The following is a 72,089-nucleotide window of genomic DNA, read 5'->3' as shown; positions in this document are numbered from 1 at the left end:
GGAGTGGCAGATTGGGAGACAGAGCCCAGGGTGGGATCACCCTCCCCCGGGCCAGTCAGGGCACAAGGACCCCATTGGGGCTCCTGTGCCCAAAGGCACATGGTGGGGCTTTCCGGGCCTGCAGAACCCCATCCCGGGCACCCTGTCACATGGCTGGTCAGAGCACGGAGCCTGGGGTGGGGTGGCCCCGGATGGAGATCCTTAACCCAGCCAAGCAGGGGAAGGCTCCCTGGGCACTATGGAACCCTGCCCTGGGCCCCTGGTGGAGCGGCAGACCAGGAGATGGAACCCAGGGCGGGAGATCCCTCTCCAATGCCCCGCAGGGCCCCTGGACCCCATCGGGGATCCTGTGCCCAGAGGCATGGGTGGGGCCTCCCCGGGCATGCAGGACCCTGTCCTGGGTGCCCTGCCATGCAGCAGGCCCTAGGACGGAGCCCGGGGTTGGGTGGCTACCCTCCTCAGGGTCCTCGAGGGGCCCTTCAGAGCTCTTGTACCCAGCCAAGCAGGGGCAGGCTCCCTGGGCCTGGCGGAATCCCATCTCGGGCCCCTGTCAGAGTGGCAGGGCAGGAGACTGAACCTGGGGCCCCTGGACCCCATCAGTGCTCCCGGGCAGAGGTGAGGCCTCCCTAGGCCTGCGGACCCCCAATCCTGTGCATCACGACACATGTTGGGCCGGGGGATGGCGCTCCGGGCAGGGGGGGTGTCCTGGCCCATCTGCCTGCCAGCTGAGGACCGCTAGGCAGAGAGGAGGTTTGGATTACCCTGTCCCTAGTAATCTGGAGTAAGGGTACGCCCCTTTCTGGTATCCCATGAGCACCGCAAGACTGAGGGGACCCTAGGCGTGGACGTCCCTGACCTCCTGGAGCTCTGGCTGGGATCAGGGAGGCAAACGAGCTCTCATCGGTGCTTTCAGGGCAGCCCGGCCATTGGTCGCCCCATTGGAAAGCTTTGCATGCGACCAGATTGCCGAAGGGGAAGGTGCAACCAGATGGCCGGGCCCGCCAATCTGCTTGCCCGAGCCTTCATGGGAGGGCTCCCGCCTGCCCTTTGGAGGGCTCAGGGGCTCTGCGCGCCAGGGGCACGCGACCCCAGCTGGACCTCGGGCCCGGGGCTGCAAACAGGGGTCCCGACGGAACTCTGACCTGGGGTCCCCCAGACACCTTGACACGCAAACAAAGCAGGAAGGAGGCCTGACCGGGCCTGACAGACCCCTGTAATGGGACCATAGTGGAGAAGGGGGAGGGGGCCCGGCTGGAGTTCCCGGGCTGGGACACACAGGGGAGGCCTCCCCAAGGCCTGTGTGCCGGGCACCTTGCCACACGGCAGGCCCGAAGACGGAGCCCGGGGTTTGGAAGGTACCCTCCACCCCAGGACCACCAAGGGCCCCTGCTGGAGCTCCTGAACCCTAGCCGCCTGACAGGCCTGGGGCCGGTGGCGGAGTGGAGGACAGAGCACAGTGTAGGGAGCCCCCAGCCAGAGCTCTTGGGCCCGGACACCCAAAGGAGGGCCGCCCAGTCCCCATGGAGCCTGTCCCAGGCACTTTGCCACGTGGCAGGCCATAGAACAGAGACCCGGATGGGGAGAGATTTTTCCCACCACCCTAGCCCATCCGGTCGCCAGCTGAGAGCACCCAGCCCACGAGGGATTCCGGCGTACCCTGTCCTAGTAATCCAGAGGAAGGGTACCCCCTTTTTTGGTAATCCCTGTGCACCGCGAGACTGAGGGAACCCAAGGCACGGACGCACCCAACCTCCTGGAGCTATGGCTGTGATCGGGGAGGCAAACAAGCCCTCATCGGGACTTCCAGGGCAGCCCGGCCATCTGGTCGCCCCATTGGAAAGCATTGCACGCAACCAGATGGCTGAGGGGAAAGGCGCAACCACACGGCTGGGCCCAAAGGATGCCAATCTGCCTGCCCCGAGCCTTCGTGGGAGGGCTCCCACCTGTCCTTCGGAGGACTCGAGGCTCTGCGCCCCGGGGGCTCGGAGACCCCAGCTGGGCCTTGGGCCCGGTGCTGAGAGCCCTTAGCTGGATCACAAGCACTGGGCTGAGAGGGGGCCCCCCAATAGAACTCTGACCCGGGGCCCGCAGGCACCTTGACACGCAGGCGAAGGGAGGAAGGCCTGCCCTGGTCCGATGGACCCCCATGATGGGCCCCCGGACCCTCGGCTGACCACAGGACATGGGCTTCCGCACCCCAGGGCCCGCCAGAGCCCAGGCCCCGGAACCAGTCCCCGCTTCTGAACCAAGCCAGGCCGGGGGGATCTGGGAGCCTGCCTGGGCATGAGGGACCACCGTCCCGGTCACACAGAGCCTTGGCTGGTCGCAGGACGTAGGGTCCTGTTCCACAGATTTTTTTCACTATGCTAACTCCATCCAGGGTTATAAATAAATAGGTGGTGGCAGCTCTGCACAATGCTATCTCTACCCCCTGTATTGTATCTGAACCAAGGCGGACAGAACTGGTTTTGCTGAGCCAGGGGACTTTCTGTACAAAGACTTCAAAGGGAAAACGGGGTAAAAGTATTAGACCTAAAACACCACAACTTTTGAACTCTTTTGGACCAAGGGACCTGCCAAGAAGAAGAGCTGGAAGAGCTGTCAGGAGGAGTACTGCCCCTTTGCTGTATATTGTTTTGTTTGGTTGGCCTCCAGTTGGCCTGCAGTTGCTGCTGCTGTCTTGGGTAGTGATCTTGAGTCTACCAACAGCACTTCAGCAACAACAACGACGCTGCCTTCACCTTGACCTGTGGACACCTTATGTTGCATCGCCCCGCTCCTCACCGCAGCCCTGGTCTCACTGACGTTGCTGGATGCCGTCACCGAGCTGCTGCCTGCACCGTGACCTGTAGGAATGTCACATTTCACATCGCAGCACTGACGCCATCGATGCCGGCGCTCCTGACTTCAACCTCACGGAGTTCGATCTACACGCATGTGACTTCAAGGGCCTGACAACTTCTGCACCAACCTCCGTAACCAATGCTTGCCAATGATGCCACCGCTGTCTCTTCGTGACTCATCAAAAGCTCCACGACATCCTGCATTTTCAAGGTACTCTTTGCAGGTCTTCCCGATACCGCAGCTAACCCACGACCTTGCGGTCGGATTAAACTGTTGGATTTGTTTGCTCACGACGCTGTGATATTACTGGACAGAGCTATTGACTCCAAGGAACTGCCTTTTAATTCTATATTTTCAATATTCATATCTTTATTACCGTATTTTGGATTTTTATTGTTTTGGTCTTGTTTTAAACCGATTTATATTGGCTATTTTTCTAAAACTGGCGTGGTGTCCTTTTGTAGTCTTTTCACTGTATTACTGTATGTTATGTGCAAACTCTTTACATATTGCTTCCGAGATAAGCCTCATTGCTCGTGCCAAGCTATCTAGGGGGTGAGCAGGGTTTATTTGTAAAGTGTAATCTCCTTACCTTGACTAGAAGGAAGGGTCCCTACTTGGACAGGGTACAACCCTGTCAACTAGAAACCCCCATTCTAACAGAGCTTTACCTAGCTTTAATCAGTGTATGGACCCAGTCACCTCCTCTATTGAAATTGGTGCTTCAAATGCGATCGTCTGGCCAATTTTGAGTTTGGAACCCAGATTGAACCCTAAATATTCATCACTTATGACAGGAGCCACTGTGCCTTCATCCCAAAGTTTTGATAGACTATTTGGAAGAATTCAACAATTCATTTGTCCTCCCGGGGACTGCACTGCTAGAAGCCTACCCACTCTATTGCCAGATCCTTAATATTGTTTTCTTGTCCTGAGCATGGTGCACTCTGCCTTTCACTCAGGCCCTAAGCACCATAACCTTGTGCCATATTTCTTTCCACAGAGTTCTTCTGTGCTTTACTTCACAGTTGGCAATTGCTGTTGTAGTTGGGATCAAATATCCAGTAGCTTTTTAGCATGCCAACACATATATAAATGTACCTCTCAATGAGGTCACAAATTGTAGCCTGAAGAACGCACTCCTATGCTTCATCAGGGCCATACATGGATGGTAATACATGCAGAGTAGAGTTTACAGTAATCACTACGCTCATATATCAGCCTGTTGTTTTCAACATAATCTTTTTTATGGTACAATGGAAATGTCCAGAGAATAATGGAGCAACTGTTGCCTTCTTTGAATGCCTGAGGAGAAGTACTCTTGTGGAAGCTGTTTTGATTTTAATTTAGGCCAATCACCTATGATTAGCTGTGTCTCCTGAAAACGGCAGATTTCCTCTCCCATTTCCCTTAAAAGACTTTTAGCTAAAGCCTTCAGTCTTAAACTCTTAAGCATTATACGACTAGGCATATAGAGTCAGCTCTAAAAGTTGGCCAATGTTGTAGGTTTGGAAGTCTCACAGCATCTAGACTGGGTAATACTTCCTTCCACAGAAGGTGCATGATGGGTGACTCCCCAGGTAATGTATCATTTGCCTCCTTAACTCCAATGTCAAAAGTAATACTAAACCAAGAAAACCTGGAAAAGAACTATAATTTATTTCCATCCCATTTGAAAGAATGTACCTTTTTGTATTATGATAAGGTCTTAGGATTCTGTTTCTTGAATAATCTCGTCCTTCTCTTGTCTTCACATTCACTCAAACAGTTGGTCTAGAACTTGCCAGTGAGGTAGTCATGGACATCATGAGACTCTTCACTCAACTGTCCATGTTACCATTGTCTGCAGCATCACTTCTGCTTTCGTTCTCTGCCTGCCACAGATTCTCTGAACTTCTTGCAAAGCTTCCACCTTGGCTCTCTCTTTTTCTTTGTCTGACAGTTGGTTCCCTCTTCTTTTGCTGTGCCTCTTGCTAGATGAGACAGTAATTTGGGGTTTTCAGGACTCTGAAATATTTTGTCTCCAAGCTGTACAATTTTTTGCACTTCCAAGGGGGTTTCAACATAAGGTTTTACTCTCTCCCAAAAGAATATCAACGGAAATGGGTTACCTTATTGTTATGGAGTGTTGTGGCTAGGGAGTAACTTAGTAAACAAGAAAAGAGTGTCAAATGGTTATACCAGGCCACAGTCAGGAGCAGCTAAGAAAGGGGTTGACGGCCTCACTCAGGACGTTAAGGAAAGCCCTCACTCACCACCTGGTGATGACATGTTTCATCATCGGGCCCCACCAAAGAGACCAAGTGCCTATATGTTGTTGCCACTGTTCAGATGTTCATGACCGTCCATTGCATATCATTAGTTGTATGGGTGGTTTCCAGAAAATGTCTGCTTATTTTTGTTGTGGTTTTTTTGCACCTGATATTGGAACGGTGTTCACAAATTCTTTGTTTGACCTTCCTGCTGGTCATGCCCAGGTCCAAACACATAAAATTTTAATAACCCGTCCTTAGTGATCAAAGAATAAAACTGTTTCTGATACACTACTGACTTTTTAAACCCTCACCACTCATTAGTTAAATTTACTTTGCACAACACGTCTGAATCTCACTATCTGAACTCTCCCGGAAGCTGTTAGTCCAAGGTCTAATCATCTCACGCCTGGACTACAGTAATGCACTCTTTCTCGGAGCATCGGAATCAACGTTCAAAATCCTGCAACAAGTGCAGAACGCGGCAGCCAGGCTGCTGCGGAACGTTCCGGCCAGGCAATCAGCCAGGCCCGCTCTAAAGGCACTCCATTGGCTCCCGGTCAAAGAGAGAGTGACCTTTAAAGCCCTCTGTATTGCTCACAAGAGCATGCAGGGGAAAGGACCTGCTATTCTGAAGGACATGATTCAGCCATATAAGCCCACCAGAGCCTTACGCTCCAATAATAAACACCTCCTTCAGATAAAGAGAATTAGGAGAGCCCGTTCAGGTGGCAGGAGCTTCTCTATTCATACTGCACACGCCTGGAACTCCCTCCCACTCTCACTACGCTCTGAACCAAACCTGCTCAGGTTCAGGAAACATTTGAAAACTTATCTATTTCCAGAATAATTCTAAATCTGTTCTGTTTCACATAGGCAACTTGCTCTGATTCTCTATAAGCGCTGGGATGCCTCTGGGTAACCGTGCGCGGTACAAAATTCGTTAATAATAATAATAATAATAATAATATCCTGCTCCGCAGTAAATCTGGCATTGTAGCACACCAAAGAGCGATGAAGGTGTTTTGCTTGCAGGGGAATGTCTTTAGTAGTTCAGCATTTAATGGTTGTAGAGGTCTGAGTGTGGATCACAGCGCTCGCGTCCTCCCTATTCAACATCAAGTAGACACGCACATTGTGTGCAGAAGTGCATGTTTGCACTCTATTTTATTTTGTCAACTAAGCAATATTTAGAGTAATTTTTTAAGTTGTCTAATGGAGGCTTAGTATCCTCTCCCAGGCATTTCAGCCAAACAATAAAACAAATTCACCAAGCCCCCTGTGAACACAGGAAGTGTTACGGTGCTGCAAACATTTCTGCCTCATTCTGTATAAAGATTTCAAAACCATTGTTTATTCGTGGGTAAGTTACCATGTAAAGGTTACTGTGCATTGATCTTTCCACCCCTTCTTCCTCTCTCTGATACATTTCCTATCCTACTGAGATGAAAGTACTCTATCCCTGTCTGTGGTCCTTGACTGCAGGCCTCTGATACAGGCTCTGGGAATATCTCACCAGTCGAAGACGGCCAATTTATACGTTCATCACAGCTCAGCTATGAGTATGTAATGGGAAATGGGCATTTTTAACAGGCTGCCACTATCTGTTTTAAACAGCAACATTATTATTGGTCAATATTTAAATTCAAGTGTATAGTGCATTGGAGTTGTTATCAAAGAGTTAGATACATATCTCATATTTGTGCAAATAAGATAACCACACTCGCTTTCCAAGAAAAATTTCAACATTGTGTCCCTTTGCCTACTTTATTTACTCAATGCGTAGTGGGCTGACTGTATTCTTTGAGGTGTGGCTGTCTCCCTGCAGCAGTTTAGGGTGGGGCTGGGGCCGATCACTAGCTCATGAAAAGTTGTGAGCGTTCTTCCATTTAAAATACCCCCAATCTCACAAGGTTAATAGGTTTTACGCATGTTGTGCAGCTACAAAATAATATGCGATGCATGTAATCCCCATGTTCAATTCACAACACCCCTTAGGAACACTTGTCTTCCACTCAATCAGTCTTTGATGAATACATTGGGCCATGAGGTGGGGTACAGAAAGAGACACTGACCTCTTATCCTCCTTCTGAAATATTCACTGACTAGGGTGAAGTTGGTCTTTTAAGTTGAGTGTCTCTGAAGACCGGTAGGGCTGGGGCAGAGTCGGTTATGCATCTGTGAGGAGCAAGTCAACAAAGATCTTGGAAAGAGCAGTTCTACAAATGGATAGTCAGTCATACGTTGAGTCAATGTCTCAGTGTGTCGAGAGGGGCCTGATGTGGGCTTAGTCAGGTATAAAGACAATATATGGGAAGCCAGGTGGCGAGGGTCTGTGCAGCATTACTTAGGTCAGGCCAATCCCTGTGTTACAGGCAGAGCTGGGATACAGGAAGCTGCAGTTTATGGTGATGTTTGATGCTTGTTTGAAGTCACACACACACACAAAGCCACTCACAATACAGAACCACACAAATAGCTTGTGATAGTGTTAACTTTTTAACTTACTATTGATACCATCCTACAAAGACACTGAAAAAGTAGTGTTTTGATGTGTCAGTTTTCGAACAATTGCCTTTACAGTTTATGGTCACATTACAGAATAAGTCTAACAATATATCAAAAACCATTTACAATTATATGTTTATTGAATAAACTGAAAGAAACATTTGAAAATAGTTTGAATTAAATGAGCAAAGATAAATCCAGAAATTAGAAATGAACAGCATAATTTCATTGTGGTAATTTGAATTAGCCGTTTATGCTACAACAATTACAGAACAATTGATGTGTATTGAATACATTGATTCAGTAGCGCTCCAATACTCAATTAGATTTGTAAGTATATTAAATACAGATAATAATAGGGTCTTGATTAAATGTTATTTTTTGGAAGGATTTTATGATTGTGGTCGTCCAAAGACCTGTACTTCACAAAGCGTGAGGTACTCCTTTTGGTTTCGAATAATGATGTTCACATAGCGACCGACCATTCCACGACAATTGAATGTCTGGGTGGTACCGGCTTGGATACCGGAAATGGTGTCACACCTGGGGAAGCAATAAACAGACAAAGATGAAATAACTCATGAATGTTTGAAACAATCTGCATTCAAGTGTTCTATTTATATATCAAGTATTCAGGGATATTCCAGAGCAAGTATTGACAAAGACAAGAGGTTTGGTTTTTGAGTTGTACATGCACAGAAGGGCCAGACACGGGACCCAAAGCAGCCCTGGCAAATGTTGTCAGACCAGCCCCCCGACGGTGCACAGTGAGTGCAGCGAGCGAGCCCGACCACTAAAAGGAGGGTTTGGGGGTTTTCGTCCCTCAAGACAATTTTGGCAAAGATGGCGCAATCTAGAACACAGTGTTCATTATATATTGAACTGTATTAGCTTTTAAAACATAGTAAATGATGACTTTACAGTGCACCAGGATCCAACAATCTTTTCTGGGAGCCTTTCAATGATTCCCTCACTATCACCCTCCAACAGAGCCTCTGATATCTCCATAGCCCCTCTCTCATATGTATTTTGTTTTATAGTGCCTCTTGTACCAGAGTTGGGTGTCGGAGCACATTACATCACACACAAATACAGAGAGAATGAATAATGCTTGTGTAAATCAGTGTATAGAAACTTTTACAAAAACAGAGGAGATTACAAGGTGTAAGATTCACATGTCATCCACACTGATATGCATTTTTTTTAAAGTGCTTGGGGTGGAGAAGCTCAAACCCAGGATTCAGAATGTGACACAGTGGTTAGGGTAGGCTTTTCTTTTTTTCTTTTTGAATTTTATTTCAGCAATCAGTTGTAAATTGTACACAATACATCACAAGATAATTTATACAGTTGATAAATCAATAATAACAACAATATATATACAGAGAGCATTTAGTCATGCGGAATCAGATCCATTTTGTAATAGGGGCCCATACGTTTTGACCGAATATTTTCTTTTTTTTCCCTTGGATCTATAGATCGCCATTTCTAGTTGATATATGGACAACAATTTCGATTGCCAGTGATTAAATACTGGTGGTTCAGAGTCTAGCCAGCGAGAGGTAATACAAAAATGAAAACCAGACATGCAAATAAATAAAAAAACCTTCTTCAGCTGCTGATCTTTTTCCAATTTGATTCGTTTGGAGACCCAGAATAATCAGGGTAGGCTTTTCTAATAAGAATTTATTTCTATCCAAACAAACCCGATTTAGCAACATTAGGTTACTGAAAGACTCGGAAAAATTATAATTTTCTAACTTGCACCCTGTAGTTTGCACGCAGCTCTTTCATAGCTCACTGTGGTAGATTATGATTGTAACTGATGAACTGTACAGTAACAAAAAGGTCTCTGTGACAAAAACAATAACCCACTAAGTATTGCTAATAAAATACTGTTCTTTGATATCTGCATGTTACACATCCAATGCAGTGAAACATAACAGGAGTGGGACCCATAAACCACGTCGGGATTGGGTATAGTGTAGAGACAAAAAACAATATCCCAACAGGTATCCGTTCAAAGACAGTTATGCATGTATGCTGAAAGCATTACAGAAACACGAAAAAGGAGACTCAATTGGTTTTCGTTAGGTTGTTATTCACCAAATATATCAAACAAAGTTACATCAGGGTATACAGTTGAAGCAGCACTGTATAGGAAGAATCATGTGACAACCCGAAGACACTTGGTGCATAGCAATATATACAAGGGAATATTGGTGGCGACGCAAGTGATCAGAGTGAACAGCGTGGACGGCACAAGGTGAACAGTAGTGTAAATAATGTACAGTGGTGGCTCAAAGAATAACAATTTACATCAATTGTATTCATTATTTTAAATTTTTTCGTGAGCCATTAAAATGAGGTATGCCTAAAGTTGCACTGTGGAGTCGACGGCGTTTCGATCCTCTTGACTCAGGATCGTCTTCAGGACGGCGTTGTCCAGTTTAAGAAGTGCTATGTTGAGCTGCCGGGAAAATCAGGAGCCGGGGGAGCCGGTTGGAACGGCAGCGTGTTGACCAAGATTGAATTGCAGAGGCGTCAGAGGAGTGCGTCTCTGTGGGTCCGTGGGATCAAACAATGAGCAGCGTCTGAATCAATCACGGAAGGTGCTTGGGACTTGATCCAGAGTAAACACTCAAATTTAGGCAGCGCCTGAATGAATCGTGGCAGCTGCAGGGGGCTGGGTCCTGGTCGGTTGAAGCGGCACGGAGAGTCGCACACCAACGACTGCTGCTTCAACTGTATACCCTGATGTAACTTTGTTTGATACATTTGGTGAATAACAACCTAACGAAAACCAATTGAGTCTCCTTTTTCGTGCTTCTGTAATGCTTTCAGAATAGATGCATAAACATTTTTTGTCTCTACACATACAATGCAGCAGGCATTTTAACCCTCTGAACTATCCTAGATGTGTCAAAACTGCCACTGGACAAAACTCCGATCTCTCTCCAGCAAGTACATTAATCACTAGTTATCTTGACACTTTTATTGTTGTCTGAAAGCTACTGGATATACAAGGAATTCTGCAGCGGGTGCTTATAAAAATGCTGCACTGTTACAAAAATGCCACCCAGTAACAAAACCGGCCCCCCACCCTCCCAGTCTCCCGGGAATACGCCAGATGCCCAGTATGGCAAGCATTCAGCAGATACACATGTTCATAGACCAAAACACATACAATCATTTTCCAGAGCTCAAGACCTCAGCCCTGGTTTTCTGCTCTCTAGTGAACCCAAGATCTGGATTTGGTATGGCAACGCCGGTTCTTTAAGCCGGTGTGCTTGGATTCTTTACAGAAGGTATGATTATGTACTGACTTTTCAAAATTCTCCAGGGTAGTCATTTCAAGCTAGAAGTGTACTGAGGTTATATGTGGTTTATAGAGCACCCCTATAAAAGTGTTCCCTTTGCGCTCTCTAGCCGGGGACTCCTGAGGATCACTATGGAAAATCACTGCCACTTTATGGAGTAATTAACTTTGTGGCAGTGCGGGTCCATCCAAAGTTGTTTTGCTTCAGGGTGCCACACATCCATCCAGTGACCCCTATGCACCCAAATCCCTCACATCCAAAGTGGAATTCTAAGCCATATAAATTCTCAATGCACAACCACCTGGCAGTCATGAGGAACAGTGTGTGGCACTCCTGCATGGCACTCTAGAGAAAAACCAAAGGGGATGATGGACGAAGTGTTAAACATTGCAAGTACACACCCCCAGTCAACTGATCTAGGTTTAATCCATCATCATTCTTTAGCTCACTCCGCCACCCCAGACATGGCTATATGCAAATCAGTCTGACCCTGTGTCTCATGGGAACAGTCCAGCCCGAACTGCCAAGCCATGTCCTCCCTGGACCGGAAACAAGTATCCTGGGACCGGTTTCGGGCTCACAGCCCTCATCAGCCAGGCTAGCTTTTATCTAGTGGCAAAGTGAGCAAGAGACTCACGTCTGGGCATACTCTAGAGGAGCACGGTGCAGGTAAGCATCACCAAGCCCTTTAAAACACTACCGCTGCCTGTTCTTCAGAGAGACAAACAGGGCGGCACTGCCAGTCACACCAAATGGACCACTGATCGCACCCCTGGGATGGGATGACATATTTGATCAGACATTTACAGAGGACAACTCACTTCCGTTGTTACATGGGATGTGGTGAGCCTGATGCAAACATTCAAAAGGCACTCTTTGTATAAGAACAGAGGCTTCTCAGTTCGGATACGAGTTTAAGGACGTTTCCATCTACGGCACAGAAAACTAAAAAGACCCGGGAGATATTCTAAGGAAACGGAGACTCCCGTTCACAGTCTTTAGCTTTCAATAAGAGCTTGATTCAAACTGATCGTATACAGAAATAAACACACATTTCTGAAGTACTTCCAAAAAACCCCATCATTTCAATTTATAAAACATTTGCTGACATTGTGGCGGTAGGCATATTCTTTTTACACAGATTCACGTAAATTCTTGAAATATTAGCTTTAAAAGAAATCTCTAAAGTAACCGAACGGCTAAATGTAGCACACCAGAACACAGTAAATACAAACATGAATAAATACATGCATGGTGATTGACCAGTGTTCTTCTGGGCCCGGTTACATTGTCTACATGCCTTCAGTTATTTTAGGTAATATCTCCCTACTGACGTCCCTTCAAACTAACTCTCAACTTCTCTAGAACAGTGATACTCGAAGTTCGGCCCGGGGGCCACATGCAGCCCTCATGACCTTTACATGTGGCTCCCTGATCAACAGCAGCACTGGGCTGCTGTTCACTCAACTCAGCACTAACATTACAAAGACGTTACATATACAGGCAAGCTTTTGTTTAAAGGTTAATTGAAGTTTAAAAAAAGTAACTAGGTTGTCCTAGTCCACTTAACTTTAGGAACACCTTCATTTTCAAAGCTGTCTTGCAGCAAAAGTGTACAAATATAACGTCTCTTCAAAAATTCTAAAAGTGTATTTTATTGCACTCAATTTGGTAAAATGGGGAAGCCACTAGATGTATATGCTTCACTTCCCCTATATCCACATTACCCCCCATTACAAATTCCCACCTGGCTGTCATCGTTGTAGCCCTCGTCACATTGCAGACCATATTTTGTGGCCTTTGAGAAAATGTTTGAGAGTACACATGCTCTAGAACACTTGGCGGCCCGTGGACCTTGCAGACATTATACCTGTGCTTTAAAAAATAAAAAAATGAAAGAGTGTCAGCAAACAGCGCCGAAGCAGCGCGGACTCCCAGACACTCTGCTCTATGGGGGCCCGGCGATTCACAACAAAGCCTCATTAACAAGTAAATGGTCTTTTAAAGACCTGTGAAGTACATGCATGGTGATTGACCAGTGTTCTTCTGGGTCCGGGTACATTGTCTACATGCCTTCAGTTATTTTAGGTAATATCTCCCTACTAACGTCCCTTCAAACTAACTCTCAACTTCTCTAGAACAGTGATACTCGAAGTTCGGCCCGGGGCCCACATGCAGCCCTCATGACCTTTACATGTGGCTCCCTGATCAACAGCAGCACTGGGCTGCTGTTCACTCAACTCAGCACTAACATTACAAAGACGTTAAATATACAGCAAGCTTTTGTTTAAAGGTTAATTGAAGTTTAAAAAAAGTAACTAGGTTGTCCTGGTCCACTTAACTTTAGGAACACCTTCATTTTCAAAGCTGTCTTGCAGCAAAAGTGTAAAAATATAACGTCTCTTCAAAAATTCTAAAACTGTATTTTATTGCACTCAATTTGGTAAAATGGGGAAGCCACTTCACTTCCCCTATATCCACATTACCCCCCATTACAAATTCCCACCTGGCTGTCATCGTTGTAGCCCTCGTCACATTGCAGACCATATTTTGTGGCCTTTGAGAAAATGTTTGAGAGTACACATGCTCTAGAACACTTGGCGGCCCGTGGACCTTGCAGACATTATACCTGTGCTTTAAAAAATTTAAAAATTAAAGAGTGTCAGCAAACAGCGCCGAAGCAGCGTGGACTCCCAGACACTCTGCTCTATGGGTGCCCGGCGATTCACAACAAAGCCTCATTAACAAGTAAATGGTCTTTTAAGAGACCTGTGAAGTACTCGGGTGCTCCTGTGTGTGTGCTCGGGAAGCTGGGTGAGGTGACAGACAGAGGGAGGGAGAGAGAGGGAGGGAGACAGAGGAAGAGAGAGGGAGGGAGACAGAGACAGATAGAGGCAGAAACAGGGACAGCAGCAGACAGAGGCAGAGACAGACAGAGACGTAGAGGGAGATAGAGGGGGGAGACAGGGACAGACAGAGAGGGAGACTGAGAGGGAGACGGAGAGGGAGACAGAGAGGGAGACATAGAGGGAGACAGGGAGACGGCGAGGGAGATGGAGAGGGAGACAGAGAGGGAGAGGGAGCCTGACTAACGTTGTGTGAATAGCTGTTACAGAAACTTGGGCTTAAATTATTTTGATCCGGCACCTAAGGATAAATAGATAACACGCACTGACTTCTCCCAAGTGTCTAGAGGTAAAGCACTAACGTATGTGTTTTAGAAGAAAACCTCCGCCCATGTACACGGCCCAGTTTAGATCATACTCGTTAATCTAAAAGTTTTCGACTGTAGAAAGAGCTTATGTTTCACTGCAGCACATATAATCCTTCACACACATGGTGAACTCTTAAAATGAGTACTCTGGTCTTTGATACTTAATCTTCCACAGACACAAATGTTAAAAATTAAACTACGGGAAAGCACTCAATAAAATCTATATAGCACGCTAGATACACAAAACACAATAACCTGCTCTTGTGGAAGCTTTACAAAAAAGAATCTAGATATAGCAATACATTCAATATACAAGACCATGAGACTTCTCTAGTCAAACAGCCTGTAAGACCCTCGCTCTGCACAAGGCTTATTTTAATACACCTGCAGGTATGTTTGAACAGTGGCCTTTGCTATAACTTCTCGTATTTCGCTCTTTCGAATTCAATCAGACACTATTATTTACTAGCCCCAAGTGGTTTTAGCAATGAAAAGAATTCTATAATTAGACTAATTTAGAAGAAAATAGCTCATGCCAATCTACACAGTAACATTTCCCTCCGCAAGTATCCTGAGGGGCAAAGGTACTACAGTCCACAAGACATTCTTCCTGTTTCACACAGTTCACAATTATCACTCCTCTTAAAGCCCCCACCACAGCCCCACTCCCTAAGTTCAAAGGACCCACCAACCTTAAGGTGTTACCCCCACAGGACCACTCTTGTGACCTATACTACTAAAGATGATCCTTCCAGAAATGTCCCATTGAAACACTTCCCTTTAAGGCTGTACAGCACAGTAGCTGCTAATAGCCCCCACAGCACCCTTGCTACTATCATCGTAATACAGTCACCACTTCCTGCTGCAGTCATATCTCCTTGCTACCGCAGTCCTGCACTGCATCCTCCCTGGGCCCCACCACAGCGCCTCTTCCATTGCCCACCTTATTTTTCTAGCTCAGTCAGCACATGTAATCACAGCTGTTTACCCTCGTCTCCCCTACTCACCGACAGAATCAGCGACGAGTAGCACAGCTGGGGCAGTACTGCTGCTGCTTGAGCGGGGCTCAGAGGGAGGCTGTCAGGGATGTAAGGCCACAACCGGGTCCGCCCTCTCTCCACTTTACGCACCAAGCAGCAAAACAGAGGAAGGACTGCGCAGCACCGATAAGACATACTCTGTAGAAATATTTCATAAAAAGCATTTGCAGTGCAATAGGACTCGCATTTATGCGATACCTTTTGCATTGCAAATGGTAATAAAAGGGGGTGGTGATGGACGGAGCATCTGAACCAATCAAACACTCACACCCAGTCAACAGATCTGGGTTTAATCCATCACCGTTCTTTAGCCCACTCTGCCACCCCAGTTCAGACATGGCCATATGCAAATCAGTCTGACCCTGTGCCTCATGGGAACAGTTCAGCCCGAACTGACAAGCCATGCCTTCCCTGGACCGGAAACAAGCTTCCGAGGACTGGTTTCTGGCATTTCAGCCGTCTTCAGCCCGGCTTGCTTGAATCCAGTGGCAAAGTGAGCAAGCGACTCACGTCTGAGCATACCCTGCCAACGTATGGCGAACAAAGTGGTACAAAAGGGGGTGGTGATGGACGGAGCATCTGAACCAATCAAACACTCATACCCAGTCAACAGATCTGGCTTTAATCCATCACCGTTCTTTAGCCCACTCTGCCACCCCAGTTCAGACATGGCCATATGCAAATCAGTCTGACCCTGTGCCTCATGGGATCAGTTCAGCCCGAACTGCCAAGCCATGCCTTCCCTGGACCGGAAACAAGCTTCTGAGGACCGGTTTCTGGCATTTCAGCCGTCTTCAGCCCGGCTTGCTTGAATCCAGTGGCAAAGTGAGCAAGGGACTCACGTCTGAGCATACCCTGCCAACGTATGGCGAACAAAGTGGTACAAAAGGGGGTGGTGATGGACGGAGCATCTGAACCAATCAAACACTCACACCCAGTCAACAGATCTGGGTTTAATCCATCACCGTTCTTTAGCCCACTCTGCCACCCCAGTTCAGACATGGCCATATGCAAATCAGTCTGACCCTGTGCCTCATGGGAATAGTTCAGCCCGAACTGTCAAGCCATGCCTTCCCTGGAATGGAAACAAGCTTCCGAGGACCGGTTTCTGGCATTTCAGCCGTCTTCAGCCCGGCTTTCTTGAATCCAATGGCAAAGTGAGCAAGGGACTCACGTCTGAGCATACCCTGCTAACGTATGGCGAACAAAGTGGTTCAAAAGGGGGTGGTGATGGACGAAGCATCTGAACCAATCAAACACTCACACCCAGTCAACAGATCTGGGTTTAATCCATCACCGTTCTTTAGCCCACTCTGCCACCCCAGTTCAGACATGGCCATATGCAAATCAGTCTGACCCTGTGCCTCATGGTAACAGTTCAGCCCGAACTGCCAAGCCATGCCTTCCCTGGACGGGAAACAAGCTTCCGAGGACCGGTTTCTGGCATTTCAGCCGTCTTCAGCCCGGCTTGCTTGAATCCAATGGCAAAGTGAGCAAGGGACTCACGTCTGAGCATACCCTGCCAACGTATGGCGAACAAAGTGGTTCAAAAGGGGGTGGTGATGGATGAAGCATCTGAACCAATCAAACACTCACACCCAGTCAACAGATCTGGGTTTAATCCATCACCGTTCTTTAGCCCACTCTGCCACCCCAGTTCAGACATGGCCATATGCTCAACGTTGGATTCGAATACGTGCGTGTTTTTATATACACATCGTTGGATTTGAATACGTGCGTGTCGAATACGCGTGTGTTTCTTATCGAAAGCCCGAACAGACAAATAAAAATGTAAATGTTCGTTTGTTCAAAATCTTAAATCTCCAAAAGTTCTTCACCGATTGCTTTGAAATTTTGACACAACGTTGGATTTGAATACGCGAGTGTCGAATACGCGCATGTTTTTAATTGAAAGCCCGAACAGACCCTATTGATTTGGTTGCTGCACAACAACTACAAGGGATGCATAGAGACAATAGTCTACATATATTAGGATGGACAGTGGTGTCAGGATGCAGACGAGGAAGTGGGTGGAGGGGGGGAGGAGTTGGTTCAGTTTGCAACATAATTTAAAAGAACACGATGCAACCGCGACCTGCGGTTCTATTATATATTATATATTAAGGATGCGTCTAATATCTACCATCTGTACTGATTGTTTCTGTTATATTAACTGTTGTGATGTGATTTAAATATGTATCAAATTGATATGAGTAAAAACTGGATAACAAGCAGCAAAAACAAAAATACCTTGAGTACTTGCTATGATAAATGTACTACAAACTGTGGTTTTCAATAAAGTTTGTTATAAATAAAAAAAACAAAGCTCAGGGTCAATCTTTAGAATTGTGCGGTTTAGAGTGTTCTAGAGTCGGCAAACCAGACAATCTCTATATCTGCACAGACAATGGCACAACAAAAAATATTCTATACCCACAAGCATTGTGAAATTAAACATATTAGAAACGTGCGCTTACTCTTTTCTTTCTTTTCCATTTAACCACACAGCTAGTATAACATAACCTCCTTTAGAGAAAAAAAAGAGAAAAAACCCATATCCGATGACCCCATTTTTAAATGATTTAACACCTCCTACCCCCCACCCAAGTGGATCCCCACGGGAAAAAGAGAAATAATAACAATAGAATTAAAGAGGAAATATTTACAATCACTTTACCCTAATCTCCTGAGGCGGAAAGCCGGGAGCGACGCTTAGCATTGAAATTGAATTTGTATTTTAAAAATTGTGTGAAACCTGTGTTTTTAACCCACTTTGCGCCCTTCCCCCTGCACTGACCTGTATCACTTGAAACAGCTGATCTGAACGCTGTGTGACACAGGACCCACTCGCACGCCGCCATCAACGGCCGCGAGGAGACTAGGACACGCCCCCTCCGGGTGGCCACGCCCACTTCTTACCAAATCATATAAAAGCGCGCTCTGACCACTAGAGCTGCACTTTACCCTAATCTCCTGAGGCGGAAAGCCGGGAGCGACGCTTAGCATTGAAATTGAATTTGTTTTTTTTAAATTGTGTGAAACCTGTGTTTTTAACCCACTTTGCGCCCTTCCCCCTGCACTGACCTGTATCACTTGAAACAGCTGATCTGAACGCTGTGTGACACAGGACCCACTCGCACGCCGCCATCACCGGCCGCGAGGAGACTAGGACACGCCCCCTCCGGGTGGCCACGCCCACTTCTTGCCAAATCATATAAAAGCGCGCTCTGACCACTAGAGCTGCACTTTACCCTAATCTCCTGAGGCGGAAAGCCGGGAGCGACGCTTAGCATTGAAATTGAATCTGTATTTTAAAAATTGTGTGAAACCTGTGTTTTTAACCCACTTTGCGCCCTTCCCCCTGCACTGACCTGTATCACTTGAAACAGCTGATCTGAACGCTGTGTGACACAGGACCCACTCGCACGCCGCCATCAACGGCCGCGAGGAGACTAGGACACGCCCCCTCCGGGTGGCCACGCCCACTTCTTGCCAAATCATATAAAAGCGCGCTCTGACCACTAGAGCTGCACTTTACCCTAATCTCCTGAGGCGGAAAGCCGGGAGCGACGCTTAGCATTGAAATTGAATTTGTATTTTAAAAATTGTGTGAAACCTGTGTTTTTAACCCACTTTGCGCCCTTCCCCCTGCACTGACCTGTATCACTTGAAACAGCTGATCTGAACGCTGTGTGACACAGGACCCACTCGCACGCCGCCATCACCGGCCGCGAGGAGACTAGGACACGCCCCTCCGGGTGGCCACGCCCACTTCTTGCCAACTCCCCCTTTTTCGCCCATAAATAATGTGTCAGTTCAGGGAGCGCAGCGGACGGGCGCAGCGGGCGCGCCGGCAGCGCGCCGAAGGCGCTCCAAAGGCAAGCCCGTGGCCCAGGCCCAGTGACTCTGCCAGATGGCCCTCATGACCGTGTGGTGTATACTGGAGACGCGCTCCGCGCACTCCAACCTAAGAAAGTCTTTGCCTGCTACCACACGCATATTGATGGTAAACCCTTCTCTAATTGTATGCGCTGCAATCCGACTCCCTTGAGCTCGACAAAACCCGGATTGAAGATAGGACTTCTTAACTGCCGCTCCCTTCCTAAACATGCTCTCGAAACCAACCTGTTAATCCAAGATCAGGATTTCGATCTACTGTTTTTAACGGAAACATGGCTATCAGATAGCTCCGACTCGGACATCGTCACGGCCCTTCCCACAGGGTACCTCTGCCAAGCCTTACATAGACCCAAGGGAGGGGAGGGGGGGGTAGCCATAATCTTCAGGGATCAATTTACCTGTAGAACCTCCAACGCCCATATCGAGGATTGCGAAAGCTGTCAATTCTCCATCCAAACCTCCCCAGATCACTCCCTGTCAGGGCTACTGATCTACCGCCCCCCAGGTGCTCCTGGCAATTTCATTAATGCCGTCATCGAATCAGTGTCACAACTAGCATCTTCTTCCTCCAACTTCCTTATGCTAGGTGACCTAAACCTCCACTTCATGGACTCTACGGACCGGATAGCCTCTGACCTCCGGCAAGACCTAATGTCACTCAATATCCGACTGGTCAACAACGAGCCTACCCATGAGAAGGGACACCTACTGGATCCCATCCTCACTAATGTAGCAACTATCACCACCAGACCACCCGTGACCCTCCCATGGACGGACCATTTTCTGGTCCCTATCTCCTGGGAAATATCCACCACGAACCCCCTAACCACTAAAATTCAAGTAACCGAGAGACGGTGGCATAAACTCACACCCGGGGAATGGTCCGCCGTCCTTGCAGACTCCATCCCCGAGCTCTCCACCGATCCTGCCACGGCTGACAAGCAGTTTAATGAGTGGATTACCTCTTCTCTTGATACACTTCTCCCCAAAACTGCGACCTTCAAACATCCCAAAAGACTATCCTCTGCTCTATGGTACACCCCAGAGCTTAAAGCCCTGCGCCAAGAGTGCAAGAGAACGGAACGCTCTTGGAGAAAAAACAAATCGGAAACTAACAAAGACATCTATTCTACCTCCCTTTTAATCTATAAAACCGCTATTCGAAAAACTAAAAGCGCTTTTTTCCAGGAGAGAATAGAGAAAGCGGGATGCTCCAGTAAGGAATCCTACGCCATCCTTAAAGAGCTTCTGAAAACCCCAGAACAGGGACCGAGACACCCCACGGATCCTAAAGCCGATCAGGAAAAATGCCAACAATTGGCTAATTTCTTCCATGATAAAATCCAAATAATTCTTGATTCAATCCCCCTCGCGAATCCGTGTGAAGAAAACGATCTCCCGTACTCCTCAACACCTACTTGTCTCTCTTCTTGGGGTCAAGTTACAACTGAAGAAGTAGGAAACACGCTGAAATCCATAAAGAGCGGATCTCCCAGGGACCCCGCCCCACTCCGGATCCTCAAGGAGGTAGCCCCCACGATCATTCCCCCTCTGACATATCTGATCAACGCCTCACTCCAACAGGGAGTTGTACCCCCGAGCTGGAAGACGGCCGTCGTAAAAGCTCTACTAAAGAAACCTTCCCTCGATCCCGAAAATCTGGCTAATTACAGGCCCATCTCCCTACTCCCGGGAGTCAGCAAGATTGCTGAAAAATTGGTTAATAGGAAACTCTCTCAGTTCTTGGAGAGCAACAATAAGCTAAAAAGTTCCCAGACGGGCTTTCGTCCAGGGCAGGGCACTGACATCGCCCTCCTGGCAGCGGTAGAGGAAGCCAGAGCACTACTGGACGGAGGAGGATCAGTGGCAGTGATCCTCCTCGACCTAAGTGCGGCATTCGATACCGTCAACCACCAACTTCTCATCAAAAGACTTAAGAGAGTTGGTGTGGAAGGCTCGGCCCTTTCCTGGCTCTCATCCTTCTTAGCTCAACGGACCTATCAGATCTGGGAGAAGAACGCCTGCTCCTCCGAAATTCCCCTCCAATGTGGTGTGCCTCAGGGCTCCTCCCTGAGCCCCACTCTATTTAATATCTATATGTCCACATTGGAGGAGGTTATCACCCCATTCGGAGTGAGCGTCGTCAGCTATGCTGATGACACACAACTAGTGGTGTCTCTATCTCACCCCAGACAACAATCAGCAGACCTATTTAACTGCCTTACGCAGGTCCACTGCTGGATGAACAATTCAGCCCTAAAACTAAACGGGATGAAAACTGAAGTTCTGCTCCTCGGCCCGAAAGGGCTCACACTCTCCCCGAACATCTGGCCAGCTTGTATGGGCCCCCCCCTGATCCAAAAGAAGAGGTAAAAAATCTGGGTGTGTGGCTCGACACTGACCTCTCATTCACTGTGCAGGCAAAGAAAGTAGCCGGGACCTGCTTCGGGCTCCTGAAATCGCTGAGGAAAGTCCTGCCCCTCCTGCCCTTTAACTCCTAAAAATTGCTAATTCAAGGCCTAATACTTTCGAGGCTCGATTATAGCAATGTGATCTATCTAGGCGCCCCTGAAGCGACCCTTAACAAGCTTCAGAGAATCCAGAATACTGCGGCCCGGATTATCACAAATACCCCTCCCAGAACTTCCGCTAAACCTGCTCTAAAACTCCTCCACTGGCTTCCCATAAGGGAGCGGGTCAAATTCAAGGCCTTGTGCCTAGCCCACAAACTACTACAAAATCAAGGCCCCCCTGTTCTCAGTAAACTCATCACACCCTATAAATCCACAAGATCCCTCCGTTCGGACACGGAAAATTTCATCACCACCTCCAGATTCAAGAAAGCCCGCTCGGGTGGAAGACGTTTCTCAGTCCAAACTGCACGCCTTTGGAACTCGCTCCCCCGCGACCTGCGACTCGAACCACAATACCTTCGCTTCAGGAAGCGGCTCAAGACTCATCTTTTTCCGCAATGATTCATGCTTACTCTTAACACTGATCTTCTGTCCCCCCCCCCTTTTTGCTTGCCCTCGGCCCGCTGAACTGAAGAGATAGGGTTCCTAGCGCTGGGATACCTCAGGGTGACTACGCGCTCTACAAAAATAAATAATAATAATAATAATAATAACAATCATACTAAAAGTTCATCCTTATTTAACCATTTAGTTAAAGATCCCCAAATCTTTTCCCCTTTCGCCCTGGCTCCACTTCCCCTTCTCCTAAACACAGAAATCGCCCAGTCATACACAAATAATAATTTGTTAAACCAAACATGTATCGATGGGGGATCCGGATCAAGCCAGACCGTGGCCAGACAGAGCTGCAAAACAGCCATTGCTACAAAAACAATTTTGCGATTGGCTTCCTCCATGTCTTGGGTGGAGATCCCTAGCATGATGACCTGGAGGGGTCAATAAAACTAGATATCCTAAAATGTGTTCTAACCGCTGTTCAATTTTAGCTATCAGTTGACACAAGCTAGAACAGGTGGCAAACATATGCGTACTGTCCGCAGCAAGCAATCCACAGCGAGGACAATTAATCCCGGAAGTCCCCCCAATCTGTAAATACGTGCCGGGGTTATATATAAGTTGCACCAGGTCTTAAAGCATTGTACCTGTAGATTTGACGAAATACACGCCGTTTGACTAAACAGAAGGGAGTCTTCACACTCGCCCTGCCCTGCATGCAAAGCCGTTTGCCACCTATCAAAATGTTTAGCTAAATCGTCACCCATCTTCTCATTTACCAATTTGTATAAAGAAGATGTTGAAGATTGACCCCCATTAATCAGATCAAGTAGCGGGATATGCACCCAGGTAACAGATCTTTTATTAAGGAAGTCCTTGATCTGTAGATATTTTAAAAAGTACTTGTTCTCTATCCCAAATCTTTCTTTAATAGCCTCAAAGGTCATTATTCCCTTAAGCATTTCTATTGATGCAGAGGATATAGCGCCACAAAATATAGAACAACACTGGGAACCATAATTATTTCTACCACAAATGGCCATGATATAATAGGTTTTTCATAGTGTACACCAAATAGGAAGATTTATTGATACATCACAGGAAAATGCCTTACATAGGTAAACATAGCTGTTATGTCCATCTCTATTAACTTATACAGGCCATATATTGACCATGAACTATGAAAATGACGTTCAGTATTGCTTATTATTGTTTAACCATTTTGATTTATGGTCACTTTAAATGCGCTGGCACAGTTGATAAGCATAAAGACACAATAAAAATTATAGGTTATTTAAGAATGCACATTTATATTTCATTTTTACTCAGAATTGTGAGCATTACTCTGCTGAATTGACTTTATAGTGCGTGACCCCTCTCTGAGCAGAAACAAAGGAAACCACACTCATCAGGAAATTGTGTGTCTTCTGCTTGTTGGGTTGCTTTTGCCACCACTTAAGCTAGGGGTTGCAAAGGCAGTGCAAGGGGTTGCAAGGGAAAAGTCAGGGGTCACAGCTGTGACCCCCAGTGACCCCTAAATAACGTTCATGACTCTACTACCAACTATTTGGTAACACCATGTGCAACCTAATGCAATTATGTACTAGCAGTCTATACCAAAGCAACATCACCTGTGGTTTTTGTATGAGGGCAGGAGAGTGTCGGCTCTCTCCCGCAGTAGCAGCGCTAAACATTAAAAATAAAATGTCAATGAGATTATTTCATTGCAATTTTATTTTTCACGTGGTGTGCCACAGCTTCCAGCCTGCCACAGCCAGGAGAAATGGGTGTGTGTTCTTCTCTCGTGCCAATTGGCGGCATAGAGGACTGGTGTAGCTAGCTCATAAGTGCGCATGTCAGTTTGGCTGCTGTCTTACAACTGCCAGTCTCATATGTGAACTTTCCAGTTCTCTACCCAGCTGTCATAGACAGCTGGGTGGAAACAAAGCACAGGGCTCTAGGGCCTGGAGGATCACACAGCCAGCCCACTCCATCCAATCCTGGTGCTTCTCTCATGCTGTTTACCAGCATGAGAGTAGCACCAGGATTGGGTAATGAAATTGGCCGGAGCACTCGGAGCCGAGGGACAGGAGCAAGGAAGACATCGGACATGCAACAAGCACGGTAAGTGACTTAATTTTTTTTATCTGTAGCCACTCACCTTGCCTGGCTGCATGCCTGCACCCAGCCATCACCAATTTGCCCTCCTCACCAATATACCTACCTGCCAGCTGCCTCTGAGCAACACTCACCCTCTTGAAAAATATACATTATTTTGTCAAACATACAAAGATAACCCTTGTCCTTAAACATAGGGCCTGACTATGAGTTTGGCGGTCCTCCTGTGGACAGCCACGCCAGCATTTCACGGGAGGACCGCCAAACCCATCCACACACCACCCACCAGATTAGGAGTTTAATACTGGCCTTGTGGGTGGTGCTGCAGCAGTCCTACACCGATGCCTTTCAAAGGCTCATAGGAAAGCTTTAGAATGACACCACAGTGAGACTGCTGCAGTACGTTCCTGCACAGCATGGAATGCTCCATGTTGTACAGCCCATGCCTTGCAGGAATTAAGGTGCAAACATACAGGGGGCACAACATGTGCCCTCCTACATGCATCCCCAGGCCCAAAGGCAACACAGAGGGTTTGTAAGGGCCCTTTGTGTTGCCTCATCACCATCATTTCCACGGCAGGCTCACTGCCATTGAAAGGAGGGCAGTGAGGAAACTGGTAATATGCTCAGCGGTGCCATAGGGGCACCACCATAATATTACTTCATCAGACCACTGTGCCACTGCCATGGGCTCACGGATTCCTGCCAGTTGTAGTGGTCTTGTGGCAATCAAACCACCCAAATAGTAATACAGCGGATAGACTGCCAGTCTGGCGGTCCAGGTCAACCTAAGGATGATGCATGGGTCAAACATCTACAATATAGAGATACTTATATTCTCCTTCAACCATGAAAATCACACAAAGCAGAAGCATTATCCAACGGCTCACTAATAGAATTGACAACCTCTCAATCTCCCTTGCAGAGTCATTTTAAGGTCTTTGGGACCTCGAGCAAGACATATTTTGGGGGAAATTGTATGGACCAAATTTGAATTTTATTGCCCATTTCGTTAAACATCATATCCTCCATGCTAAATTACCCAATGGACTATGCTTTAAAACGTCTCTGCTCCCTTCACCTGTAACAATACACATTTGTCTGCTCTATCCAGCTCAGTACCAGCTTTTCACCAAGTCACTTGAGAGAAATAATCCACTACCCAGAACAACAAATCCTTAGTGCAGTCATACTACCATGCTAACCAACACAGCTATAAATAGCAAATTAATTTTCTTTAAACTATACATCAGGATTAATATCCTGTTTGTAGCTCTGTAGATTATTTCCAGCTAACAATCACACATGTTAGGCATTTTCCCAATATGTAATATACATCTGTTAGATTCATTTGAAAAATCCCAGAGCTTAATATTGCAGAATTTTCCTCTTACGGATATGTCTTCTTCCCCCTCCAAAAAGCAAACAAGCACATTCGAGGTACAAATAAAAGCGTTCTGATGCACTGACCTGTTGTACTTATTATATTCAGGAATCTATATATATAATAAAAATGAATGTCTGTCTGTCTGTCTGACTGTTTGTCCTTTATGCATTACTACACCATTCATCCGATCGCCATGAAACTTTGGGAAGTTGTTGAGTACACTCCTGCAAAGGTTTCTGGCATAATTTTAAAATATCAGACCCCCAGGGCCCTCATAATCTTTCGAAACTGAAATTGTCAGCGAATTTGCGAGCATCGTCGACAGTTATGCCACCCAAACAGAAATCGATTGTTTGATCTACATCTTAAGCACAAAAGATAACGGCATTATGAGCTTCAGAAACAGACAAGCAATGGGAAGCAAGATTAGAAGCTGTTCGAATACAAATTGCTCAGCCCATTCTTCTCAAACGAATGAGCAACGAGAATCAAGATTGGAAGCCGATCGAGTACGCACTGCTCAAGCCCGTTCTTCTCAAACGAACGAGAATCAAGATTGGAAACAGATTGATTACGCACTGCTCAAGCCCGCTTGAATGAAACAGGAGAGCAATGAGAATCATGATTGGAAACGGGTCAATTACGCACTGCTCAAGCCCACTTGAATGAAACAGGGGAGCAACGAGAATCAAGAATGGAAGCCGATCGAGTACGCCGTGCTCAAGTCACACTTTGAATTATTTTCCATATTAAAATGAATACGTTTCAATAAAAATTACACAATGTAATTTGAATGTTATCATAATGAGTTTCCTTGAATTTCTTTTCTTCTGAGATCGCGCAACGGGTAAGCTAGTATACACTAAAACATGGAATGCCAGGTGTACATGAATTTGCCTATGTTTCCTCCTGATCTTCCTTCGGGCCACATTTAAATCAGTGGCTTCAGTGCCATTTGCCTCAAAAAGGCCATTTACTTTGGCTGCTGCTTGACCTAAAGAGGGGCCTCAAGATAAATAAGCACTGGCAAATTCAATCAGCTTGTCTTGAATATTCCGTTATAAGCCATTGACTTTGCCAATGTTTGGACCAGCAGGGACAATGAGCCACAACCATACATGAAGGGATACACATGCTAGTGCTCACAATTTTTTGAGTACAAACCTAGCTCAAGTGCAGAAAATACAGAACAAGGGGCATGCCCCAGGGAAGTTACAATGCTTGAGTGAAAATCAAGAGCAGAGTTAGTGCTCCTCCAAGATGCGGGTCTTCAGTTGTTTTCTTAATTGTTTATGAGTTGGTGCTGATCAGATGTCAATAGAAATTCTGTTCTAGACCTTGGGAACGTTAATTCCTTCTGACTTTTCCCAACTTGCAATGTTTGACTCCTGGTCTAGGTTTGACTCCCCAAAGTGGCAAATATTTTTTCCAAATAGGCTAGGGTTTTGTTTTTGGGGGCCTTGTGAGTGATACAGGTAGCCTTGAAGATGATTTAGGCTTCATATGTTATCCAGTGTAAGTATTTTAATGTAGGGATGAAGTGGTCAAATTATTTCAAGCCTTTGATGGGCCATGTTTGTCAAGAGGTCTTCTGGAAATGACTTGTGGAACCTTTTATTTCAGATATACAGCCATGTGCTTCTGGTGGCAGGTTCTGGCTCCAGATTCAAACTGAGCTCCGGGTTTTACCACAAAAGCATAATTCCAATGAAAAGAAAAAAGGCTGAACCCAGATTAAATATTTCCCCAAATCAGGCAAAATGGATATGGACACGAGTGACCGCAGAAGGAATGGATCAGGATGTGACACATGCGACAGTAACATGAAATCTCCACAGAAGCCACTCATCAAAATGTTTTCACACATTGGAGTTCCATCTAGATTAATTTCTATAATAAAAGGGCAGGAATGAATCCTTTCAAAAGACTAGAAATTCTTTCCACCATGATACCCAGGGCTAAGAAAAGGAAGTAAAAACAACACTAAGCCTTTAGCCCAACATGGACAATCAGGACTGGAATGGAGACACTGGAATAAGAATAAGAATCACACAAATCGACTGTGCCACAGAGACACCATGTACTTCATGACCCAAGGCGCCCAGAACAAAACAGAACATAGAGGACAGCATGGAGCAGAGCCAATTTTAAACTGCCAGCGATTTGTGGCACAGAACCACCATGACACAAGCAAAGGTAGGACATTTTCATGACAATGTTACTGCAAATAGGATACATTTCAGAGGTATTAGGGTAGCATTGAGGAGACCATGGAGCAGGGTGTTGCCTCCATCCAGAGAGGAGAGAACTAATGCTTTTTCAGGTGTTCTGAAGTTATCATCTGGGAGAAAGATCTGGGGAGAGGAGTTGGCCTACCGTCTAGGGCGCTCGACCTCGGACCTAGGGATCTGGGTTCGAGTCTCGGTAACGACGCCAAACATGCTGTGATTCTGGGCAAATCACTTGATCTACTCGTGCCGAACAAAAAATGAATGTGTGTCCTCATGTAACGTACCTGGTGCTATGTAAAGCGCTCTGATACCCGATTCAGTTCGGGTCTAGTTCCTGCTATATAAAACTCTGCAAAAAATAAGATCCACACTTTCTTCTATAGGGAGAGCTGGAACCAAGCTGTTTCGGTCTTCCTGATGATGTGTTGTTTAATTGAGAGGTGTGTGTCAAAGACCAATCCAAGGGATTTTGTATTGTCTGAAGATTGGGGGAGAAGTCTCCTAGGTTTAGAGTTGGAGAGTCAGGCTTAAATCTGGTGGTTGGTGCTAATGGAAAAATCTGAGGAATTCAGTCGTTGGATGAGTATGGTGCAGGATTGAAGTCTCTGTTTGTCATTAGTTGAGGATATTTTTAGGTAGCATTGGATATCGTCTATGTATTGCTGAATCTGGATGATGCAGTCTGAAAGACTGGATCTGACTGGTTCCATTTAGAGTTTAAAGATGCTGGCAAAGAAGATGGAGCCCAGGGGTATTTTGGAAACATGGAGAGTCTGTTACCATTTAGACAAGGGGTAAAGAGTGCCTCCAAAGGAGTTTGTTTAGAAAGATGTTTCAGTATTTAAGCTAAGTTTTTGATGAGGACAGTTCAATAGTCCTAATGTAAATTAATTTGGACAATCATATATATTTTTTTGATAGTCAATGAATGTTTGGTACATAAAAACATTAAACAATGAATAATAGACAAGGACAACAATAACACTAGGTGTATATGCAAATATTGAATTTTATCAAAATGTAAGTCAGAGGCATAAAAAATACAAATATACAAACAGGAATACAGGAAGAACAATATGCTCTCAATTTTCTACACTGTAAAACCTGAACTCACCTATCCTATTAAAAAATATTGTTAATTATCATAGGATCAGGGTGAGAGTCGACGTTTCGGTCTCCTATGGATGTTTCCCTGAGACCATCTTCAGGACTGATCAATAAGTATTTGTAAAGCCCTTTATATATTTGCCACCAAAGTGGCAAGGATTATCACTGGTTCAGAAGGGTTATTTGTCTGATATGAATTTCTTTAGTAACAGTCCTCTGTTTGGCCAACGTAGAGTTGGATGACCACGGGCAGATCACGGCATAAATTCTTGTTTGAAACCAGATCGGCATGTAATGAAAGACTCAGACGTTTCTTTTGAATTAACAGCACCCGCGTTATTTGGAATTTATGGCGAGCAATCTTGTTTTAGTATAGCAAACGAAAATCGCAATAAATGAAGAACTCGTCTTGCCTCGATCTGAGAAGCTGCGTAAGAGTATCACACCTCTGTAAGAAGGTGTGATTTCTTACAGAGGTGTGATACTCTTACAGCAGCTTCTCAGATCGAGGCAAGACGAGTTCTTCATTTATTGCGATTTTCGTCTGCATCTCCAAACCAGTACCACTTACTTGCGGAGTCCCTTAGGGATCTGCATTAAGCCCCACCTTGTTCAACGTCTACCTCCGGCACATATAGTCACTCCATTTGGGGTGCAGATTGTCACCTATGCAGACGATACTCAGCTAGTCGTCTCACTGAACAAAAATTACAACTCAGGAGGGACCCTAACCTCTTGCGTAGAAAAAGTGGCTAGCTGGATGGATACTTCTTATTTGAAGTTCAATGGAGCTAAAACAGAAGTTATGCTTCTTTGCAATGCGGCCCACCTTAATATAGACTCTTGGTGGCCTAACAGCCTAACTCCCCCCCCCCACTTCAAAAAAGTCTATAAAAAGCTTAGGAGTCGTATTGGATGCCAACCTAGATTTCAAGGAACAGGTTCTGTCCAGGCTGATAATTGCTCAGCAATAAAATAGGAAAGGGGTTCACCATGAGGGAGCCCTACCAAGGGCAGGGCAGCGAATACACTGGTTTTTCATTTCAGTGCTGTCAACAACAGTACCCCTGGGCGTTGGACAGCTGTTGATGTTTGAACCAGTTTTGCCAGTAGAGTTTTCATGTGCGCTAACTGCCCAGTTATCCCCAGCTCCTCTTTGTTAGCCCCATCCAACGACAGTGTATTCCACTGAAGCTGGGTCGCCAGGAAATATAGTTCGAAGACCAGTGCACCTCCGCCCCCTTCTTCTGGATGTCGCTGAGGGATAGCCAGAGACACCTTATGCCAGCTCCTATCCCATATCAGGTCTCGTAAAAAGGTGTCCAGATGTTTGAACCATGAGGTAGGCACTCCCACTGGCAAGTTTGCGAAGAAATATAGGAGCCTCAGGAGCATAACCATTTTAGAGACTGATACCCGGGTCATGATTGGTAGCTTAAGCGAGCACAAGAAGGTAACACAAGACCTCAGGGAACGGAGAGCCCTCCCCAAATTACCACCTCAGAGGTCCTCCAATGTGTGAAATATCTGGATCCCCAGATATCTAAAAGAGGTGGGTGGCCACATCAGGTCTGGTTGAAGAACCGGCAGTCTCTTTGTCCTGGGGCAAGCAGGGAATATGTGAGTCTTGTTCTTATTGACCCAGAGGCCAGACACCACTTCAAAATCCTGGAGGAGCTATAAGGCTCTGGGAACGCCAGAGGCTCCATCCCTCAGGTAAAGGAGTATGCCATCTGCTTTGAGGGAAATGATATGTTCCCATCCCTTAGCTATCAAGCTGCTGCCCCAACCCTCCTGCCTAAAAAGTTCTACAATAGCTAGGGATACAGCAGTTGGGACAGCGGACATCCCTGTCCGTACCCCTACCTACCCTCTGGGGAGAGCATGGTGCCAGTCTTGACTCTGGCTGTTGGGGCAGTGTATAGCATTTTAACCTACTTGGCACGCTTTTCTCCCTGGCCCATTTATATCATCACAGCGAATAAAAAATCCCATCGCACTGTGTCAAATGTTTTTTCAAGGTCCACTGACATCAATACCGAGTCCTGGTTCGCAAGGACTTCGGGGTGATAAATCACAAGATAAAGCAGCCTAATATTGTGTGAAGTGTTACGATGAAGATAAATCCGCTCTGGTCAATATGTATTAATGTCCTCGGGTATGGGAGTTATCAGAGGGCCAACACCTTACTAAGGATCTTGAAGTCCAGGTTCAACATAGAGAAGGGGCAGAACTCAGTGACCTGGGCTCCCTGTGTCTTAGTCTTGGGTAGGGGGATAACACAGCATAGTTAGTGGAGTCTGGGAGGGTACCAAGCTGCCAAGGGTCAGCATATAACTTTTCAAGGTCCCAACGTAGGTGGCATAAACCTAGGTGAGGAGGCCGGTTCTTTGCCTTTTGCCATCTCTTTGATGGCCGTTTGGATTTCCTGGATAGTTATGGGGCCTCCCAAGTCCTTACAGTGCTCTTCAGGCAATTTATTCTGTGGTATGGTTGCCAAACAGACAGACCAATCCTCTGCCGAGAGAGGTACAGGGGTGGTATACAAACCTTTATAATAAGTGCAGAAATCCCTATTAATGGAGGTGGTAGAGTACAAGAGCTGACTATCTCTTCGCCGGATGTGTGTGGTGGGGATTCACAAGATTGCGGCCTATGAGCCATGCCAGTAATCAACCTGACTTACCTTTCTCGTCATATGCCCTAGTGATATACAGTTTATCAGCATGGTTGCACAGCCTCTCTAGGGTAGGATTGTATTGTTCTCTTGTCTCGTGAACCTCGTCTAGTGTTTCTGAACGAGTACCAAGGGCAGAATATAGGGTATGTAATCTGTTCTCCAGGATCTGGAGTTCCTTATGCAACTCCTTCTGAGTACCGGCTGATTGGCCATTACAGTGGCCCCGTATCATGACTTTGAAGGCCTCCCATTCTATTATACTCATGGATGCGGAACCCTGGTTATTAGTGAAGTAGTCAGAGATCGCCTCCACCAAGGAATTACAATAGCATGCACCCTCCAGAGAGGGCCGGTTGAGCCGCCATGCAGGGGCAGGTGGGCGCTTCCCCATTGGTGTAAACCCCAATAAAACAGGGATGTGGTCAGATAAAGTGGGCCCCAGGTATTCAGAGTGGAGAATGTTTTGGGTACGTTTTTGGGACCAGAGGAAACGATTTATCCAAGTGTGTAGGCTATGGACATTGGAGAAATATGAGAAGTCACTTTCTTCCCCGTGTTGTGTCCTCCAGATATCCACCAACCCCAGTGTCTCACCCAGTCTCGTAGACCCTCTGCCAGCTTACCCACCGTAGTCCCCATTAGTGTGGTAATTAAGTGATTAAGTTGTACATCTAGCAGAGAATTAAAGCCACAGCTAGCAGTAAACTATCAGGTAGCAGGCCAGCTATGTGGATTGAAAGGGAGTGAAAGAAGGTAATCTGGTCTTGATTCTGGGCATAGATGCTCCTCAATGCGATTTCTTTCCCAAACAGTCTGCCCTCCAGGAGGACATATCTACCTTCCCTGTCTATACATGAGCAGGCACAAATGCTGTCCCGGGCCTTATCCATATCAAGGTCCATCTAGTGTATGCCAAATAGGAAGTGGCAAAAAGCTGTCCCCACCATCTGCATTTCAATTGATCTACCTCAGTGCCAACTAAGTGTGTCTGCTGGAGCATGGCCACCTGTATTCCCCTGCATCTGAGATACCTATGGATATCATGTCTCTTGGAGGCTGATCCCATCCTCCTGATATTCCATGACATAAATGTCACTGCCTGTCCGCGGTTAGCCAAGTGAAATCACAGAGTACCATACCCTTCATCATCCCCTGGGTCCCTCCTCCCCAACCCTCGAGTGCCATAACAGGTTGTGTGGTCCTTGTGCAAACAAAAAGAATAAGGATAAAAGGAAAGGCATGAACAATCCCCAATAGTAACGCCACAACCCAACTGCAACTCAGCCTTGGCTGGCCATCCAAACTGTTTAATACGAACATACATCTAGTGAATATCTACCCCAGTAAGTCCGTAAGAGGTTATATGTCTTAGATCAAACCCATCCCCTCTCCCTCTTCCCCAATCATCTACCATATGTGCATCAACAGAGCTACACACAGCAAAGGATGTCAAATTATGTAATCTTCTGTCTGGAGTGTTACTACAGTGAGCCCAGTCTCATCTCCATGTGAGGACATTGAATCAAACCTCACTGATTTAGGTTCAGAAAAGGAGTCCACTCCTGAGGTTTTTTATGCGTCAAGCCTATCTCCACCACTGCCTACAGCTCTGCTGTTCATTGCATTTCAGTCTGTGAGGTTGACGGGCCACTCTTGGGGCCCCCCTATACAGCCCTGCTTGGGCACCTGTGCACCCTTTGTCTAGGCGCCAATGATCTCGAGCATGCCGTCAGGAGGGCAGTCCCCACTGTGTATGCCTTCAGCCGTGTCCAGGCCCTCTCTGGGAACCTCCCAAAAATACGTAGAGCCATCAACAGCTACTCAGAGCCTGGAGGGGAACATCAGGAATACTGTATATCTTTGTCCTGGAGAGCCTTATTAACCTCCAAGATAGAGGCCCTGCTGACCTGCACCACTGTCGGGTAATGTGGGAATATGGAAACCCCACCATTGTGCAGAGCAAATAGAACCCCGAGCGAGCCCTCTGCAGTATGATATCTTGGTCACTGTAGTGCAGCAACCAGGCCACTTTTGTCTGGGGGTCCTGCCAGGGGCCAGCGGTGGCAACGGGACCTTGTGGGCCCACTCCAGTGCGAAAAAGGAAGACAGCAGGCCTGGGGTTAACTCTGTTCATAGCCAGTCCTCCAGATAAGCTACCATGTCGCCCTTTTCAATTCCATCTGGGAGGCCAACAACTCTAATATTGTTGCGCCTGTTGCATCCTTTTTCATCTTTGGCATGTCGTTCGAGAAGCTGAATCCTGTCACTTAATTCAGACATTTGGCTTGTAAGTGTTGTGCATTCAGGTTTGAGTTCTTTGATGGAGCCCCTCAGCATTTGGTCAGATTAGGTTCTGTAGGTGCTCATTGAGGTCTAGGCTTGCCAGGAGGGCCCAATGACAGGTAAATGTCGCCGGGATACAGGATTTAGGTTATGACTGGCACCAAGCTCGCTGATGTGGCCACCATCTTGGCCACGCCCCATCAGCTGGTGTGGAGTACTTTTGTGGTGTTTTCACTATGTTACTGTAGTTATGCGCAAACAGTTTACACATTGCCTCGGGGGATATTCCTGACTGCTCTTGCCAAGCTACCAAGGGGGTGAGAACGGGTTAATCTTAGTGTGTTCCTTAGTTACCCTGACTAGAGTGAAGGTCCCTACTTGGACAGGGTGTGGGCCCCTACCAACTAGAGCCCCGTCTCTAACAGTGTGTATATTTCAATATAACAAGAAAAGATGTCAGACTAACAAAGGAGCGTTATCCACAAGAGCAGTTTGAGACTGTGTACAAATATGACATAGGGGATTGATTCCAAGGTTGGTGTTTGGAGAACCTACAGCATCCTTCTGATATTTCAATCAATCAATCAATCAGGGTTGGTAAAGCACAGCTACTCACCCGTGAGGGTCTCAAGGTGCAGGGGGGAGTTGGGCAGCTCCATTGAGTGCTGGGGTCATCCGAAGAGCTAGGTCTTGGGGTCCTTCCTGAACTTGGGCAGTGTGAGGGCTAGCCGGAGGTGGAAGGGGAGGTCGTTCCAGGCCTTAGCTGGGAGATAGGAGAAGGTCCTTCCTCCTGTTCTGATCGTGTGGATGCGTGGGACAGAGGCCAGAGTGAGGTCGGCTGATCGGAGGTGTCTTTTGGGATTGTGGAAGGAGAGGAAGTTGTTCAGGTATAATGGTCTAGCGCTGTGAAGGGCCTTGTATGCGTGAGTGAGGAGCTTGGAGGTTTTGAATCTTTTGATTGGGAGCCAGTGGAGATCGCCGAGGCGTTGGACGATGTGACTGCGACGGGGGATGTCAAGGATCAGTCTGGATGCAAAATTCTTGACAGTCTGGAGTTTGCAAAGGAGTTTGTTGTTGATTCCGGCATAGAGGGCGTTGCCGTAGTCCAGTCTGCTGCTGATGACAGCATGTGTGACAGTTTTGCTGGATTCGGAAGGGATCTATTCATGTTTCAATATACATACCATTCTTTCAAAATTCATACTCTTAAAATGAGGCAAATTAATTCAATTGAATGTAATCAAATAAAAGTGGGCTACCTTCGCTTGGGTAAAATTGCCCCAGGCTCTGACATTGGATTGAAATACCTGTTTAATGTCATGATATCATAGATGATTGCAGTAGCATCATTTAAGAAAGTGGAATTAGGTTATTGACATTCCGTAAGCACCTAAAATGTGTGGCAGCTGTTTTAAGTCCATTTCACTGGGGCATTTTTACTGCACGATAGGGGATGCTTCCTGATATTTATTCCAAGCTTATGGATTTCATTGATTGGTTTTACAGGTGATACAGAGCCTCTCGAAGTGTCACAATTTAAGCAATAGAATGGCACACAAAAATACAATAAAACAACTGAAGGGATACACCAGTTATATGAAAACGAGGCAGCTATGCATACTGGCATGGCTTTCATTAAACAGATGCTACGTGACGGGAGTTTGGAAAAAATGAATTAGGAATTTGAAAGGCAATAATTTTCATTCTGCAGGTACTTGTCATTTTTTGTGATTTCATACAACTCGAATTATAGATATGGGCCTCCAAAATGAAAGTGACCTGAGGCCCTCTGTATTTTGAGGTGACCTGTGCAATAGCTTTAAAGGGTAAAATGTCATATATAAATAAATATGATAATAGGTGGATCCAAGCAGATTGTGGGGTCCAGTTTGTGATAGTGCCATCCAGTATTCCTGCATGATGTCATCATTCTCGGAAAGTCACATGTGTTAAATTATAATTGCATTGAACCTTTAAAATGGAAGTTCGATGTATTTCTACCTCTGTTATATTGTTTTGAAAACCGAGACATTTCTATATGTCATTCACAGAAAGGCATTGGTCTTTGAGTATGACAAAGAATTGAAAGTGTGTTTGTCTTATGGTTGTAATAACAACCACAATTTTTCACAAAGTAAAACAAAATAAGAAAAACAATCATTGTACACTGCAATGTGCGCCTTGAGCTAATAAAGCACCTGCTGTGCTGGTGCTGCCAAACCCCAACCTCGAGCCCACGGCATACCGACATGCACATTGTATTGCAGGTTTTCTATAGCGCTCCATGCCCCTATATGGGGCACTGAAGCGCTTGCCGATCTGGGTGGCAGGCTACGCCATGAAGGGTGAGTGGTTGGAGGGGTGTTGTCTTTGTTTTGATCTTGTGTGGGGTGAGTTTCTGTGTCATGTGTGAGAACGAAGACATGTAAGAGATATGTGCACAGCCTATGGTTTTCAATAAGCTAAGGGAAAAAAGATGGAGACATCTGCTGGGATAAACTTATTTAATATCATTCCATATATGATTGTCACTGTGAGATGTAAAGAAGCGGCATTTAAATATAGCTAGTTGTGACTTGTGGTGGTGGGCTAAATTGAGATCCTCCATTTGGCCAGGGCATGTAGCAGACCTCTTAAGCTATTTCATGCTTGTTCTTGTGCTGAAGGGTGGTTTATTTGCTGTGGACTTGTACAGTCCTGGGTGATGAACATGCCTCTTAGCAGTTTTGCATTATGTCAAGCAGTAAAGTGTCAGCCTGTGTGAACTACAGTTGACTGCCCCACTACTGAGTGTTGTGTTATAACATTATTATTAGTGTGGAGTTTATATTGTATTTGTATTGTAATTGCATTTATAAAATGCTCACTACACCATGCAAGGTGTTGTAGAGCTTTACTCTAGGCAGCATGCTGCTCCCATTTTAGGCTTAGCAGGTTTAGATTCCTGGGATAGGTGCTCTAAAAGGAAAGCATGCCATGCTTTTACTTCGGTTGCTATGTGAATTAATAGGAGTTAAATGTAATCTTTAGTGAGCAGGTGAGGTATGTTCATTGATGCATTGGTTGTCGGTTTTAATAGATGAGCTACAGAAAGTTAGGTATTGTTAGAATGCAGGAGTAGGACTTTTAAAGCAGAGGTTGTGGTCTTTGAAATGAGCTGTGGTTAATCTGCACAGATACAATAGGGGGGGGTTAATGAAGTAAGCCGTGCTCAGAGAAAGGAGGTGTGCAAAGGTTGGAAAGGAAAGACAGAGATTTGCTTGAAAGAAAGGGGCGCCGACAATCTGAAGGAGGACACCACTGAAACAGGAATGATGTGTTTTAAATGTCTGTGCTTGAGAGTTTCCTCACCCATCCCTCCGAAAATCAGGGCAGAATGAATGAGAACAAAGCCTGCTTTAGTGAGTTGGTGTTGAGTAATGCTTCTCAGGGAATGCAGCACTGAGTCAACCTCCAACCTGGAGCACCCACAACATAAGCATAATGAAGGGCAGGATGTTACATCTAGATGTCATTTTGCATTTATGTGGCAACAATCAGACTCACAAAGCAAAGGACCTGCCCAGAGACTCTCCCTCCAGCAGAGGCGTAACGATAATTGAGGGGGCCCCCCTGCCAGGTACGTGGTGGGGCCCCCTACTGACTCTATTAGGAGCTCTCAGGCCGAAGTGCAGTGCTGAGGGAGGGGGTCCCCTTGAGCTTGAGAGCCCCCCCTGCACTGCGGGGGATGGGTGGGCCTGTGTTACGCCCCTGCACTCCAGAGCAACCGAAACTGCAGCCCCATCCACCAAAACTGCAGAGCTCAGGAAATACAAATAGTTAGCAGCCCCTTCCTAATGTTTTGCACAGCCGAGCTTAGCCTGCCCCAGAACATCTCTGAAAACTCTGGGTCTTATTTAAGAGAGGCTTATGCCTCTGGCGCATCACTTCTTTTGATGCTCCGGCGGTGTAAGCCTCTCAATCATATCTATGAGGAGATGCAAAGACACTCTGTGTGGCTTTGCATGGCCTCATAGAAATGGAGTAAGACAAAGAAGTGCAAGTCGTTGCCTTGCCTTACTCTGTTTCAAGGAGACGTTCCATGGGCAATGCAGGGGGTTTTCCTACTCAGCACCCATGGATTTTGATGCTGCCTCTGATTTACTTATTCAGGTCAACATGGAGCAAAGCCAAAACCTTATTCCTCCACAGAGCCACCGTAACGAGGAAAAATATTTGTATTTCTCCTTGTTTTTTCCTCTTTCTATGTGTGCTGCATTTTGCAGCACACATAGAAAGAGGAAAATGTGTATCTGGATTGTTTTTGTGCAGGAAGGTGCCCCCTTCCTGGTCAAAAACAACCCGGCCTGCCACGGAGAAACCCTTGCACCATGGTGAAAGGATGCCTACCTTGGCAATAGGCAGCGAATTGTGCTCCACAACAGGAGATAAAGACAAGAATGCCCAATATTTCATAAATACAGTGCATTCCTGCCCTTTCAGATTGGCGTAGGGCAGCACAGCAAGAAAACTTGCAACGCTCACCTAGACCAATCAGTCATAAAAGAGCCCCATCTTTCAAATTGAACCCCAATTGCTATTACAAAACCCAAAGGATATGTAATCCTGATTCCCTCGGGATCGAGCAACCCAGCCCACACCCCCTGTTAACCACACAGAGGACGTACCAGGCTTCTTTAGAGGATTCCAAAAGCTCTTTATTAAGAGAAGCCCACCGAAGGGTAAACTGGTACACAAATGGAGGTATCGAAATGTCACGGTCACATATCTAACCGTCCTCTGCAATGATGCTCGTCCTAGCACCTTCCAACAGAGGACACTGTGATAATTAATGGCCGACAATGCCACTCGATACTGAAAGAACCCTTTGGGTCTCTTACTCCTTCCGTACCGTCCTCCGCATGCGTGTCTGTCCTGACACGCTTCCAACGGAGGGCAAACGCTATGAACAATGCAAAATAATACGGGTCTGTTCTCCACGCTCGATAACCCTCGAGCGGGGACTGGCAATATGTGTCAATACGTCCTTGCGCTCGATAACCCTCGAGCGGGGACTGGCAATAATGGACAAACAAAGTTCAGCGTCCTGGTGCTCGATAACCCTCTAGCGGGGACTGCCAAGAAGGTACTACACGAACGGGTGTTGGTAATGCTCGTTTACCCTCGAGCGGGGACTGTCTCGGAAGTATTGCGAGTCTTGAAGTCTTAGCACACTCGAGAACCCTCGAGCGGGGACTGAGACTGAACGGAAGGACCGAAGTCCACAAGGTAACGCTGCGGGCTGTTTGCACCGCAAACACAGGTCAAGGCAGCGCTTTGACAGCTCACCGTGAACAATGACGGCTCCCGCTCCAAAGCCTCGGATACGACGGAGCTCGCCTTCTTCCTCGCTGCTCCACGAACCTGCGTCTACGGTTCAGAATATCCGACGCCGACCGCTGTCGTCCGAGTTGTTTAAATGGTCCCGCCCGCATAGCGCGGTTGACGCGCACAGCCTTCTGGGAGTGTTAGTTCTGGCGGGCGTCCTCCTGGGTGTTGAAGTTCTTCCTCTCTTGTCACCTAAGCTGCACCGCTGCGTGTCTTAACAATGCATCCCACTCCCGTCAGGGCCCACTCGCCGGACTGGGCTTGGTCGGGTGCTTTCTGTGGAAAGCGGATAGCAGCCTCGGCGCACAGATCCCAGCGACAGGCTCCCAGGACTCCTCCTCTTGCCCGTACCCTTTCCATGCAACCAGGTACCACAGCTTACCCCTGCGCCATCGTGAATCCCTGATGCAGTGGACTTCGAATTCTTTCTCACCATCCACCAACACCGGTGGAGTTGCAGGGTGTCTGGGCGCCTTGGAGGGCTTGAGCAGCGAGATATGGAATACTGGGTGGATCCTTAGGTTGTCCGGCAATTCCAACCGTACGTTCACTGGGCTGAGGCAGTCCTTGATACGGTAGGGTCCAATGAACCGAGGATGAAAAACGCTGTGTTTGCGGAAACGAAGGTTCCTGGAAGACACCCATACGTAATCCCCTGCCTGATACAGCGGTCCCGGCCTCCTTCTTTTATCCGCCGATGTTTTGTATCTTCGCTTGGCCTCTTCCAAACACGTCCTTGCTCTCACCACAGTATCCCGGATATGTGCCACCCTTCTGGTGGTTTCAGGAACTCCCGACGTTGTTGTGGGGTGCGCCAAAGGGAGGAACCTGGGATGATGCCCGTAGTTGCAGTAAAATGGTGATACCTTGATTGATGCGTGCGTGGCGTTGTTGTACGCGATTTCCGGAAAAGCCACAACAGGTCCACCCATTCCTCCTTTCCCTGGTCGATGTAACAGCGGAGGTATTGCTTCAACGTTTGGTTGAGGCGTTCAGTCTGGCCGTCTGTTTGCGGATGGTAGCTGGTGGATAACGCAGAAGTGACATGGAGTGCCGAACACCAGGTCTTCCAGAATCTGGCCGTGAACTGCGATCCACGGTCCGAAACGATAACGCTGGGGAGGCCGTGAGCCCTTACCACCTCCTTAAGAAGCATGACTGCCAATTGTCCGGCCGTGGGTACTCCCTTGCATGCGAGAAAGCGACCCATCTTGGTGAGATAGTCGACGATCACAAGAATGGCAGTACAGCCCTTGTCCTCGGGTAACCCCACTATGAAATCCAGGGAGATGTGGTCCCATGGCCTGGTGGGAGTCGGTAGGGGTTGTAGCAGCCCCTGGGGGCATTTGTGATCCGGTTTCATAGCAGCGCAGATCGCACAAGCGTTGACCCAGTCCCGCACATCCGCTCTCAACGTTGGCCACCAGAACTGACGTGATGCGTAGGCGACCGTCTTTTCCAGTCCGGAGTGTCCAGCACTGGCCGATTCATGACACCACACGAACACCTGTTTCTGCAGACGTGCGTTAGGTACCAACACCCGGCTGCCCCTAACTGGGATTCCGTCGCGGACATGCCACTCCTCGTGGCTCCGCAGCCAGGTTTTCCATTGAAAGGTGTTGACTCCTTTCTGGACATCGCGTAGGAATGTTCCAGGCTGTATTGCCCCTACCACCGCACTCGGGCTGATGATGGACTTAATTGTCGGTTGGGGTCTCCTAGCCTCTGTGGTTTGCCGAGACAGCGCGTCGGCCTTCCTGTTTTCTGTCCCTGGCCTGTACGTGATGGTGAAGTGAAAGCCGGAAAAGAACAACATCCACCTTAGCTGGCGAGGTGACAATTGCCTCGCGGCAGTCATGAACTGGAGGTTCCGATGGTCAGTGTATACCATCACTACGTGCTTAGCCCCCATCAACAGGTGTCTCCACTCAGCAAAAGCATCCTTGATGGCCAAGAGTTCCTTTTCGGCGACGTGGTAATTCCGTTCCGCCAGACTTAACTTGCGCGACATGAATGCAACTGGATGTAATACGCCCGTCACGGGGTTTTCTGTGACAGTATGGCCCCTACCGCTAGATCGGAGGCGTCCGCCACTACCGTGTACTGCTGTTCCGGGTCAGGGTGGGCAAGAACAGGAGCTGACACAAAGGCGTGCTTCAATGCTCGGAATGCACCCTCCGCCTCGTCCGACCACATGAAAGTCACCGACTTCCTCAACAGCTGCGTGATGGGCGCCACCAGCCCAGAGAACACCTCTATGAACCGGCGGTAAAAGTTGGCAAAGCCAAGAAAACTCTGCACGTCCTTGATGTTCCGCGGCTCCGGCCAGTCTGTTACTGCTTTCACCTTTCTCTCCGCCATGGTTTGGCCTTCTGGGCTCAACATGACCCCCAGAAACTCCACCGTCGTCACGTGGAAGTCGCATTTACTGAGCTTACAGTACAGCGAGTTGTCTCTCAGGATCTGTAGCACTGAAGCCACATGTCGCACGTGTTCTTCTTGGGTGTCTGAATAGATCAAAATGTCATCAATGTATACGACGACGTATACATCAAGGATGTCTCTCAGCACCTCGTTCAAAAAGAACTGGAAGGCGGCGGGGGCGTTACATAGCCCAAAGGGCATAACTCTGTACTTGTACAAGCCGAACCTTGTCTTGAACGCCGTCTTCCACTCGTCTCCGCGGCGCATGCGGACCAGATGGTAAGCCCCCTTCAGATCGAGCTTGGTGTACACATGGGCTTTCTTCACTTGTTCAAGGAGCACGTTGATGAGGGGCAGTGGGTATCGGTTCTTAACCGTTATGGCGTTGAGCGCCCTGAAATCCACACAAGCTCGGAGTTCTCCGTTGGCCTTCGGGATGAAGAACAGCGGTGAGGCCGCAGGGGATCTCGAGGGCCGGATGAACCCCAGACGAAGCATCGTATCCAGGTATGCCCGCAGGTGTAGATTTTCGGGCTCGGATAAGGCGTACAACCTACCGCTCAGTATCGTTGCTCCCGGGACCAGGTCTATTTGACAGTTGTATACCCTAGGCGGTGGGATTGTTTCCGCTTGGTTATCGTCGAAGACGTCCCTGTACTCCATGTAGGCGTCTGGGAGAACCACCTCTTTTTCTGCTGCTGTGGCCACCACCCACCCAGGGTCCTCCTGGACTTCATTCTTCTGTGTGCAGACCCGTGAACAGAAAGGGGAGTCCAGTCTTAGCTCCTGAGTCTCCCAATTGATTGAAGGATTGTGTTTCTTCAGCCACGGTAAGCCCAATATGATCCCGTACTGCGGAGCACAGATGATGTTAAAGTCCAACGTCTCTGTGTGTTGTGTTCCGTGTACCACCTTGATATTCCCGGTGTGATGGCTGATGGGCCCTGAAACCAGCCTGCGCCCATCCACAGCAAAGACGTCCTCCGGGATTTCACACTTCTGTAACACGGCTCCTACGCGTTGGGCTTCCTTTACATCCATAAACAGCCCTGTGGCCCCTGAGTCGACCATAGCCGAGACCGAAACCTATCGGTTCCTGATCAGTAGCTGTAAAGGGATAAACAAGTGTCTCTTGCTTTCGTATGTGCGTAGTTGTGCAGAAGGGATGTAACCATGACTCCGAGAATCCCCTTCGACGTTCTGGGAGTTCGCTAGTTTTCCGCCGGTTTGTCCACCGCCGCTGTGGACACGCGACTGGGACGAGGACGCCCTGTCTTGGGTTTCGCAGGGCATTCACGGACATAGTGCCCCTTTTTGCCGCAGTACAAACACAGGCCCTGTTTTCTTCGCGACTCTTTTTCTGTGGCCGTGAGGCTGGCTCTGACAGCCCCGATGTCCATGGAATCAACGCGGGGTGTGGACGCGGGTTCGGAGACAGCCGTATGCCCCGAAGCGGTTGGGGCTTTGTCCTTTTTATGCACCCCTCCACGTCTTTCACTAAGACGATGGTCGAGGCGAAGGGCCAGGCTGATCAGGTCTTCACAGTGCACCGGTTGTGGGTCTATCTGCGCTATCACGTCTTTCAGGTCCTCGCTCAGTCCCTGGTGAAAAAGCGCTGTTTGTTTGGCAGAGGGCCATTTGTATTCCGCAACCAAGCGCCTGAATGCGTTCAGATAATGGACCAGTCCGGTGGTGCCTTGTTTCAATTCCAGCAGTTCCCTGTCTGCCGTATACGAATCCGCTCTCCTATCGAACACCTTTATAAACTCTTCTTGGAATTGTTCCCAGTCGTACAGAAGCGGGTCGTCCCTGCTCACCAACGGAATCGCCCATTGAGCCGCATTCCCTGCCAAGTATGAGATCATAAAGGCCACTCTCGCATGATTGGTTGGAAACGACTTCGGTTTACAGGAGAAATGTAGCGCCACTTGTGTTATGAAAACCTGAACCGTGGTAGGATCCCCACTATACCTCTCCGGTGTGGCCAGAGGAATGGCCACAGGCATCTTAACTACCACTGCAGCCGGGTTTCCTGTGGTGGACGCCCCCGCGTTGAACGGATTGCGCTGTTGATGATCCACTCTAGCCCTTAAATCTGCCGTTTCCTGGCGTGAGGCGGCTAGCTCGTTTTGTACGTCTACCAACGCTGCCAACACATCCTCCAAGGTGGCCATGACCGATTACTCGACCAGGAGGTAGATTGATGAAGTGTCAGGTCGGATATTATGTAATCCTGATTCCCTCGGGATCGAGCAACCCAGCCCACACCCCCTGTTAACCACACAGAGGACGTACCAGGCTTCTTTAGAGGATTCCAAAAGCTCTTTATTAAGAGAAGCCCACCGAAGGGTAAACTGGTACACAAATGGAGGTATCGAAATGTCACGGTCACATATCTAACCGTCCTCTGCAATGATGCTCGTCCTAGCACCTTCCAACAGAGGACACTGTGATAATTAATGGCCGACAATGCCACTGGATACTGAAAGAACCCTTTGGGTCTCTTACTCCTTCCGTACCGTCCTCCGCATGCGTGTCCGTCCTGACACGCTTCCAACGGAGGGCAAACGCTATGAACAATGCAAAATAATACGGGTCTGTTCTCCAAGCTCGATAACCCTCGAGCGGGGACTGGCAATATGTGTCAATACGTCCTTGCGCTCGATAACCCTCGAGCGGGGACTGGCAATAATGGACAACCAAAGTTCAGCGTCCTGGTGATCGATAACCCTCTAGCGGGGACTGCCAAGAAGGTACTACACGAACGGGTGTTCGTAATGCTCGTTTACCCTCGAGCGGGGACTGTCTCGGAAGTATTGCGAGTCTTGAAGTCTTAGCACACTCGAGAACCCTCGAGCGGGGACTGAGACTGAACGGAAGGACCGAAGTCCACAAGGTAACGCTGCGGGCTGTTTGCACCGCAAACACAGGTCAAGGCAGCGCTTTGACAGCTCACCGTGAACAATGACGGCTCCCGCTCCAAAGCCTCGGATACGACGGAGCTCGCCTTCTTCCTCGCTGCTCCACGAACCTGCGTCTACGGTTCAGAATATCCGACTCCGACCGCTGTCGTCCGAGTTGTTTAAATGGTCCCGCCCGCATAGCGCGGTTGACGCGCACAGCCTTCTGGGAGTGTTAGTTCTGGCGGGCGTCCTCCTGGGTGTTGAAGTTCTTCCTCTCTTGTCACCTAAGCTGCACCGCTGCGTGTCTTAACAATGCATCCCACTCCCGTCAGGGCCCACTCGCCGGACTGGGCTTGGTCGGGTGCTTTCTGTGGAAAGCGGATAGCAGCCTCGGCGCACAGATCCCAGCGACAGGCTCCCAGGACTCCTCCTCTTGCCCGTACCCTTTCCATGCAACCAGGTACCACAGCTTACCCCTGCGCCATCGTGAATCCCTGATGCAGTGGACTTCGAATTCTTTCTCACCATCCACCAACACCGGTGGAGTTGCAGGGTGTCTGGGCGCCTTGGAGGGCTTGAGCAGCGAGATATGGAATACTGGGTGGATCCTTAGGTTGTCCGGCAATTCCAACCGTACGTTCACTGGGCTGAGGCAGTCCTTGATACGGTAGGGTCCAATGAACCGAGGATGAAAAACGCTGTGTTTGCGGAAACGAAGGTTCCTGGAAGACACCCATACGTAATCCCCTGCCTGATACAGCGGTCCCGGCCTCCTTCTTTTATCCGCCGATGTTTTGTATCTTCGCTTGGCCTCTTCCAAACACGTCCTTGCTCTCACCACAGTATCCCGGATATGTGCCACCCTTCTGGTGGTTTCAGGAACTCCCGACGTTGTTGTGGGGTGCGCCAAAGGGAGGAACCTGGGATGATGCCCGTAGTTGCAGTAAAATGGTGATACCTTGATTGATGCGTGCGTGGCGTTGTTGTACGCGATTTCCGGAAAAGCCACAACAGGTCCACCCATTCCTCCTTTCCCTGGTCGATGTAACAGCGGAGGTATTGCTTCAACGTTTGGTTGAGGCGTTCAGTCTGGCCGTCTGTTTGCGGATGGTAGCTGGTGGATAACGCAGAAGTGACATGGAGTGCCGAACACCAGGTCTTCCAGAATCTGGCCGTGAACTGCGATCCACGGTCCGAAACGATAACGCTGGGGAGGCCGTGAGCCCTTACCACCTCCTTAAGAAGCATGACTGCCAATTGTCCGGCCGTGGGTACTCCCTTGCATGCGAGAAAGCGACCCATCTTGGTGAGATAGTCGACGATCACAAGAATGGCAGTACAGCCCTTGTCCTCGGGTAACCCCACTATGAAATCCAGGGAGATGTGGTCCCATGGCCTGGTGGGAGTCGGTAGGGGTTGTAGCAGCCCCTGGGGGCATTTGTGATCCGGTTTCATAGCAGCGCAGATCGCACAAGCGTTGACCCAGTCCCGCACATCCGCTCTCAACGTTGGCCACCAGAACTGACGTGATGCGTAGGCGACCGTCTTTTCCAGTCCGAAGTGTCCAGCACTGGCCGATTCATGACACCACACGAACACCTGTTTCTGCAGACGTGCGTTAGGTACCAACACCCGGCTGCCCCTAACTGGGATTCCGTCGCGGACATGCCACTCCTCGTGGCTCCGCAGCCAGGTTTTCCATTGAAAGGTGTTGACTCCTTTCTGGACATCGCGTAGGAATGTTCCAGGCTGTATTGCCCCTACCACCGCACTCGGGCTGATGATGGACTTAATTGTCGGTTGGGGTCTCCTAGCCTCTGTGGTTTGCCGAGACAGCGCGTCGGCCTTCCTGTTTTCTGTCCCTGGCCTGTACGTGATGGTGAAGTGAAAGCCGGAAAAGAACAACATCCACCTTAGCTGGCGAGGTGACAATTGCCTCGCGGCAGTCATGAACTGGAGGTTCCGATGGTCAGTGTATACCATCACTACGTGCTTAGCCCCCATCAACAGGTGTCTCCACTCAGCAAAAGCATCCTTGATGGCCAAGAGTTCCTTTTCGGCGACGTGGTAATTCCGTTCCGCCAGACTTAACTTGCGCGACATGAATGCAACTGGATGTAATACGCCCGTCACGGGGTTTTCTGTGACAGTATGGCCCCTACCGCTAGATCGGAGGCGTCCGCCACTACCGTGTACTGCTGTTCCGGGTCAGGGTGGGCAAGAACAGGAGCTGACACAAAGGCGTGCTTCAATGCTCGGAATGCACCCTCCGCCTCGTCCGACCACATGAAAGTCACCGACTTCCTCAACAGCTGCGTGATGGGCGCCACCAGCCCAGAGAACCCCTCTATGAACCGGCGGTAAAAGTTGGCAAAGCCAAGAAAACTCTGCACGTCCTTGATGTTCCGCGGCTCCGGCCAGTCTGTTACTGCTTTCACCTTTCTCTCCGCCATGGTTTGGCCTTCTGGGCTCAACATGACCCCCAGAAACTCCACCGTCGTCACGTGGAAGTCGCATTTACTGAGCTTACAGTACAGCGAGTTGTCTCTCAGGATCTGTAGCACTGAAGCCACATGTCGCACGTGTTCTTCTTGGGTGTCTGAATAGATCAAAATGTCATCAATGTATACGACGACGTATACATCAAGGATGTCTCTCAGCACCTCGTTCAAAAAGAACTGGAAGGCGGCGGGGGCGTTACATAGCCCAAAGGGCATAACTCTGTACTTGTACAAGCCGAACCTTGTCTTGAACGCCGTCTTCCACTCGTCTCCGCGGCGCATGCGGACCAGATGGTAAGCCCCCTTCAGATCGAGCTTGGTGTACACATGGGCTTTCTTCACTTGTTCAAGGAGCACGTTGATGAGGGGCAGTGGGTATCGGTTCTTAACCGTTATGGCGTTGAGCGCCCTGAAATCCAAACAAGCTCGGAGTTCTCCGTTGGCCTTCGGGATGAAGAACAGCGGTGAGGCCGCAGGGGATCTCGAGGGCCGGATGAACCCCAGACGAAGCATCGTATCCAGGTATGCCCGCAGGTGTAGATTTTCGGGCTCGGATAAGGCGTACAACCTACCGCTCAGTATCGTTGCTCCCGGGACCAGGTCTATTTGACAGTTGTATACCCTAGGCGGTGGGATTGTTTCCGCTTGGTTATCGTCGAAGACGTCCCTGTACTCCATGTAGGCGTCTGGGAGAACCACCTCTTTTTCTGCTGCTGTGGCCACCACCCACCCAGGGTCCTCCTGGACTTCATTCTTCTGTGTGCAGACCCGTGAACAGAAAGGGGAGTCCAGTCTTAGCTCCTGAGTCTCCCAATTGATTGAAGGATTGTGTTTCTTCAGCCACGGTAAGCCCAATATGATCCCGTACTGCGGAGCACAGATGATGTTAAAGTCCAACGTCTCTGTGTGTTGTGTTCCGTGTACCACCTTGATATTCCCGGTGTGATGGCTGATGGGCCCTGAAACCAGCCTGCGCCCATCCACAGCAAAGACGTCCTCCGGGATTTCACACTTCTGTAACACGGCTCCTACGCGTTGGGCTTCCTTTACATCCATAAACAGCCCTGTGGCCCCTGAGTCGACCATAGCCGAGACCGAAACCTATCGGTTCCTGATCAGTAGCTGTAAAGGGATAAACAAGTGTCTCTTGCTTTCGTATGTGCGTAGTTGTGCAGAAGGGATGTAACCATGACTCCGAGAATCCCCTTCGACGTTCTGGGAGTTCGCTAGTTTTCCGCCGGTTTGTCCACCGCCGCTGTGGACACGCGACTGGGACGAGGACGCCCTGTCTTGGGTTTCGCAGGGCATTCACGGACATAGTGCCCCTTTTTGCCGCAGTACAAACACAGGCCCTGTTTTCTTCGCGACTCTTTTTCTGTGGCCGTGAGGCTGGCTCTGACAGCCCCGATGTCCATGGAATCAACGCGGGGTGTGGACGCGGGTTCGGAGACAGCCGTATGCCCCGAAGCGGTTGGGGCTTTGTCCTTTTTATGCACCCCTCCACGTCTTTCACTAAGACGATGGTCGAGGCGAAGGGCCAGGCTGATCAGGTCTTCACAGTGCACCGGTTGTGGGTCTATCTGCGCTATCACGTCTTTCAGGTCCTCGCTCAGTCCCTGGTGAAAAAGCGCTGTTTGTTTGGCAGAGGGCCATTTGTATTCCGCAACCAAGCGCCTGAATGCGTTCAGATAATGGACCAGTCCGGTGGTGCCTTGTTTCAATTCCAGCAGTTCCCTGTCTGCCGTATACGAATCCGCTCTCCTATCGAACACCTTTATAAACTCTTCTTGGAATTGTTCCCAGTCGTACAGAAGCGGGTCGTCCCTGCTCACCAACGGAATCGCCCATTGAGCCGCATTCCCTGCCAAGTATGAGATCATAAAGGCCACTCTCGCATGATTGGTTGGAAACGACTTCGGTTTACAGGAGAAATGTAGCGCCACTTGTGTTATGAAAACCTGAACCGTGGTAGGATCCCCACTATACCTCTCCGGTGTGGCCAGAGGAATGGCCACAGGCATCTTAACTACCACTGCAGCCGGGTTTCCTGTGGTGGACGCCCCCGCGTTGAACGGATTGCGCTGTTGATGATCCACTCTAGCCCTTAAATCTGCCGTTTCCTGGCGTGAGGCGGCTAGCTCGTTTTGTACGTCTACCAACGCTGCCAACACATCCTCCAAGGTGGCCATGACCGATTACTCGACCAGGAGGTAGATTGATGAAGTGTCAGGTCGGATATTATGTAATCCTGATTCCCTCGGGATCGAGCAACCCAGCCCACACCCCCTGTTAACCACACAGAGGACGTACCAGGCTTCTTTAGAGGATTCCAAAAGCTCTTTATTAAGAGAAGCCCACCGAAGGGTAAACTGGTACACAAATGGAGGTATCGAAATGTCACGGTCACATATCTAACCGTCCTCTGCAATGATGCTCGTCCTAGCACCTTCCAACAGAGGACACTGTGATAATTAATGGCCGACAATGCCACTGGATACTGAAAGAACCCTTTGGGTCTCTTACTCCTTCCGTACCGTCCTCCGCATGCGTGTCCGTCCTGACACGCTTCCAACGGAGGGCAAACGCTATGAACAATGCAAAATAATACGGGTCTGTTCTCCAAGCTCGATAACCCTCGAGCGGGGACTGGCAATATGTGTCAATACGTCCTTGTGCTCGATAACCCTCGAGCGGGGACTGGCAATAATGGACAACCAAAGTTCAGCGTCCTGGTGATCGATAACCCTCTAGCGGGGACTGCCAAGAAGGTACTACACGAACGGGTGTTCGTAATGCTCGTTTACCCTCGAGCGGGGACTGTCTCGGAAGTATTGCGAGTCTTGAAGTCTTAGCACACTCGAGAACCCTCGAGCGGGGACTGAGACTGAACGGAAGGACCGAAGTCCACAAGGTAACGCTGCGGGCTGTTTGCACCGCAAACACAGGTCAAGGCAGCGCTTTGACAGCTCACCGTGAACAATGACGGCTCCCGCTCCAAAGCCTCGGATACGACGGAGCTCACCTTCTTCCTCGCTGCTCCACGAACCTGCGTCTACGGTTCAGAATATCCGACGCCGACCGCTGTCATCCGGGTTGTTTAAATGGTCCCGCCCGCATAGCGTGGTTGACGCGCACAGCCTTCTGGGAGTGTTAGTTCTGGCGGGCGTGCTCCTGGGTGTTGTAGTTCTTCCTCTCTTGTCACCTAAGCTGCACCGCTGCGTGTCTTAACAATACATCCCACTCCCGTCAGGGCCCACTCGCCGGACTGGGCTTGGTCGGGTGCTTTCTGTGGAAAGCGGATAGCAGCCTCGGCGCACTGATCCCAGCGACAGGCTCCCAGGACTCCTCCTCTTGCCCGTACCCTTTCCATGCAACCAGGTACCACAGCTTACCCCTGCGCCGTCGTGAATCCCTGATGCAGTGGACTTCGAATTCTTTCTCACCATCCACCAACACCGGTGGAGTTGCAGGGTGTCTGGGCGCCTTGGAGGGCTTGAGCAGCGAGATATGGAATACTGGGTGGATCCTTAGGTTGTCCGGCAATTCCAACCGTACGTTCACTGGGCTGAGGCAGTCCTTGATACGGTAGGGTCCATTGAACCGAGGATGAAAAACGCTGTGTTTGCGGAAACGAAGGTTCCTGGAAGACACCCATACGTAATCCCCTGCCTGATACAGCGGTCCCGGCCTCCTTCTTTTATCCGCCGATGTTTTGTATCTTCGCTTGGCCTCTTCCAAACACGTCCTTGCTCTCACCACAGTATCCCGGATATGTGCCACCCTTCTGGTGGTTTCAGGAACTCCCGACGTTCTTGTGGGGTGCGCCAAAGGGAGGAACCTGGGATGATGCCCGTAGTTGCAGTAAAATGGTGATACCTTGGTTGATGCGTGCGTGGCGTTGTTGTACGCGATTTCCGCAAGCCACAACAGGTCCACCCATTCCTCCTTTCCCTGGTCGATGTAACAGCGGAGGTATTGCTTCAACGTTTGGTTGAGGCGTTCAGTCTGGCCGTCTGTTTGCGGATGGTAGCTGGTGGATAACGCAGAAGTGACATGGAGTGCCGAACACCAGGTCTTCCAGAATCTGTCCGTGACCTGCGATCCACGGTCCGAAACGATAACGCTGGGGAGGCCGTGAGCCCTTACCACCTCCTTAAGAAGCATGACTGCCAATTGTCAAGCCGTGGGTCCTCCCTTGCATGCGAGAAAGCGACCCATCTTGGTGAGATAGTCGACGATCACAAGAATGGCAGTACAGCCCTTGTCCTCGGGTAACCCCACTATGAAATCCAGGGAGATGTGGTCCCATGGCCTGGTGGGAGTCGGTAGGGGTTGTAGCAGCCCCTGGGGGCGTTTGTGATCCGGTTTCATAGCAGCGCAGATCGCACAAGCGTTGACCCAGTCCCGCACATCCGCTCTCAACGTTGGCCACCAGAACTGACGTGATGCGTAGGCGACCGTCTTTTCCAGTCCAAAGTGTCCAGCACTGGCCGATTCATGGCACCACACGAACACCTGTTTCTGCAGACGTGCGTTAGGTACCAACACCCGGCTGCCCCTAACTGGGATTCCGTCGCGGACCTGCCACTCCTCGTGGCTCCGCAGCCAGGTTTTCCATTGAAAGGTGTTGACTCCTTTCTGGACATCGCGTAGGAATGTTCCAGGCTGTATTGCCCCTACCACCGCACTCGGGCTGATGATGGACTTAATTGTCGGTTGGGGTCTCCTAGCCTCTGTGGTTTGCCGAGACAGCGCGTCGGCCTTCCTGTTTTCTGTCCCTGGCCTGTACGTGATGGTGAAGTGAAAGCCGGAAAAGAACAACATCCACCTTAGCTGGCGAGGTGACAATTGCCTCGTGGCAGTCATGAACTGGAGGTTCCGATGGTCAGTGTATACCATCACTACGTGATTAGCCCCCATCAACAGGTGTCTCCACTCGGCAAAAGCATCCTTGATGGCCAAGAGTTCCTTCTCGGCGACGTGGTAATTCCGTTCCGCCAGACTTAACTTGCGCGACATGAACGCAACTGGATGTAATATGCCCATCACGGGGTTTTTCTGCGACAGTATGGCCCCTACCGCTAGATCGGAGGCGTCCGCCTCTACCGTGTACTGCTGTTCCGGGTCAGGGTGGGCAAGAACAGGAGCTGACACGAAGGCGTGCTTCAATGCTCGGAATGCACCCTCCGCCTCGTCCGACCACATGAAAGTCACCGACTTCCTCAACAGCTGCGTGATGGGCGCCACCAGCCCAGAGAACCCCTCTATGAACCGGCGGTAAAAGTTGGCAAAGCCAAGAAAACTCTGCACGTCCTTGATGTTCCGCGGCTCCGGCCAGTCTGTTACTGCTTTCACCTTTCTCTCCGCCATGGTTTGGCCTTCTGGGCTCAACATGACCCCCAGAAACTCCACCGTCGTCACGTGGAAGTCACATTTACTGAGCTTACAGTACAGCGAGTTGTCTCTCAGGATCTGTAGCACTGAAGCCACATGTCGCACGTGTTCTTCTTGGGTGTCTGAATAGATCAAAATGTCATCAATGTATACGACGACGTATACATCAAGGATGTCTCTCAGCACCTCGTTCAAAAAGAACTGGAAGGCGGCGGGGGCGTTACATAGCCCAAAGGGCATAACTCTGTACTCGTACAAGCCGAACCTTGTCTTGAACGCCGTCTTCCACTCGTCTCCGCGGCGCATGCGGACCAGATGATAAGCCCCCTTCAGATCGAGCTTGGTGTACACATGGGCTTTCTACACTTGTTCAAGGAGCACGTTGATGAGGGGCAGTGGGTATCGGTTCTTAACCGTGATGGCGTTGAGCGCCCTGAAATCCACACAAGCTCGGAGTTCTCCGTTGGCCTTCGGGATGAAGAACAGCGGTGAGGCCGCAGGGGATCTCGAGGGCCGGATGAACCCCAGACGAAGCATCGTATCCAGGTATGCCCGCAGGTGTAGATTTTCGGGCTCGGATAAGGCGTACAACCTACCGCTCGGTATCGTTGCTCCCGGGACCAGGTCTATTTGACAGTCGTATACCCTATGCGGTGGGATTGTTTCCGCTTGGTTATCGTCGAAGACGTCCCTGTACTCCATGTAGGCGTCTGGGAGAACCACCTCTTTTTCTGCTGCTGTGGCCACCACCCACCCAGGGTCCTCCTGGACTTCATTCTTCTGTGTGCAGACCCGTGAACAGAAAGGGGAGTCCAGTCTTAGCTCCTGAGTCTCCCAATTGATTGAGGGGTTGTGTTTCTTCAGCCACGGTAAGCCCAATATGATCCCGTACTGCGGAGCACAGATGATGTTAAAGTCCAACGTCTCTGTGTGTTGTGTTCCGTGTACCACCTTGATATTCCCGGTGTGATGGCTGATGGGCCCTGAAACCAGCCTGCGCCCATCCACAGCAAAGACGTCCTCCGGGATTTCACACTTCTGTAACACGGTTCCTACGCGTTGGGCTTCCTTTATATCCATAAACAGCCCTGTGTCCCTTGAGTCGACCATAGCCGAGACCGAAACCCATCGGTTCCTGATCAGTAGCTGTAAAGGGATAAACAAGTGTCTCTTGCTTTCGTATGTGCGTAGTTGTGCAGAAGGGATGTAACCATGACTCCGAGAATCCCCTTCGACGTTCTGGGAGTTCGCTAGTTTTCCGCCGGTCTGTCCACCGCCGCTGTGGACACGCGACTGGGACGAGGACGCCCTGTCTTGGGTTTCGCAGGGCATTCACGGACATAGTGCCCCTTTTTGCCGCAGTACAAACACAGGCCCTGTTTTCTTCGCGACTCTCTTTCTGTGGCCGTGAGGCTGGCTCTGACAGCCCCGATGTCCATGGAATCAACGCGGGGTGTGGACGCGGGTTCGGAGACAGCCGTATGCCCCGAAGCGGTTGGGGCTTTGTCCTTTTTATGCACCCCTCCATGTCTTTCACTAAGACGATGGACGAGGCGAAGGGCCAGGCTGATCAGGTCTTCACAGTGCACCGGTTGTGGGTCTATCTGCGCTATCACGTCTTTCAGGTCCTCGCTCAGTCCCTGGTGAAAAAGCGCTGTTTGTTTGGCAGAGGGCCATTTGTATTCCGCAACCAAGCGCCTGAATGCGTTCAGATAATGGACCAGTCCGGTGGTGCCTTGTTTCAATTCCAGCAGTTCCCTGTCTGCCGTATACGAATCCGTTCTCCTATCGAACACCTTTATAAACTCTTCTTGGAATTGTTCCCAGTCGTACAGAAGCGGGTCGTCCCTGATCACCAACGGAACCGCCCATTGAGCCGCATTCCCTGCCAAGTACGAGATCATAAAGGCCACTCTCGCCTGATTGGTTGGAAACGACTTCGGTTTACAGGAGAAATGTAGCGCCACTTGTGTTATGAAACCCTGAACCGTGGTAGGATCCCCACTATACCTCTCCGGTGTGGCCAGAGGAATGGCCACAGGCATCTCAACTACCACTGCAGCCGGGTTTCCTGTGGTGGACGCCCCCGCGTTGAACGGATTGCGCTGTTGATGATCCACTCTAGCCCTTAAATCTGCCGTTTCCTGGCGTGAGGCGGCTAGCTCGTTTTGTACGTCTACCAACGCTGCCAACACATCCTCCAAGGTGGCCACGACCGATTACTCGACCAGGAGGTAGATTGATGAAGTGTCAGGTCGGATATTATGTAATCCTGATTCCCTCGGGATCGAGCAACCCAGCCCACACCCCCTGTTAACCACACAGAGGACGTACCAGGCTTCTTTAGAGGATTCCAAAAGCTCTTTATTAAGAGAAGCCCACCGAAGGGTAAACTGGTACACAAATGTAGGTATCGAAATGTCACGGTCACATATCTAACCGTCCTCTGCAATGATGCTCGTCCTAGCACCTTCCAACAGAGGACACTGTGATAATTAATGGCCGACAATGCCACTCGATACTGAAATAACCCTTTGGGTCTCTTACTCCTTCCGTACCGTCCTCCGCATTCGTGTCCGTCCTGACACGCTTCCAACGGAGGGCAAACGCTATGAACAACGCAAAATAATACGGGTCTGTTCTCCACACTCGATAACCCTCGAGCGGGGACTGGCAATATGTGTCAATACGTCCTTGCGCTCGATAACCCTCGAGCGGGGACTGGCAATAATGGACAACCAAAGTTCAGCGTCCTGGCGCTCGATAACCCTCTAGCGGGGACTGCCAAGAAGGTACTACACGAACAGGTGTTCGTAATCCTCGTTTACCCTCGAGCGGGGACTGTCTCGGAAGTATCGCGAGTCTTGAAGTCTTAGCACACTCGAGAACCCTCGAGCGGGGACTGAGACTGAACGGAAGGACCGAAGTCCACAAGGTAACGCTGCGGGCTGTTTGCACCGCAAACACAGGTCAAGGCAGCGCCTTGACAGCTCACCGTGAACAATGACGGCTCCCGCTCCAAAGCCTCGGATACGACGGAGCTCACTTTCTTCCTCGCTGCTCCACGAACCTGCGTCTACGGTTCAGAATATCCGACGCCGACCGCTGTCATCCGGGTTGTTTAAATGGTCCCGCCCGCATAGCGCGGTTGACGCGCACAGCCTTCTGGGAGTGTTAGTTCTGGCGGGCGTGCTCCTGGGTGTTGTAGTTCTTCCTCTCTTGTCACCTAAGCTGCACCGCTGCGTGTCTTAACAGGATATACCTAGCCAGGAAGGTAGGAACGCTGATATTACCATCTGTCCCTCCCAGTGCAAATTCATGAAATGAAAAAGAAAAAAAATATATTGCTTCATGTGATTTGTACTCTAATGAGGTAAATCTCTTTCACATGTGGTTCCATCTGTATTTTCAAGACTAAGCCCTTGTCCAATTTTTGTCTTCATTCGCCTTTACAGTACATAAAAATTAAATTTGTAAAGCGCACGTTCACCCATAGGTATCTTGGACACTCAAGGGAGGAGGGCGTTGCACTGCAAGCCAGGATGGTAAGTCTATTTATTTTGTGCTCGCTGCCTCCCCACATTCAGTACATGCAAGCTGCCCCATAGATATTCTGTAACTGCGTGCCATGCCGTTCTCTACAATAACACCTACAGACGCCAGTGTCCTAATGTTATAATTATGCTCATAATGGAAGCCTGTAATTGTAAGCAGCAAATATTTTCCAATGCCTAACGTAAACAGAATGACCTGTTTTTCAACTATGAGCCAAAACTCCTAACTGCTGTGTCCTCACAAACAGTGAGGAAAGTCAAGGGTCGCAGGCAAAGTGGCGGGTGACCTAGGGATCGCAGTTGTGACACCTATGTGACGTCTATGTTTGTTTCTCTGCCAGGGTGACGGAGTAAATTACTGACAGAGATGCCGTCCACCAAAATTATAGATGACATCCAAGCTTGCGGTCATTTGGAAAGCCTTTGCAGGAACCGCTGTCACTGTGGTCCCTGCACCAAACTGTTTTCTTTTTAGGTCAAGCATTCAGTATATACTTAGTATAGTATATACTTATATAATTTAGTATATACTTATATGTGTATGTACTTTGTGGGCTCTGGAGATCAGCCCTAGGACTTGTCTGCATGCGTTTAGGGACTTTTTTTATCTGGTCAACTGCCTCGATTTAACTGTGTTCATAGAAACGACCAGCAAAGGTCAGTAAAATACTAGGATTCTTTCCAGCTGAGGGACTTTATTTTTTTAATTTTTCTGGCAACTGCCTCTATTATACTTTATTGATAGAAAACAACCAGCAGAGGTCAGTAAAATACCAGAATCACTTTAGCATTCTCTAGATTCCAGTCCATAGAAATTGTCTTCCACGAGCACAGGTAGGCAATAATATTTTTTTCATATCCTATATTTTTAGTGCTAAGACCACCGAAGGCCCTGATTTTATATTAAAAACAGAGCTTTGGGCTATACCATTTCCAGCTGAAAGGCAATATTTCTCTCCATGTTTTCCCATGCCTGGTGTGTCACGCAGTTTGGTGCTTACTTTCCCTCCATGTTAACCCCTTCGATGCTGATGACGGAGCGGTTCCGTCATCAGCATCGGTTGGGCTGTGCTGATGACGGAACCGCTCCGTCATCAGTACAGCCCTGGGGGGAGCGCTGGCACTCCCCAACTTGTGCATCGATCCTGGTCTTTTTACCTGGGGTGGCTGCGGAAGAATTTCCGCTGCCACCCCCTGGCCCCCCCACGCTTCCTGGTGACGTCAGCGCGCACAGCACGTGCCGACATCATCAGGAAGTGCTGGATGCGCTGGAATCCATTTCATTCCAGGGCGTCCAGGAACAAGGTTGGTGTTTCCTGCTCCGGTGGGGCGGGGGGGCCGTTTTTCGGTGCCTTGAGGCATCGGGGGGGAGGAAACTGTGTTTCCTCTCCCCTGATGTCCCAATGCAGGGCATTCCTGGTGCACGATCGCGCACAGCCTCGCGATCGTGCACCAGGATTGCCCCACTAGACACCAGGGATTGTTTTTTGGCATGTAAAACTGTGCAGGAAGCGACCCCTTGGGCAATGGTCGCTGCCTTTTGGGGCCAAATAATTTTTCAGACTTTTCTGCCCCCCCCTGAGGCAGATCGGCCTTTTTTTGGCCGATCTGCACCCAGGGGGGTCAGAAAAGCCCACTAGACACCAGGGATGAGATTGTAATCGTAAAGGAAGCGACCCCTTGGGGAAGGGTCGCTTCTTCGCGCCCCTTATTTTTTTTTAGACTTGGCCGTTTTTTGGGCCGCATCTGGACCCGGGGGGGGCAGAAAAGCCCACTAGACACCAGGGATTTTATTATATGTATAAAGGAAGAGACCCCTTGGGCAAGGGTCGCTTCCTTAGGGGGACAAATAATTTTTCTGACTTTTCTGCCCCCCCCCCCCTGGGGCAGATCAGCCATTTTTTTGGGCCGATCTGCACCCAGGGGGGGCAGAAAAGCCCACTAGACACCAGGGATTTGATTGTAATTATAAAGTAAGCGACTGCTTGGGGAAGGGTCGCTTCCTAGAGGCCCATAATTTTTTTAGACATGTCTGCCCCCCCTGGGGGCAGATCAGCCATTTTTTGGGCCGCATCTGGACCCAGGGGGAGCAGAAAAGCCCACTAGACACCAGGGATTTTATTATATTTATAAAGGAAGCGACCCCTTGGGCAAGGGTCGCTTCCAGGGGGCATTATAAATATTGTAGACTGTTCTGCCCCCCCTGGGGGCAGATCGGCTGTTTGTTTTACCGTTTCTGGACCCAGTGGGGGATAGAAAAGCCCAGTAGACTCCAGGGATTTTTTTTTTATAGGGAGCGACCCCTTGGCCAAGGGTTGCTTCCTTGGGCCCATTTGTTTTCAAAAGTATGTTCTGCTGTGTCTTTATTTTGCCTCTCTGTCCTCCGTAGGGTTGCTTCCATAGGGCCCACGTTTATAATGATTTATAATCTTCCCCCCTTTGGGACAGACACCCCATTTGTGACTTACCCTGTGACATAGCCTGTTGTAATGTGTGTTGTTTTTGTTTCTTCTAATGTGTATTGTTTTTTTCTCTTTAGATTGTTGCAGTGTGCGGCTCCGTTACTGGTGGTTCTGTTGTTCTGCTGCTTCTGTAGTTGCATGTGTTTGGTAAGAGACCTCTTTTTTGTTCAATTGTAATGTAATTGTTTATTTTGCAAAGAGTGTAGTATTACGAGTATGTTTGGTTTCTGTTTTTTGTGATTGTAAAACATGTTATGCATTTGTTTTTGATGTGTCCTTCTGTAGATGTAATTTTGTTTTTTCTTCTTTCTAGTGGGATATCGTTGCCAATTTGCTGTGTCTTTGCAGAGTAGGTGCTGGTGAGTGTAGTTGTGTCTTGTAAGTGAATTGTATATTTTTTTTAAATATAGATTTTTGTGAAAAAGGCTTACATTTTTTATCTTACTTTGCACAGTGTTGGGGTTGTTGAGTTGTTTGTGCAGACTCCTTTATTTGTAAGGATAATGGCTAGCCGCCGGATTACTGCTCAGCAAGTTGTTGGAATGCTTTTTGATTCTTCCTCTGACCATGGTCCTGAGACTGATTCTGAATCTGAGCCAGAGATGGGAGGTGAGGATTCAGGTAGTGAGTTTTCTCTATACATGGCTTCATCTGATGATGAAGACACTCTGAGTGCTGATGAAGCTACTTTTGGTGTGGATCATGTGCCTGTGGTTGCGGGGGACATTGCTGTGCCTGTGGTTGCGGAGGACATTGCTGTGCCAATAGTGCGGCAAGAGACATCTGGGCTGCTAGACTTCCAGTTGGTGTAGTGAGACAAGAGGCAGCTGGGCGGCAGCGTGCGGCTGCAAGACTTGACGTTGAAAGTTCTGACCTCTGGGTTGCACCAGGCATGGTGCAGCCGGCATTGCCTGAATTTACTGGTGTTCCAGGGTGTAGGGTGAACACTGAAAACTTTTTGCATACTGATTTTTTCAAGTTGTTTATGGATGATGTGTTTTTGGCAGAGATTGTAGAGCAGACTAATTTGTATGCTGACATTTTTTTGAGGGTGAACAGTGCCAGCCTTAAGCCCCACGCTAGAGGTACCCGGTGGACTCCCACAAATTTGGAGGAGATGAAAAAGTTTTTGGGTTTATCTTTTTTGATGGGCTTTCTTAGGAAACCATCAATGGCTTCATATTGGTCTACTAGTCCCTTGATGGCAACAGCTATATTTTCGGCAGTCATGAGTCATGATAGGTATTTGCTTCTGCTTCGGATGATGCATTTTGTTGACAATAGTCTTGCTTTGCCACGAGATCACCCTGAATGTGACCGTCTTTTCAAGATTCGGCCTGTCATTGATCATTTTGTTGATCGATTTCCTGAGATCTTTTATCCTGGGAAAGAAATTGCAGTGGATGAGTCTTTGCTGTTGTTCAAGGGCCGCTTGGTATTTCGGCAATACATTCCTAGTAAGAGGGCACACTATGGAATCAAACTGTATATTCTGTGTGACAGTGAGACTGGATATGTCTCTAATTTCAGGGTGTACACTGGTAAGGAATCCAGGATTAACCCCCCTGGTTGTCCGTCGACTTTTGGAGTGACTGAGAAAATTGTGTGGGAACTTGGCCATCATTTGTATGTCGATAACTTCTACACTGGAGTGCGGTTGTTCAGGGAATTGGCCAAAGTGGACACTGTTGCTTGTGGCACAATCCGCTCAAACCGTAGAGGTTTCCCAAAATAACTTGTTTGTCGAAAGCTTGCTCAGGGACAGTGCAGTGCATTGCGTTGTGAGGAGCTTCTAGCTGTGAAGTTTTCAGACAGGAGAGATGTCTACATGTTGACTACAATACATGATGAAAGCACTGAACCGGTGCCAGTTTGGGGTCAGGTTGCAGAAGTGCGCAAACCTGTGTGCATAATGCACTACAATAAGTACATGGGTGGTGTTGACAGAGTAGATCAGAGGTTGGAACCGTATGCTGCTCTTCGTAAGGCTTACATTTGGTACAAGAAGTTGGCTATCCATCTTTTCCACTTGGCAATCTTTAATGCTCTTGTTGTGTTCCAGAAATCTTGTCCCCAGTCAAAGATGACTTTTGTAAAGTTTCAGGAGTCTGTAGTAGGCAGCCTTGTTTTAGTGGAACAGGCAAGTGTTCCTAGAGTTGGAGTGGTGGAGGATGTTGCCAGATTGAAAGATCGCCACTTTCCTGATACAATTCCTCCTACAACCTCAATAGACTTTCCCAGTCGGAGATGTAGAGTCTGTTGGCGAAGAGGTTTGCGGAAGGAGGTTCGTATGTACTGCCCCGACTGCCCTTCAAACCCCGGGCTGTGTATACCTGCTTGTTTCAGATTGTACCACACGCAAAATAATTTTTGGGAGTATCAATGAGTGGTAAAGTGAACTGGTTGGTCTTAATTCTTTAAAACTTATTGTTCTGTTTCAAAGTTTGCATTTGTGTAGTCTTTTTAGATTTAGTTGTTGAGTTAGTAGTTTTGTATCAATTTGCAATTTGTTTTTGTTTTTGTTTTATTTTAAAAAAAACTAAAGTATGATGTTGGTTTGCGTGTAGTGTCCATTGTCTGACAGTGTGCATGGTTTGGCGCTTGGCTGCCGGTGTCTGTGGACTGGTGCTTGTCTGGCGGTGTCTGTGGACTGGTGCTTGGCTGGCGGTGTGCGTGGTCTGGTGTTTCGTTGGCGGTGTGCGTGCTCCTGCGCTTGCCTGGTGTTGCGTTTGGATTTGTCCTTGGCTGGTGGTGTGCGTGGAGTGGTGCTTGTCTGGCGGTGTGTGTGGAGTTGCGCTTGGCTGGTGGTGTGTGTTGAGTGGCGCTTGGCTGGTGGTGTGTGTGGAGTGGTGCTTGGCTGGTGGTGTGCGTGGAGTGGTACTTGGCTGTCTGTGCACGGAGTGGTGCTAGGCTGGCGGTGTGTGTGGAGTGGCGCTTGGCTTGCGGTGTACGTGGAGTGGTGCTTGGCTGGTGGTGTGTGTGGAGTGGTACTTGGCTGTCGGTGTGCACTGAGTGGTGTTTGGCTGGCGGTGTGCATGGTCTGGTGCTTGGATGGTGGTGTGCGTGGAGTGGCGCTTGGCTGACGGTTAGTGTGGAGTGGCGCTTGGCTTGGGGTGTGCGATGTGTGGTGCTTGGCTGGTGGTGTGTGTGGAGTGGTACTTGGCTGTCGGTGTGCGCTGAGTGGTGTTTGGCTGGCGGTGTGCATTGTCTGGTGCTTGGATGGTGGTGTGTGTGGAGTGGTGCTTGGCTGGTGGTGTGCGTGGAGTGGTACTTGGCTGTCTTTGCACGGAGTGGTGCTTGGCTGGCGGTGTATGTGGAGTGGCACTTTACTGGATGGTGTGCATGGAGTGGTACTTGGCTGTCTGTGCACGGCGTGGTGCTTGGCTGGTGTTGTGTTTGCGGAGTGGCGCTTGGCTGGTGGTGTGTGTGGAGTGGCGCTTGGCTGGTGGTGTGCGTGGAGTGGTACTTGGCTGTCTGTGCACGGAGAGGTGTTTGGCTGGCGGTGTGTGGGGAGTGGTGCTTGGCTTGCGGTGTGCGTGGAGTGATGCTTGGCTGGTGGTGTGTGTGGAGTGGTACTTGGCTGTCGGTGTGTGCTGAGTGGTGTTTGGCTGGCGGTGTGCATGGTCTGGTGATTGGATGGTGGTGTGCGTGGAGTGGCGCTTGGCTGGCGGTGTGTGTGGAGTGGCGCTTGGCTGGATGGTGTGCGTGGAGTGGTACTTGGCTGTCTGTGCACGGAGTGGTGCTTGGCTGGTGTTGTGTATGTTGGAGTGGCGCTTGGCTGGTGGTGTGCGTGGAGTGATGCTTGGCTGGTGGTGCGTGTGGAGTGGTACTTGGCTGTCGGTGTGCGCTGAGTGGTGTTTGGCTGGCGGTGTGCATGGTCTGATGCTTGGATGGTGGTGTGGGTGGACTGGCGCTCGGCTGGCGGTGTGTGAGTAGTTACTTTCTGTTGGTCACTACACACACTGCTAGTTGAGTGACACTCAGTCCATCATTTTGTGTAGTTGCAATGTCGGAAATGTGGGCATGTGAAAGTGATGGGCCCTTGAATGGCGCTGTCTGCTGGTGTGAGTGTTGAAATGTGATGGGTCCGCGGCTGGCGGTGTGAATGTTTTGTATGTGTCACACTTATGAAAGGTGTATGAATGGCCTGTAAAGAGGTTGGTACCTTGACGTGGCTTTACAGCTCACGAGCTGTGAGTCAGTGGTTCAGTTTATCATACTTTCAATTATAAGCAGTGTATTTCATTTTTGTGAAATTACTTGCGAATACAATTGTATATACTGAATCATCACTCACCCTCGTGCCAAATCCAACCAGTATGTGTGTGTGCTTGCGGATTAGATGGCTGTGCAGTAATATTTGTCTTTTTAATCTCTTTCTGAAGTAGGATGTACCTTGTCCCTTATTGTGATTGTTGTTATGTGTTGCTTTTCCTTCCGGATGGTGTCCATGGTCTGGTTTGTATCAGGTATGAAAGGTGCGTGAATGGCCTGTAAAACGGTTGGTGCCTTGTCGTGGGTTTACAGCTCCCGAGTTGCGAGTCACTGGTTCGGTTTTTATGCATTTATTTATTGACAGAGCATTTCATTTTTTTGAAATATCTTGTTAATAAAATTTTATGTACTGAACCATCACTCGACCTCGTGCCAAATTCAACCTGTATGTGTGTGTCTTTGAGGTATAGATAGCCGTGCTTGAATGTTTGACTTTTGAGTAACTCTGTTAAGGTGTACATTATAGCTATAAATAACTTTAGATATTATTATTAAACCATGGGAGTATATGGTCATGTCTTTCTGGTGAATTCTTTTGTTGTTTTTTTATCCACAATCTCCTGCAAACTTGAAATTGTCTGTCACAATTTCCATGCAATATTGTCCCAAGAGTCGCAAGCTCTCAAATTGAAAACTTAATTTATTCAAAACAATTTGGTTTTGCAAGGGGGTTCCCATGAGTTTTTTGCCCGGGGCTTGGCGGGCATCTTTGGAAACTACCAAACCCAAACAGTTCTGAAAACTAGACACCCGGGGGAGTCTGGGTAGGAAAAACATTGGGGGACCCACGCATGCCATACCTCCCTGGACTCCAAAAACTCAGGTGCCCCCCCCCCAAAATCAAGGTTATTTTGCTATAGGGTATTTTAAATTCACCACCGTACATTTTGGACCTTTTCCTGTTGCAGCCACCATGCCTACCCACGCAAGTGAGGTACCATTTTTATCGGGAGACCTTGGGGAACGCTGGGTGGGAGGAAATTTGTGTGAGCCCAGTAATGCCGCGCTTTCCCACACAAAAATGTGTGAAAAATCTGATTTTTTTGAGCTATAATCGAGATTTGCAAGGGATTTTGAGTAAAGGAACGTTGGAGGATCCACGCAAGCCATACCTCCTTGGAAGCCCCCGGGTATCTACTTTTCAGAAATGTGTGGTTTTGGTAGGTTTCCCTAGATGGCTGACTAGCACAGGTCCAAAAACCCAGGTAACCCCTCTTGCAAAAGCTGGTGGTTTTGACAATGGTGACAATGTCAAAACCACCAGCTTTTGCAAGAGGGGTTACCTGGGTTTTTGGCCCCGTGCTAGACGGCCATTTAGGGAAACGTACCAAACCCACACATTTCTGAAAAGTAGACACCCGGGGGCTTCCAAGGAGGTATGGCTTGCGTGGATCCTCCAACGTTTATTTAGCCAGAATCCCTTGCAAACCTCCATTTTAGCTGAAAAAAAACAGTTTTTCACACGTTTTTGTGTGGGAAAGCGTGGCATTACTGGGCTCACACAAATTACCTCACACCCTGTGTTCCCCCAGGTCTCCCGATAAAAATGGTACCTCACTTGCATGGGTAGGCATAGTGGCTGCAACAGAAAAAGGCCCAATTCGTACGGTGGAGACTTAAAAATTACCTTTAGTAAAAGTATCTTATTTTTTGAGGGGGTCACCTGAGCTTTTGACCCGGGGCTTGGCGGGCATCTTTGGAAACTACCAAACCCAAACAGTTCTGAAAACTAGACACCCGGGGCAGTCCAGGGAGGTATGGCATGCGTGGGTCCCCCAATGTTTTCCTACCCAGAAATTCCTGCAAACCTTGAATTTAGGTTAAAAAACCCACTTTTCCATACATTTTTGGGTGGGATCTCCCTGCCGGCATAAATGTCCTTCCACCCAGCATTCCCCTTGTTCTCCCGAGTAAAATGATACCTCACTTGTGTGGGTGGGCCAAAGGCCTGTGACTAAGGTGGGGTGCTTAATTTGTCAAACTTAAATACTACATTTTTATTTTTTTTTTATTTTTTTTTTTATTATTTTCTGGCAGAGGTAATACATACAAGGGCATGACCAAAAAAAGAAATACAAAATCAAACAGAGTTCTTTACAGAAAAGAAATAACCATAATGCGATTCAAATCCAATTATCAATTGGTAGCCATAACTTCCGACCAAAAGTCTTCTTTTTGAGTCCTTTCAGTTTATAAACTGCTTTATCCATTCTATAAACATTTAGCAGCTTTCCCAACCATAACTCAAACGTTGGAGGATCTACATCCAACCATCTAGAAGTGATACAAGCTCGAAAAATAGACATTCCGATAAACAGAAAATATTCTTGATCTATTGTTAAATCCTGAGGAGGAAAATACACACCAAAAATAATAATAGTAGGATGCAACGTAATCCGAACATGTAACAAATTAGACAAAAACTTTTCGATCTTCTCAATATATACAACAAGTTTAGAACAACTATGGAACATATGAATTGAGCCGGCTGCTAAAGTACCACAACGACTGCAATTGACACCTTTTACAGCTTTCCATTTTACCAGTTTTGCAGGTGTATAATAAAGATCTAGGGTGGACATAAAATGTTGGCTTTTAAGAGAGCTATTAATTAGTGTCTTATTGCTCATCTCAAATACTTTTACCAGGTCAATCCCTTCAATACAGAGCTTCCTCTCCCATTTCCGGGTATGATGATCCAAATCATTCTGAATCCTGTTATTCATTAATTGGTAAATAGTGCCAGTACGACTGTTCTTCCTAGAGCTTTCCAGAATATCAATAGTTTCCATAGTATCAGTAAATAAAACATTTTTTTTTTCCAGGAAGCTACGAATCTGTAGATATTTAAAAAAATCATTCCTAGATAAACCAAAAATCTCTTGTAGTTTAGAGAAGGACAAAAGGGACCCATTTTGGTACAGTTGACCGAGTGAATGAATCTGTTTCATATACCACCGGTGAATTACCATATCTTGAAAAATTGCTGGTAATAACTTATTATCGAGCAGAGGTGTATAGTAGTTCAGTTTTGGGACTAAACCTAAAATTTTATTCATTTGCCTCCAAATTAAACATGCCGCATGGACTACCTTGAACTTTGTTTTTTTATAATAGCTAGGTTCAATGATTTTCACCAAACATTGCCGTGCGTCAGTACCGAGGAGCATTTCAAAGATAGAAGGTGACATAGCTGGATCTAATACATAATCATGAAAGAGCAAAACCCGAAAGGTTTTCAGAGCAATAGCCCAGTAATACATTTTAAAATTCGGAAGCCCTAAGCCGGCACAATCTAGTGGGAGAGTGCACCATTTTAAAGATCTTCTGGCACGATGGTATCCCCATAAAAACCTAGACACCATTCTATCAATTCTATTGAAAAGAGACATTGAAAAAAATAGGGGGATTGTACGAAAGAAATACAAAAATTTTGGGAAGATCATCATTTTGATAACGTTAGTTCGACCATATAATGACAGATGTAGATTATTAAATCTTTCTAGCAATCTATTAGAGGATATGAGCAAGGGGTCTATATTTAATGCAACAATATCCTCAACCTTGGATGATAGAGTAACACCAAGATAAGAGCCAGTAGTATTAAGTGGGATGTCAATGGGTTTACCCGTTTCTGAGTGAATAATCTGGGTCTTGGTAATGTTTAGCTTATAGCCGGAGACCTTTCCGAACTCATTAGCCAAATTAATTATTGTAGGTAACGCAGAGGAGACGTCTGAGGTAACAATTGCAACGTCATCCGCATACGCTAAAACTTTATGGTCTACTCCAAAAAGATGAACTGGTGGAATATTTGGTTCCAAAATAAGTCTACTTAAATAGGGTTCTAAATATAATGCAAATAAAAGCGGGGAGCAAGGGCACCCTTGTCTCGTCCCTCTCGTAATTGGAAAGGGTCTTGAATAGTCAGTGCCCAGTCTTACAATACCCTTGGGACCAGAATACAATGACCGTACCGCCTGAATAAATTGTATAGGAAATCCCTTCCCTTCTAACACAGTCCAAAGGAATCCCCAGTCTACTCTATCAAACGCTTTTTCAGCATCGAGTAAGATCACCCCGACTGGGGATTCCTTTGCCTGTGCCCAATCTAGAAGTGTAATAACACGTCTCACATGGTCAGTGGTATCTCTACCTCTGATAAAACCATGTTGAATATTAGACACTAGACTAGACATCACCTGGTTGAGCCTGTTTGCAAGAATCTTTGAATAGATCTTACTATCTGCCGTAATAAGAGATATAGGTAGATATGAACCTAATTCTTTCGGATCCTTATGTTTCTTCAAAAACACTACTATAATAGCGGTGGACCAGGAATCAGGTGGCTTCCCTTGAAATGCAGAATTAAAAATCTTTACCAATTCTGGTTTCAACATATGTCTAAATGTGCGATAGAATTCGAGAGGTATCGGATCAAATCCCATAGCTTTGCCTGCAGCAAGACTCAGAATGGCTTGCTCAATCTCTTCCCAACTTATTGGACGTCCAAATGCGTTGGTCTCTTCACATCCCAATACTAATTGATTAGTACCGCAAATATAATCTACGGGATTCAAAGTCTTATCTACTTCATTGTGAAAGTCATTATACAATGTTTTATAGAACCCCAAGAATGACTCTAAAATTCCTCCCCTAGATTCATAATAGTCACCGTTCAAATCATTGACGCCCTTGATTTCATTGATAGAGGATTTCTGACGTAAACGCTGTGCTAATATTTTACCGGTACGCTCACTATATTCATAACGTTCGGTTTTGAAAAGCTTGAAATCTGATGCTACTTTATCAGCAATATGAGTCCGTAGGCCAGAACGTTCAATTACTAGGCGTAGCTGCGACTCTTCTATACCAACATTATTTTTACAAGCCATCGCTAGGTCCATCTCAGCTGACCTGATTTTATTTAATCTCTCTCTAAATTCTGTTTGTGTTTTTTTCCTCTTGAAGTTTGCAAAGCTAATTGTCTCTCCGCGTATGATTGATTTAAATGCATCCCACACCACTGGGGGGGAGGCTGAATCGTTATTTATTAAAAAATAGTTATTGATAATAGTCGCCATAAATTGTAAGTAATCCTCATCTAGTAGAAGGTTTCTCTGAAATGACCAAGATCTACTTGAATTCTTAGATTCTGTAGAAACCTCAATCTCAGCAATTATAGGATTATGGTCTGAGATGACTTGGGGAAGAATTTCAAGACTAATTGTCTCCAAAAACTGCAAAGACGTGAAAAAATAGTCTAATCGGGCAAACTTACGATGTGGATAGGAGTAAAAGGTATATCCAGGATCTTTAGAATACCTTTTATGCCACACATCCGTTAATCCGTTATTCAAAACCAACTCCCGAAGGGCATAATAAGTTCTGGGTTTATGACCGATATACCTTCTTCCTGAGTTGATATTCCAGTCGGCTGGCAGATGAATGTTCAGGTCCCCACATATTATAATAGGTTGCGCCCAAATAGCTAATTCTGTGTTAATAATATTAAAAACTTCCGCATCATCTAAGTTCGGCCCATACATACAACATAAAGAAAATTTAGAACCACCAATAATTAGCTCAGCGAGTCCCCATCTACCCCATTTATCAGCTAGAGTTTTTGAACACTTCGCAACTCCCTTTCGCATGCAGATAGCAATGCCTCTTTTTATACCCATCTGCTTAGAGACAAGTAGCACCTCCAAACCCAACTTATCCAAAAGTGAGCGTTTGTCCCATGCAATATGAGTTTCTTGTATACATAATAAATCGATAGACAATGTCTGAATTATAGAGCGAAACATTCCAATCTTTTTAAAGTCATTAAGACCATTGATATTAATAGTGCATATTTTCACTTTTATCTTCTTTTCCTCCATATTGAGATGATGAAAAAAAAAAGAATAGCAAACCTCAGCAATATATAGTCCTCACAGCTACAACTTAAATACCAGCTAAGATACCAAATGAACATCCTTGCAACGAATACCTCTGCCTTACACCCCCACCACCAACCCTTACCCTTTCCCACCCCCACCCGTTTACCCAGAACCCCTCCCCCCACCCTCCCCATTATAGGAGGCATAGGAACTATCAGTTCCTAGAACATATGGGTGCCGTGTCCCTGGGCCATAGCGTCCAAAGAGAAAAAGGAGAAGAGAAAACAGTTAGATGAAGAGAAGAAATTTAGAGGAAAAATTAGAAAATTAAGAGAATAAAGAAGAAAAAGAGGGAGACTGAATATTCCTATTTTAAAGAAAAAGAGAAGAGAAGAAGAAACAAGAAAAAAAAACAAAATTGCAACAAAATTACTTGAGCTGACAGCCCTTTTAGTCCTTATAGACCATATCTAATTATAATTCAGATAGAGTTCAAATATTCTTTGGCTTTGATCTCTGAAATAAAGTATTTGACTGTGCCTTTGAACACTGTCTTTAGCTTCGCTGGGCCTTGAAGAAAAACGGCAACTTCTTTTTTTTGAAAATCAGGAATCAGTTGTCTCAACCTCCACCGTTGCGCCACTGTAGCCTGACAATAATCTGGTCTTACAAAAAACTGGCACCCAAGTCCATCCGCTTTCTTGTCTGGTCTCGCTGACACATAAATAGCCTCACGAGCAAGAAAATTATTGAATGAGACCAGAATGGCCCTAGGATAATTTGCTTGACCTTGACGTGGACTCCGCACAGTGAAGGGGAACCTATGCGCACGTTGTACTTCTCGAGCCCAGTCCCATTCTGCCATTTCAGGAAAGGCATCCTTCAATAGATTGACAATAAACCGCCGAGGGTCAGATCCTTCTTTGTTTTCGGGAATTCCCAAAAAGCGTAGATTGCTTCTACGGGCCTGATTCTCCAAGTTAGCAATCTTATCGGACAAATCCTCTTTTAAGGCCATAAAATCACCAACTTCCTGTCTCTGTGCCATACTTTCTTCCTCCAGAACTGCTATTCTGGTCTCTGCTTCGACAACTCTGTCGGTGGTCTCGGAGCACATCTTGATGGCACGACGAACTGAATTTTTGACCTTGGCACAGGCCACCTGCGTGCGTAGATTTTCAGCCTTACTTTCAGCCCTGTGGCTCATCATAGTATCATAAATCATCTTCAAGGTTATCTCCTCAGGACCTTCACCATTGTCATGTATAGTGACCGAACCAGGGACAGGGTCAGATGTGGTTCCCGCAATGTCCGTGACATCAGTGGCAGAGACAGGTACCAAATTAGAAGACAGAATGGGAGACGGTGTATTCCCCCCTTTATGTGGATTAGCATCAGCTTCCTTACTCCCCACACGAAGTGACCGTTTTTTCCAAAGTTTTTTTTTAATGGTAGTAGCTGTGTTAACCTCAGGGCTCCCACAAAATACTACATTTTTAAACAATTCATTTTTAGCCGGTTCTGCTTTGGGGCACCCACACAAGTGAGGTATCATTTTACTTGGGAGAACAAGGGGAACGCTGGGTGGTAGGACATTTTTGCCGGCACGGAGATCCCACGCAAAAAAGTTTGGAAAAGTGATATTTTTACATAATTTTAAGGTTTGCAAGGAATTCTGGGTAGGAAAACATTGGGGGACCCACGCATGCCATACCTCCCTGGACTCCCCCGGGTGTCTAGTTTTCAGAACTGTTTGGGTTTGGTAGTTTCCAAAGATGGCCGCCGAGCCCCGGGGCAAAAACTCAGGTGCCCCTCAAAAATCAAGCTAGTTTTGCTATAGGTTATTTTAAATTCACCACCGTAAGATTTGGACCTTTTCCTGTTGCAGCCATTATGCCTACTCACGCAAGTGAGGTACCATTTTTTTCGGGAGACCTGGGGAACGCAGGGTGGGTGGAAATTTGTTGATCCACGCAGATTCCGGAACTTTCCACCACAGAAACGTGAGGAAAATGCATTTTTTTCACAAATTATTTAGCTTTGCAAGGGATTCTGGGCAATAGAACCTGGTGGTAGGCAGTCGAGTCACCCCATCCTAAATTCCCCTGGGTGTGTACTTTTCAAAAATGTATAGGTTTGCTAGGTTTCCCTAGGTGCCGGCAGAGCTAGGGTTCAAAAACAAAAGGTAGTCTCTTTGCCCAAAAAGGGCAGGATTTCACGGCGAAATTGAGGTGCAACCATGTTGCGTTTTGCGCTGTTTCCTGACGCAGGCACTAGGCAAACCCAGGCAAGTGAGGTACCATTTGTTTTGGGAGACCCGGGGGAACGCTGGGTGGGTGGAAATTTGTTGATCCACGCAGATTCCAGAACTTTCCACCACAGAAATGTGAGGAAAATGCTTTTTTTTTTCAATTTCTTAGATTTGCAAGGGATTCTGGGTAACAGAACCTGGTGGTAGGCAGTCGAGTCACCCCGTCCTGAATTCCCCTGGGTGTCTACTTTTAAAAAATGTATAGGTTTGCTAGGTTTCCCTAGGTGCCGGTGGAGCTAGGGTTCAAAAACAAAAGGTAGCCTCTTTGCCCAAAAAGGGCAGGATTTCACTGCAAAATTGAGGTACGACCATGTTGCGTTTTGCGCTGTTTCCTGTCGCAGGCACTAGGCAGACCCAGGCAAGTGAGGTACCATTTTTTTTGGGAGACCTGGGGGAACGCTGGGTGTGTGGAAATTTGTTGATCCAGGCAGATTCCAGACCTTTCCACCACGAAATGTGAGGAAAATGCGTTTTTTTGTCAATTTCTTAGCTTTGCAAGGGATTCTGGGTAACAGAACCTGGTGGTAGGCAGTCGAGTCACCCCATCCTGAATTTCCCTGGGTGTCTACTTTTCAAAAATGTATAGGTTTGCTAGGTTTCCCTAGGTGCCGGCAAAGCTAGGGTTCAAAAACAAAAGGTAGTCTCTTTGCCCAAAAAGGGCAGGATTTCACTGCAAAATTGAGGTGCAACCACGTTGCGTTTTGCGCTGTTTCCTGTCGCAGGCACTAGGCAGACCCAGGCAAGTGAGGTACCATTTTTTTTGAGAGACCCGGGGGAACGCTGGGTGGGTGGAAATTTGTTGATCCATGCAGATTCCAGAACTTTCCACCACAGGAATGTGAGGAAAATGTGTTTTTTTTGTCTATTTCTTAGGTTTGCAAGGGATTCTGGGTAACAGAACCTGGTGGTAGGCAGTCGAGTCACCCCATCCTAAATTCCCTGGGTGTCTACTTTTCAAAAATGTATAGGTTTGCTAGGTTTCCCTAGGTGCCGGCAGAGCTAGGGTTCAAAAACAAAAGGTAGTCTCTTTGCCCAAAAAGGGCAGGATTTCACTGCGAAATTGAGGTGCAACCATGTTGCGTTTTGCGCTGTTTCCTGACGCAGGCACTAGGCAAACCCAGGCAAGTGAGGTACCATTTGTTTTGGGAGACCCGGGGGAA

The sequence above is a fragment of the Lissotriton helveticus genome, chromosome 6 (assembly GCF_964261635.1).
Source record: "Lissotriton helveticus chromosome 6, aLisHel1.1, whole genome shotgun sequence".
In the NCBI taxonomy this organism is placed as follows: domain Eukaryota; kingdom Metazoa; phylum Chordata; class Amphibia; order Caudata; family Salamandridae; genus Lissotriton; species Lissotriton helveticus.
The sequence above is the reverse complement of the archived record's forward strand: the minus strand, read 5'-3'. Positions refer to the sequence as shown.